General features: G+C 31.8%; 1 protein-coding gene across 1 annotated transcript; it reads left to right on the top strand.

Annotated features, from left to right (window-relative positions):
• The first annotated feature begins 27,419 nt into the window (after window positions 1-27,419).
• LOC134708565 (uncharacterized) lies at window positions 27,420-31,384 on the top strand. Its single transcript, XM_063569209.1, has 2 exons — window positions 27,420-27,612; window positions 28,355-31,384. The coding sequence occupies exons 1-2, from the start codon at window positions 27,552-27,554 to the stop codon at window positions 29,332-29,334; spliced, it is 1,041 nt and encodes a 346-aa protein (XP_063425279.1). The 5' UTR covers window positions 27,420-27,551; the 3' UTR covers window positions 29,335-31,384.
• The last annotated feature ends 40,705 nt before the right edge of the window (window positions 31,385-72,089 follow it).

Raw genomic sequence — 72,089 nt, forward strand, 5'->3', positions numbered from 1 at the left:
GTTGGCATGACACGGGTTATGTTCTTCTCATATATGTTATGATGGTATGATACTAAACCCCTTACGGGAAGGATTGTGCCTGATGTTCATATGATGAAATCATAATCTTTCAGTCAGTTTAATTGAAGTCTGGAGCTGGCATGTTAGTTAACTGTTAGTAGTCTGTTGTTATTTATGTATTATTGTCATTTTGTTTATTTTCTTTGGTTACATCTTCTGACATCAGACTCGGACTTCTCTTGAACTGATTTTTAGTGTGCGTATTGTTATACGCTTACTTTTCTACATTGGCTAGATGTTTAGGGGGAGGATTGAGAACTAATAAACATGCTTAACCCCGCCGCATTTTGCGCCTGTCCCAAGTCAGGAGCCTCTGGCCTTTGTAAGTATTATTTTAATTTTAATTTCTTGTGTACAATTTGGAAATTAGTATGGCGTTCATTATCACTGAACTAGTATATATTTGTTTAGGGGCCAGCTGAAGGACGCCTCCGGGTGCGGGAATTTCTCGCTACATTGAAGACCTGTTGGTGACCTTCTGCTGTTGTGTTTTTTTTTATTTTGGTCGGGTTGTTGTCTCTTTGACACATTCCCCATTTCCATTCTCAATTTTATTAAAAAATAAAAAGTTATGGTTGCACCGATAAATCTGAAACATTCTTTCGATAATATAAAAGACTTCACAACTACGAGCAATAATATGACGAGATGCAGAATAAGTCATAACTCAACAAAAACTGGGCAAACTAATACGATGAACTGAATTAAAGTCATATGAAACTTTAGATTAAAAAAAAATATGCGTAAAATTATGTTTTTAATCACTAAATGGCTAGATTTTATTATAAAACTTATGAACATCTACTCTTTATTTTAAAATAATATAAGAAGTTTAATATTTTTTGTTAAATTGCATGCTTCCATAAAAAAAAATCGCCGTCATGTTTCAGTATGCAACGTGACCTTTCTCGTAAAAATTAGTAATAAAAAAACTATATTTTATTGAACCTGTTATACTTGTGCCTACCTGAATTTTTGTTTACAGACGGGTGACAATCGTCAAACTTTGGCGGCTTCAAAACACGACCATTAATCAGTTGCCATATTTTTACAACACTGACCAATTGAAATATTTGTTGACGATTATACGAAATTTATGCGAATAAATGATAAATCGTTCGGTCACTCGTTTCATATGACTTTAAGGGGGACTATAGATGGGGGTGTCTTAATTTGAAATCTATAGATTTGTTTAATAATTTGTCAAAATGTAGTTTACATCATGCCTTTTGTAAATAACAATTAAAAAAAAATGGTTCACAAGGCTCATTTTCACGCTGCAGGATTTGTACACAGTACTATTGGCAGAAAGTGCTGATGATTTACAGAAACAGCTGGATTCTTTCAGTGAATACTGTAATGTGAGGAAGCTTAAAGTTAACGTCACGAAAACTAAAGTGATGATTTTTTCTAGAGGCAGAATGCCGTCAAAATTGCATTTTGATATAGACGGCACGGACATTGAAATTGTTAAAGAATTCAACTATTTGGGCATATTATTATCTAGAACTGGTAATACTAAAATAGCACAGAAACACTTAGCAGAAAAAGCAACAAAAGCTATGTTTAATGTGTTGAAAGCAGGCCGCATGCATAATCTTTCTATTCAATGTCACTTAGATCTTTTTGATAAAGTTGTGAAACCATACTTTTGTATGGATGTGAAATTTGGGGGCATGGTTATGTTGAAATTATAGAAAGAATCCATCTGAAATTCTGTAAACTTCTTTTGAAACTGAAAAATTCCACACCTAACTATATGGTATACGGTGAACTTGGTAGATATCCTTTGGACATTGATATTAAAATAAAAATAGTGTCATATTGGTGTAAGTTATTATCCGCTAAAGAGACTAAGCTATTTTCTATCGCATATAGACTATTAAAAACACTATTTACTGTTAATAATGTATGTACATTTTTTGTGAGTAAAGTTAAAAATATTTTGGATGAATGTGGTTTTTCAAATATTTGGATTTCTCAATGTTTTGGTAATGATATGTGGTTAAAAAATGCCCTTAAGTTGCGATTACAAGACCATTATAAACAGTTGTGGAATACACAATTACAAGAGTCTACAAAAGCAGTAAATTATAGAATTTTTAATTTAGAATTGAATTTTGAAAAATATTTTGATATCTTGGATATGCACGAAAGTATTATTTTATGTAGATATAAAACCACAAACCACAGACTCCCAATAGAGACAGGGAGGTGGAATAATGTTAATAGAAATAATAGAAAAGCTCATCTTTGTAATATTGGTAGTATTGGGGACGAATTACATTATCTGCTAGAATGTCCATTTTTTAACGACAGCAGAAAATTATACCTTGATGAATATTATTTGGCTCGTATAAATACACTAAAATTTGGAAAACTGATGAGCAAAGTAAACAAAAAGTCAGAGTTAAAAATATTATGTAAGTGTATTAATAAATATGTGGGTCCTCCTGGCTAAAATGTATATTATTTTGAAACCACTGTATTTTATATATGTTTTGTAAATAGATGCACATTCATGTACATATTTTGCACTCTCTCTGTATGGTTATGAGAATAAAGATATTGGTAAAAATGGACAGATTTTTTAAAGATTATGCATAGAAAACCAAATTTTCCGTCTTAAAACGAAAACTACACAATAGAATATTGAGATAAGATATGAGAAGATAGCTCTAATAATATGCTTTCAGATAAGAAAAAGAAAAAAATTGGATCACGGGGCTCGTTTTCTAGCTACATTATAAAATAGATAAATTTCTATCACATTCTATTGTAAAAGTAACTTTATACGAAATATATGCCCTTACATAATAGTTGTCTCCCCTAATGTGGCAAAGCCTAAAAGAATGGTTTAAACAAAAGTATTCTGGATCTGTTTGGTAAAATGCAGTCATAAATATGATTAAACATGTCATTTTCTATATTAAAATAAAAATTTTATACATAATTACCTACTACTCTAAAAATTTGCACATTTTATTAAAGATCTAGACTGATTCTTTTCTGGTATTTCAAAATTCAAGACGGAGGAAAACACCCTAGTTTCCTTAAGAAGCCGACCGTGCAAGGACTGTACAGCCAGTCAAGGTCGTTATTAACTTCATTTGTTGTAGCTATCTTACTATAGATCCTGCAAATGGTTCTTATACTACAAATTAAAAACAAAAGCATTAAACAAACCTAAGCAATATGTATGGAACGCCGACACTGTCTTATTATGACATTTAAGAAAAATTCATGGGGGCTTGAATATATCGTTATTTTACCACGGGTTGGCCCTTTATGACAAATATTTTACCCTGAGCGATAGCGAGGGGTGAAATATCGGCATAAAGGGACAACCCGTGGTAAAATCTAGATATATTCAAGCCCCCATGAACTATTTCGATTCTAATAGGACAAATATGGCATTTTTTGGGGATCGAAGCGCTCTAGGTGGAGGCCATTATTTGCCGTTCCCATAAATTAACGCACTTTTAGATTGGCGTAAAAGAACGGAGCAAACAGAATAAGTGACATGCTCAAACTATTTACAAAACTTATTTAGATATATTTGAATGAATTTTAATGATAACTTACTTATATATGTCTTCTATGTATATAACAAAAATGGGCTAATACCACATTTTAGCATCGTTTGTTTACGTTTCCTTGTTGTGATGATTTTCGATATCAAAAGCGTGTATTTTCCCGTAAAATGCTCAAATTATAACGTCATCATTCTATGACGTCTGGTACTTCATTCATAAAAAAAACATATGACGTGGGAGTACGATCGGAACAGCCAATGCAATATATTCATATTTTACCACGGGTGTGTACTCAAAGCGTTTGAAGGACGTCATGTTAGAATTCTCATTATATGATGTTCATTTGCCATTATATGATGTCATTTGATCCTTATATGATATGCAAATGACATTATGTGAGGTGCACTTGTCCTTATATGATGTACACTTGTCATTATGTGATGTGAACTTGTCCTTATATGATGTACACTTGTCATTATATGATGTGAAGTTGTCCTTATATATTGTCCAAACACATTTATATGAGGTGCAAACATCTTTAAATCATGTCCACAATTCATTATATGATGTGCTTTTTCCATTATGTGATGTGATAGAGTCCTTATATTATGTGATGCTTTCCTTATACGATGTAGAAACGGCATTATGTGAGGTGCAATCACCTTTATATATGATTATTTGACATTATCTGATGTGCAAATTATGTTATACGATGTGCAAATTATCTTGTATGATGTGCAAATGGTCTTATATGATGTGCAAATTATCTTATATCATGTACAGATGTCTTTATATTATGAACAAACTTCTTTATATGATGTGAACGTATCCTTATTTTATGTGCTAACATCGTTATATGATGTGGTAATGTCATTGTATTATGACAATGTAACATCATAGGGTTTGGTTCGGTTAACATCTTTATAGGGTGTCAGAACATCACTATGATGATGTCGAAACATCATTATGATGATGTGCATTCATCGTTCTGATGGTCAATGAACATGATTACGATTAAAGCGATTACTCACTACGTCAGAACTGATTCCGATCTGCTTCTGCGGAGTAACAATTAATCAGGCTAAAATTTTTAGCTGTCGATTGGAAAATGGTTGAGATTTAAAAAGAAATAAACCTTAGCATTTTAGTACCTCGTTTTGACAGGTAAATAATCACATCTGATATTGTTTGAAAAATGTCAAAATATATGAATTGCAACCGTTTTTGTTTTAATCGACTGGTCTACATTAATAAACATACGGAGTCTGCAATAAATAACACACGGTTAAAATTATTAAATTTAAGAAATAATTCTTTAAATTCATGCTCTATGCTAATCTTAACAAGGGGGAGCATTTCATTTGTCAATTTCTGTAAACCATAAAAAATTCTATAAGAAATTAATACACGAATTTCTAGTATGTTCATTAATGTTAATTTTGCATTGCTGATTATTTTAGCTGTTCGATTTTCTCTATTCTCAAGATAGACACAAAAGAAAAAGGGGGGGGGGGGCGGGGGTCGTACTGTGATAGGGTAATGGTTCATATAAGGGAGCAGTCATTTGTAAACCCAAAAAGGGGGATCGGAAATAAAAGGGGCCTTTAATTTCATATTTTTTTTTAATGGAAAGGTGCATTCAATTTTATATAGTTATAGCTTTGCGGTATAATGTTATGGCGATGTCTTCAAAATCCCTAGGCATAAATTTTAACGCCTCGTTCCGCTCGACTCAATTGTTAAAACCTGATTCCTTAGTTTCAACAATTTCCCTGGGAGAATTTTTCGTCTGAAGCTAATATCGAATGAAGGTGTGGTAAATATTAATGAGACCATAACCGGCAAATCCAAATTAAGTTCGTGAAGTTACAAACAACTTCCACACTTGAAGTACTAGATTCACTACTGACGCAATATTTTAAATTTATAATGCATTTAGAAACTTAATACGATTTTTTTGTTATTACGAACAAAAGTATTGAAAATGTATCAATAAAATATATAATTTGGATCACTAATGAGTCTACAATATAATAGTTATTACGGTGAGGTTGAAATCTCGAACTTTTGACAGAAAAAAATAGATCTCTGTAGACTAACATTACTTTCAGATATGAATTTTTAAAGTGCTTGTGACCATCCACAAAAAAATGCGGTCATCCGAGGATAAGACCTTCACTACTTTGATTATATATGTTCTTGTCTATACCATGCAGTTTTCAAGAAAAGGTTTCTCTATAGATAAGTTATCAAGATAATAGCCAAATTTCAATAAAACAACAAAACTCTGAAAAGCCAAAATTGCCCAAAAAGGACCTTTACTATAGAGTATACTCAGACACATTGTATTTTTTTTAAAATCTATCATACATAGTTTCCAGGATTAACGCAAAATATTAAAAGCTGTAGCCGTAAATCTACACTTTGAAAAATTCAAAACACAACTCTCTATCTGTAAGAGAACAACAGGTCTCAGTAAACAATAAATAAATGCAGTATGTTTAAGTTCATTTAGACACCAATCTGATTAAATTACAGGTATTGTGTGTTCAAGCTTTGCTTACGCCGATCTGAAAACGCTCAATTCAAGCTATTGGGATTCTCTGTTTTTGTCAACTTCAACTTTTATTAACACTCTAGACAGTTTACACTGTAACAAGAGGCAGACAAATAATACAAGTAATAATTAACAATGGTGAACAAGATAGAAAGAAATATACATACATAGTTCATGATACCTAATTATCTGTACACAAGTTTACACATACAAAACACGTGATAATCATTCAAAGCTATAATAATGGGATCTGAGATCGCCAGTCGATTACATGTAAGTGATAATATATAGAATCATAGATATTTCATAAGTTTTTTGATAAAAATAGACAAGTTATTTGAGACTTTTACATTACATAAAGACAACAAACCTTTCATTTTATATTCTGAAGGGTTAACAATATAGTAATTTGGGATATATGCACGTCTTAATTTTTTAACCTCGTCATTTTGACATACAAATAAGTAATGAAACTGATTTCCAATACAGTTATTTTTGCACAAAGTACATAGTCTTTCCTCTTTTGGAATATTATGCCATCGACCAGTTTCTAGCGGAATTTTGATATTTGAGCATCTAAGTTTGGTAATATATATTCTATTTTCTTTTTTTAATTTTACCAAATAATTTTGTAAACAAAAAGCGTGTTTAAACAGTAAATAATATCCACCTCTAGAAGAGTTTTCAGCATCACTAAACCACTTTTGAATAAACTGATCTTGTAAAATTTGCTTTACATATATTTTGATGTCAACATTTCTTAAAGTACATTGATTGTTCCATACATAGCTTAAACCTGTGGTATCTAATGTAGATTTAATACAATTAATCCACTTAGAAACAATATTTCCAGAATTATGCATTTTATACAAAAATTGGTATAATAATCCTGATAATTTATCTGTTTAACAATAATTTTGACCAGAATGATAAAATTCGTAATCGTACTTTAATTTCCAAGGGATACGTGCCAGTTTCGCCGTACACCATATAATTAGGAGTACATGTGATATATGTATATTTGCACATCATATAAGTATATGTGCACATCATATAAGTATGTTTGCACATCATATAAGGATGTTTGCACATCATATACGGATGTTAGCACATCATATAAGGATGTTAGCACATCAAATAAGGATGTTTGCACATCATATAAGGATGTTTGCACATCATATAAGGATGTTTGCACATCATATAAAGGTCTTTGCACATCATATAATGAAAATGGTCATAACAAGACAGTGTTTGCGTTCCATAAATATGTATATAGTTTACAAATATATATACCCTTATGACATTTTCCATTATTCTGTCTCTGTTTGGAAAGATTCGTACAATATTCTTAAAATTAAAATTTATCTCACAGTACATAATAATTGTATCTGTTCACTTTCGTATTCAATCAATGCCAGTTAATCAACTAAATATGTACACTTCAAATTAATGTTTTAATTTAGAATAGAACTATACTTTATATTAATTTTACTATATAGTACATATTTTTTTTATTTTGAAGATGGCGTCTACATTGAAGGAGATTATACTGAAACGTCGTCTGATGATTATGTCATTGACAATGTTACAGTCCAAAGAGAACAAGTTGGTACTGTCAACGATACAAGCTACCCAGATAGATACGTAGATGGGAATCACCAGGGCACTCAAGTAGCAATTCAGATCAATACAAGTGAAGTCGGAGAGAACAGATATCACGTGACTGCCAGAAATACATTGATTAGATTAAAGCAGCACAAGAGGTCAATACTTGCTTTTGTTTGCGGTGTAATCCTTACCCTAGTGATAGTCCTTCCTGTGATGTTGTTAACATCATCGTCTCCAGAAAAAGGTATAAATATGTTCCTCTGTTTGTTATAATTAACACGTGACCATTGAAATGATAACTTCATACTATGGAATCATTGTTATGCCTTTGTTAGTCTAGAAAGATTTTGTGTTTATTGGATATGTTATGAGCTCGGATTCTGTTATTATTCGTAATTTTAGCATTACATCGTCCGCTAATTTATACTGCAACTAGTTATTCCTAAATATAGTAACACAGTTATATTTTGAGCAATTTCAATTTCAACACTTTTTCCATAGCCAAGGGTTCATTTTAGGTATAAAAATAAGTTTGAAATTTGTAATAAAATTAAAACAGTCATGAATTTATTCATTTAAGTTGCAGTATAAAAACAATACTATGTCAATGTCAGAAAAATATCAATTTTTTGGTAATCGTCGCAAAAACTGGGGAAGGCTCGATAGAACATCGCCCTTCCCCAGTTTCTCATCCTCGTACAAAAAATTCGATATTTTTCTGACATTGACCTACTATTGTATATGTAGACTTTAGTTTATTCATGCCTCAACGTTTAAACGCAATTGATTTGATTTACAAGAAGTTGAAAACTTCTGGACTGCTTCGTTGATAATAGTTTGGCATCGTGCATCTTATGAGACAGCAGCTGAAGCACTGTAACGACCATCGTATCTTCTTTGTCAAATATGTTTAGTAAACACTATGTTAAAGTCAGCGTTTACCAATCTAACTAAAATATTGATCTCTGAATTCTTCATATACGCTCATATGTACATCTACATGTAACAAAATCAATATTTTGATTAAATTGCTGTTATTCCCTTTTTTCATCTTGTAGCTAATGTGTTTCCCTCTTTTTTAGTTTGTAACCCGGATTTTTCGTCTTCTCGCAATCGATTTATGACTTTTGAACACCGATATATTACTATTGCCTTTTTTATTGATTGGTCATGAAATACAAAATTATAAATGTGTGTATTAATGCTTTTTTTATTAAAAAAAAATAAAAACTATCAATTATTGTAAAAATTATAAGTAAATTTAAGTCAAATTTTGTAATTTGCATGTGCACTTTTTCGTGCGTTATTTTTCTAATTCTAAGGCTTTTTATCAAACAAAAATTACTTATAAACTCATCTTAGATACCGAGTTTGAAATTCTGTATTTGCGCCGGGCTCGCGTTTCGTCTGCAAAAAGACTAACCAGTGACTCTCGAATAAAAAAAAGATTAAGAAAGCAGGAATTGAAGAGCACAATGCCTAATTGTTTTGCAGAATACAGCTGAGATAACTATGACAAATAGGATTTATTTTTGTCCTATATTATTTTACCTCATTAGATAACACTTATTTTTCTAATCCTTATTAAACTGCTATTCGTTTGGGAGGCTAAAATATGTAGTTTCTGTTGCAATTGCCCTACCGTTGTCAAATTTGAAATATTATACCAACTTGGATCGGTAAAGACATTTATGATGATTTTTTTGTTTGAGGACTGCCCTCCATGCAGTTAAAACATCTAAACTATACAACATTTGTAAATTTAGAGTTGTGCCAGTTCACATCGCAAATAACTATTTTCATTTGGCATATCTTTTGAATTTTTGCACCGTGTTTTGAAATTTTAAATTGTAACAGCGTCTGTGGTGTTCGCTTAAAATGTATAAATTTCAAGATTTTGAAAAGGTTTCTCAGTTTGAATATATTGACATGATTCATTTTAAATCGTGCTATTATTGAAGAAGGATATCTTTTATCCGAAATATCTAATATTTGTTTATTTTATAGTTATTTAATGGTGATGTTGAACCCTTTTTGACTTGTTATTTGTATATTTATAATACCATTTTGTATTGAAATAAACACCTGCAAGTATTTCGGGAGTAACATAACTTGACAATTACTCGTAGCTCTAATTTAATACGAAAACGTTTTTACCTGCAAACTTTTTCCATTTCATGTATTCATTCATGTTTTTATTTGTGTATAGTTATTTGTGTTCTGTTTTTCAGGCAGCCTCTATAATTTTACTCTGAAGTTTGATAGGAAATCGACACATTCATCGGTATATCTTTCTCCAGACAATACAATATTAAGTAACGTGTATACCATAGAAACACCGGACGCAGTGAATCATTCGGAACAATTACAGTCTTACATGGGAACAATAGGTGATAGGTGTTTCACGTCAACAGACAAAATATATTTTAAAATTAAGTATACGTTTATAATTCATTCCGACATGCCTGATAAACAAGCACTCGTTGCTGAAGTAGGTTTGGTCAGTAAAAACAATGCGGACAATTATTTTTATGTTGCAGGAAGTGACGGATGGTCATTTAATATACATAATTGCTTCTCGTCTTTCCTATGCATCACAGCTCAGCATAATAAACATCGGATTATGGAAACTATCAAAATCCTTAGTCGCTCTAACACAGCAAACACTTCCGTTGCTGGAAGTCTAGGATTTTTTGTCAATATGAAGCGTCAAGAGTTTTCCATCATTGACAAAGACACAATGCAAATTCTACACACATTTGGAGGGGTTAGATCCACTGAAGACATTTGTCCAGCATTTGCTGTGTATAATCCAAAAGTAGTTAAGTAATGTTAAAAATATCATATGCATACGATTTTAAATATTTGCCTGTCTTTAATGTTGTTGCTTAGTTAGGCTTTTATTTTGTATTTTTTTTAATTATACATATAACAAAAGTTGCATGTGTTTTAACAATAAGAACGAAATTAACTGACAACGCCATGAAGAAAAAACAAACATACAAACAGCAGTACATCAACACAGATTTGATAGCCTGAGCAACACGAACCCCACCAAAAAGAATCTTTTTTTTATAAGGAAGTTTATGTTTTTTCTAATGATTAAGAATATAGCATCTGAGAAGGGACATTTATTATCAAGATGCGAGTCTAGTACGAAAAAGTAAAATCACCAAAATAGTGAACTTCATGGAAAAATTCAAAACAGAAAGTCCCTTATCAATAGGCTAAAGCAGAAGCTCAAACACATCAACGAATGGACGACATTTGTCATATTACTGAATTGGTATAACAAATTTGTAAAACAAAAACAAGTATGAAGCAGGTCATATTTTCAGTAGTATCCTAATGTTCAGTTTTCTTGGATATATGAGATGGGTGCATTCATTGCAAAACGGGTTAAAATGTATCATGACATCATCAAACTGTAAAATAAAAATTATGAACCTAGCATTTTTTTGTTTTTGTCGTAAGGAATATTTGGTTACAAAAATATTCTTCTAATGAGTATCATACAAACAAGTCGGCTGTTGGATGTTTGCCACGAGGGGTGCCATTCGGTATATTTTGTAAAATTATCGTGAAAGAATAGCTAATGGTGATCTAGCATTCTGATCGGATCGGGAATGCAATTAATTGTCACTCTATTTCAAATTTTTGCAAAAAGTCTGCTGTACTTTGCAAAGATAGAAAAAAATAGAACAAATGGGTGTAATAACATACTGTCATACAAGTGAGAGATTTAGATAGCTATAAAACCAGGTTCAATCCCCCATTTTCTACATTAGAAAATGTCTGTACCAAGTCAGGAATATGATGGTTGTTATCCATTCGTTTGATATGTTTGGACTTTTGATTTTGCCTTTTGATTTTGGACTTTCCTTTTTTGAATTTCCTCGGAGTTCAGTATTTTTGTGTTTTTTCTTATTTTTTAAGGGGAGGTTATTATTTATGCCCGCGTCACACTGTCCCGATTTTTACGCCGATCGCGACACGATTATGGAAATTTTCAAAATCGGGACTGATCGTTTCCAGATCGGGCTATTCGTAGTGCCATCTTTAACCATCAGCCACTTTTTCTAGCCTTCGGGGACAACTTCGTAAAGGGTTTTAAATTTTTCAACATGATGTTAAAAAATCCCCGAAGATGCGTCCGATGTTGATGGTTCGTATTGAGTTCGTATCGCCATCCTCACCATCGCAATGTCACAGGGAATGCATCTTTGAACATCGTATTGCATTCGTGTTTCCATCGGGCAGTATTGACATTACGATGTCTACACGAATGAATCACGAAACTACCCGAAGGTTCTACGATGGCAACACGACTGCGTGAAGACCTCGTAATCCCGTCGTGTTGTCATCAAATAAAAGTACGAAGGCGACAAGATAAATATAAGTTAATTTTCGCGCTAAAATACATTTAAAGTGCCATGCGCGATATGCACTGGTCTGTCTAAAACAACAGTTAAGAAAGACGTTCACCAAACATGGTGCTCATATCATATGATTCTATGAGAATAAGAAAATCGACAGCGTTGTTTCTATTAATTCAAATGGAACAAGAAGAGCAGCTGTTACAGGCTCAGGATTTACTTTAACAAGTAAAATATTATTTTTTGTCAATTTTTCATATCAAGTAACATAATGAAAATCATAAACGCGCCTCGTACACCAACACTGCAGGTACACGCATATAGGAAAACCAACTTTTTCTTCATTATTCTGATTTTTTATGTATCGTCTGAGTTGTTGTCAAACGAATGTTTACTCCATAACCATTTTGTTTTCTATATGTCATATTTTGCCGCATTTGTTGCTTTCCCCACATCCTTCCTTTTGTTTATATTATTATGATATTCTCCTGGGAAGAGCTCTTTTTGAAAAGAAGGGATCAATTACCTTACCTTTAAGATAGATCAGTAAACATGGGCATAAATATTGGTGATTATTCAGACTAGTGCACACATTTTACAGTTCAAACAAGGCAATGCGGAGCGTGGCATCCCCTCGTATGTAACATATTGGGGACAAATATGAACACTATATTTGTATATGACACATGCACAATATAATATATATTCAATATTGATCAAACAATTTAAAACGCGTGATGCCTTCGGCATATAATTTAAATGCATCGTAAGCTGTACACGACGTCTTTTAGACATCGAATGACCATCGTAAGCAATCGTGTAGCCTTCGTAATCCATCGTGTAGCCTTCGTGATCCATCGTGTAGGCTTCGGCTGATATATGAAGCTTAAATACCCGTCTTTGGTTAACCTTCGTATGTTCATCTTTTGCTATCGTATATAATTTCGGCAACATCGTATATACTTCGTTATTCATCGTACTTGCTTCGGTCACTTTTTGGTATTTTAACGAGACCGGGACCAACTTCGTACGAACTTACAATTTTTGCATTCGGGTGTCCATCGTATATAAAAATCGAGACAGTGTGACGCGGGCATCAACATAGCCTTTTCTGAAGGAAACTTCATGGAATTTTCCTATTTTGTATTTTAGCTGAAAAAAACGTACGATGACCCTATCTTTTATTTTGATATTCTCAAAGCATTGTCTGAAAGCTATCGTTTTCTAATTTTTTTTACAATTCTATTATTTTCTTGAGTTTCTAATCACAAGCTTGCGAGTTTTTTTCAGTATAATCCATACTAATAATAAACTCATTATTGATGTGGCATTTTGTCACAACCTGCACCTTGAGAAAATGTGCGGTGACCATATTATATTTTTGGACATTTATCAATTGATACTACGTTTTGGCATAGTATGAACAAATTCTATCATTGTATCACCTTAAGTGGGAGGAGGGTTAGATCTCCTGATGCACCCTCAATAAGTGTAATTTTTCGTTGAACAACTCGTCTAGATAATTTGCAGATGTATGAGCGTTTCATGTCTGTAGTGAACTATACATTGAGGAGGCATGACTGCACGATATAACGATCTATAACAGTATGATTCGTGTTTTTTCGTGAGTTTTTTCTCCTTCCGCATCGCACGTTTTCAGTATTGCCAAGCATGTGCCAATGCTTCAAAAATGTAGAATTTGTGGATTTGCATATACATAAGCACTTTATATATAGGCTCTTTGCAACACCGTTTGCTCGCTGACTTCTTTCAATAAAACTAATGATGGACATTCTTGTGTCGTCTGCCAATTCTTACCCGTGTTTCTTTTAGTGATATCACAAATGGATTTACTGCGCTAAGATTCTTATATAAAAATCTGAATTCAAAAGAATGAAATCGAGTTATTTCTCTTTGAACATGTTTCACTACTTTTACATTTAATGAAGGTTTTAAAGTCGGGCAATGGAATTCATCACCCAGCGCCATTTAAAAAGTTGAGGTAAGTTTGAATAAAAAGGCTTAGAAAAAAAGTAAAATAAATGTGCATACAATGAAGTCTTTGTTTGTTTGAGGGAAATATGACTTATTATGTAAGTAACCGTTTTGTTTGGCTCCTCCTTGTTCGCATGCTCTATAATGTTTGATTTACCTTTGTGTAGCGAACATGATGAAGGTTGACAATACAAATTACAATTTGCAGCATAGTTTCCACTGGATATTGACAGACATTTCTGTTCAATTATTATCAAATACTAGTTCAACATAATATATACTATTACAGAAACAAATACTATATATATGCATCATGAAATATTAACCACTGGACGTTAAGTGAACAACAATCAATCAATTTTAATGTCTGTATGACGAACTTTTCCTACTTTGGTAGAAAAAATGAGATAACAAATTTAATTTTTGATTTTTTTGAAAAACTAAGGCTTCTTAAATCACCTTTGCAATATTTGGCAAAACTTTTAGGAATTTTTGTCCTCAATGCTCATTAACTTCGTTCTTTATTTTCCTTTTTTACTTTTTGGGATTCAAGCGTCACTGATGAGTCTTTTGTAGACGAAACGCGAGTCTTGCGTATATACTAAATTTAGGCCTAGTATCTATGATGAGTTTATTTGCATGACTTCGAAGAAAATTTGCAAAATCAAAAGCCCAAACACATCAAACGGTTGAGTAGCAACTGTCATATTCCTGACTTGGTATTTTCTTATGTTCAAAGTAATGTTAAACCTGGTTTATCAAACAGCAAGTTTGTCCCAAGGTATTTTTTTAAGCCAAACATTTTTTTTTCATAGACGATTTATTCAAAGAATTTAAGACAATTATACAGAAACAATAAAATAAAGAGAAAAATACCAGAGAGACATTCAAACTCATGAATCGAAATTAAATTGTCAACGCAATAGTTAAAACAAATACCAACAGACAAACAGTAGTACATAAAATACAACATAGAAAACTAAAGACTGAGTAAAACAAACCCCACCAAAAATTTGGTTGATATCAGATGCACCGAAATAGTTAGCATATCCTGCTAAACATATGACACCGTTCGTATAGCTCATCTAAGTAAAAAATCGGTAACAAGAATAATTCGATAGGTCAAATTTAAGGAAGGGATAAGTTTTGTAGTTTAACAGTTTAAACATAAGGAAAGTATCCGCTTTCATCTTCGAAGAGAATATTCCGTAATGATCAAATAACTCATGATGGCGTCCTTAAAACTTACGTAGAGATAACTCCAATGTCAATTTACAAACCATAGGAGTATTTTTAGCGTCTTCGTCTGTTATCATACTGATGCACATATGAATGTATTGCATTTTGAAACAATTACAAAAGACATTATAAATCTATCAAAATTGTTTGTTGTTATATTTATATACAGTTGAAAAGTGTGTGAACTTAAGAATATTACGTTATATCTTAAACGTTATATTTTACAATCTGAACTTCCTTGTACTGCATTGGTTTTCCCAAGTTTAAGTCAAAATGAATGAGTAGAATATCCTCAGTAAATGCACTGCGTTTACGTTTTTGATTCATGTTATATTATTTCATTAATAAAACGATTATCAATAATATAATTAATAAAAGAAATAAACAATATACAATAAGTTTCTACTTCGGGGTAAATTGAGTCTACAAATGTTTAAATACGACAAAAAAATAAATGCCTATGCAAATTATTTTGCAAACAAAGTATTTTCGAAGAATAAAATGCACAATAATTGCGTCTTGTCTCAATACTTTGCATGTGCGTTTTGATACTCTCTTTTATATATATTTTTTTTCCATTACAATTTTTTTTTATCCATCCAAAACAAATAATTCGTGTGGGCCCAGATGACTTTAAAAACATACATATCATTGAAAAAGCTGCAAACTATCTCCCATTGTTTGCATTATAACTGAAATATGCTTTTCAACTCGTTGGTGACCATATCTTTTATTATTTTTTTTCATTTAAGCTGTACTTGAAATAAACTTTTCTTATTTCGATAACCTTCATTTCTCCCATTTGCTCAACAGAAAAAAGGTCATTTACAAAAATGTTTGCTTTTTCGGAAGCTGATTATCAGCTTAAATGATCGGTGATCTCATTTTTTTTTATTTTACTTTTCTATAAAGTATTTCATAAAGTTAACTAATAAAAAACAAATAGCGAAATCCTATGTGAAAACAAAATTATACCCGCGAGCCCCTCAAACATTAATGAAAAGAATAAAAAAAAAAGATAACAGTCATATCACTTTAGTTACGTAATTTGTGACGAAATTTGCAAATAAGTTTGAGCTTCATTATTATTTATTTTAATATTCATTTTAATTGTTAATTCAACTTTCAACATTGAGTAGCGCTACTAACTGTTTGTAATGACACCTTCTTACACAAGTTTGGAATGAATAGGGTTGCTTTTTGAAGGTATTGTTCGAATCAAGGTGTACCAGATTAAAAAAAATGTTAACATATTTTAATATACAACATGTTGTTGAACCTGAGTCAATCAATATGTTCAGTTATTCAGTTAATTTCTAAAATAATAGTTCAACATGAATAAGAATGATATTAAAAAAAGGGACGAAAGATACCAAAGGGACAGTCAAACTCATAATTCTAAAATAAACTGACAACGTCATGGCTAAAAATGAAAAAAGACAAATAGACAAACAATAGTACACATGACACAACATAGAAAACTAAATGTTGTGAAAACAAATATTATATCTCAGTAAGACACCATTTTAATTCTCTTATAAAATCAATCAGGTAATAACCAAATTTTATGATAAGCGAGATGATTTGTTGTTCATTTCCAATTGTTAACTATCCATTTTCAGTAAGTGACGTTCCCTTGTCACCACCTTATGGTGTTTATATATCCCAACTTTTTCTATTCGCTTGTTTGTGTAGCAACGTATTTGATTTTAACGGAAACAAATTCTGTATTACTGAATATAATACACCAAAGTGCTTGATATCACAAAATAGTCAAACATTTACCATACTTATTGGTAGAAAGGCATAATTCGTAATTGTAAATCAATATGCAAATATCTTATACGTTGAGGTATTTCACATCCAATCTGTTATGGCAATATTCTATAAAGAGCACAAAACATTACGGCATTAATTGAAAGAGCTTAACAAACCATAAAACAGACTCATTTCGCATGGATATAATTACAATACTGTTATTAGGGTATGAAAGATGGCATATTTTGTTATTTATATTTTGATTCACTCATATGTTCTTTGCATCGGCAAACACACTTGTCCTAAAACCAGTTGTTGCCATCATGACGGTTATCTTCGATTGATATATTTTCACACGAAGCAATGAACGTGCGTTTTTTTAAGGTAGCACAATACAAAGATTTTATAACTCCAACTCCCAAGTTTTAAAATGCTGTAACTTTCTTAATAAAGCTTAAACATTTATAAAAGTGGTAGTTTTGGATATCTAACAGATTACTCTTTCAAATTAATGCAATGTTAGTATTATGCAACTATTATGTAACCAATTATAATGTTAACTGTGTCTAAAATATTTTTCACCAAATTTCCACTTTCAAATGAAATTAGCTTCTGCATAGGTATCCCTAGAGGGTTCATTTTATTATATGTTGTTCCTATGGCCATTATCTACAAAATGGTGTCTCAGATTTCAGATAGAATGTATAGAACAAATTTTACACCTAATTTAACATTATCTTCTTTTATGTGGTTAGGATATTTACACTAATTAGAGATTTATAAGAGAATGGAATACCATATAGACAATCTGAGACACCCTTTTGAAGCCCATGATGTGTTGATTAAGATTTTGTTAAAATTTCCTGTATAGTTAAAGAGATGATAGAGCTAAATTCATTCAAGTGAACTAACCCAGATTTTGTCACTAATTACACAATAATTGATTACATAATGATTGCATGATAAAAATATTGCATCCATTTAAAAGTTTAATCTTTTATCTATCTATATATACCTCTTTTATTATTTTCTATGCATTCATAAGAAAGTTACAGCATTTCAAAGGTCAGTGATTAGAAGCAAAAAAATCTTTGTATTGTGCTACCTTAAATTTGAAAGATGCTTTTCGTGCTTTTTTGTTGAATATTTTTTTTGGGGGAGTGTGACACAGTGATGACTGTTGTTCCCATATTTGGACGATTCTACCTATGTTGTCTGTTTTGTTTACGCATAGTTGTAAATATAATGGAATGTGATTCGACTGTTATACAAATGAGAGGTTTATGGCTATAAAACCAAATTCAATCCACCATTTTCCACATTTGAAAATGCCTGTACCAAGTCAGGAATATGACAGTTGTTGTCCATTCCTTTGATGTGTTTTATCATTTGATTTTGCCATTTGATTTGAGACTTTCCGTTTTGAGAATTTTCCTCGGAGTTCAGTATTTTTGTGATTTAACTTTTAACGTTAATCTGATACTAAACTTTAACAGGAACGATTGTCCTTGATTTTAATATTATGAGGACATACTCTCTCATCAGTTTAATTGAGTAATGTGGCTAATATGTCAATCACTAGTAGCAGCTAATTTGTGTACCATTTCCATTTTCCAGAGTTTTAATTGTTACCTATTCTGACATCGGAGTCAGACTTCCTTTGAACTGAGTTTTACGGTTCTGTGTTTTTACTTATTCTACATTGACTGGAGGTGTAGGGGTGCGACCGCACAAAACATGTTTATCTTGACCTCATTCTTGCATCTCACATCAGTTATGTATGATTTTTTAAGTTTTAGTTCAGGTATATGTTGAGCGTTAATTTATACGTCCGTTTTAACTGACCTAGCTCACATTTTGTTTAGGGGCCAGATGACGCCCGTCTCCATTGCCGTATGTTATCGCTGTTTTGAAGACCCATTGGTGGTCTTTGTCTGGGTTGCAGTCTCCTCTGGAATACATTTCCCGTTTTCATCATCAACTTTAATAAAAAAGAAAGAGTTTATTTTCTTATCCATTGAGTAGATTACCTTAGCAGTATTTGGCACAACGTTTTGGAATTTTCTGTCCTCAATGCTCTTCAACTTTGTACTTTTTTTACTTTTTAAGTGTTCTGATTGTCAATGATAAGTCTTATGTAGACGAAACGCGCGTCTGACGTATTCAATTGTAATCCTGATACCCTTGATAACTATTATATATTTCTTTATTTCATTGAAGCCTAAAAATAACCTGTTTTCCTGGATTGTACTGTTCCTATTAAAAGACAATAAGTCAGGGTTAATAGATGTTCTACAATAGCCCCTATGAAGTTTTGTCAATTGTTTTGTATATTTTTCGTAGAATCCAATATTTCCCCTTGCCTAGGTCAAATATGATTGTTTGTTGATACGACCACATAAGTGGATTTAGTGTGTGTGAATAAAACAACAAAAGTATATAAACAAGAGGTTTTTTTATTTTACACCTTAAATATTGTGACATTTCAGGAATATTTTTAGTTCGTCATATTGCATTGATTTTGGCAGATTTATTATCAAGATGAAAAAATCAAATATTATTAACAGTAAGTGTTTTTTTATATGATTATTATTCAATAGATATAATTATAAACTTGTATAAATGTTATGATCATTATTAATAGTATTCCTAGTTTCCTGTTAGTTTTTTTTTATGAGGTAAGAAACACATATATGACGTTATTCATTATGTCAAAACATCTTTATAAGAACACGGGACCTCTCGGACGTTATTACGCATAGCGTTTATAACTTAAATTCCTTTAAATAGGTGTACGATAAATGGGATGAGCTAAAAATATAGGTCATAATTTTGCTAGATTTTATACTGATAGAAATCAAATACCCTTCTTTTTTTATGACATTCTATATCAATATTCATTGTGGCTTGATGAATATTGATTTAGGGTAATGGTATGTTCTACACATTTTATTAAATATGCTATTGAAAATCATATGTTAATGGCTTATTGTGGTATTTAAGGAAGTACTTAGGTGAGGTTTTGAAATATTTGTCAGATTTTCAGACTCCTTGGATCTTTTCCAAAGCTATAGGGTAAAATATTTTGCCTCATAACACCAATTTTTATTTTCCTAAAAAACTTCAATAGCTAATTTTGAGATCCAATTAATGCCAATGCAAATGATATGTAAAAGTCCAAGTCAGCCTTTTCCCGCCATTTTTTAAAACTGAAATATCTAAAAAAAAAAAAGGAGCTCCATAACCTTTTTTTTTTATTTTTTTTAAGCTGATGCTCTTTCGACTTATAGTATCAATTTAAATTTCTGGATTTTTTTTTTAATTTCAACTTAGTACATCCTTAAATGCATTTGAAGGGAGCTGTATGTACAATTTTCTGTGCAATTTTCGTGAAATTGTCTGTAAGTTGTGAGTGATGCTATACATTTAGAGCTCAGTTATATAAGCATGGCCGTTTCATATTTAAAATTTCTTTTTAAGTATAAGTATTTTGTTTTATATATATTTATATAAATTTCGGAACCTAATTCATGTGAATTTTATATAAAAATAGTACTTTTTAGACGCAATGTTGGCAAACCCCTTCCAAAAAATAATCGAAAACAATTCTCCTATATCATGTATATCCAAAAGCTATACATTCTGACAGACGGACAAAGTGCAAACCTAAAGTCCCCCTCAACTTCGTTTATTATATAATACTGAGGTTTCCTAAAATATAAACCTTATAATAGATGTGCCTACTTAATTCCCCTTAATTTTGGATAGATTAATTATTTGTTGATTAAATGTCTATTTTAAGTTTGATTTGATTTAAACTCCATAGTAAGATAAAAGTTAGGATTGTTAATTTAACTGTTTTAAGCCTCGGTCACACCTTACCGGATAGCTCCAGCGGACGCCTAACGGATAAAAAAAGTTATCTGTTGAAAAAATTTTAACCGTTGGGAGTCCGGTGATGTACTAACGGACATGTAACGAATGCCTAACGGACACACAACGGACATTGAACGTACGTGAAACGGATACGTACCGGACAGAACGGACGTCGAACGTACATCAAACGGACGAGTACCGGATAAAACGGAACCCTAACGGAAGCGTAACGGATAAAACGGATGAACAAAATAATCTGATAATTAAAGGCAATAAACCATCAAAATATTAAAGGCAATAAACCATTCGAAATTTCAATTGGCATTTGTCCGTTTTACATCCGGTAGGCATCCGTTTTATCCGTTATCTTTCTGTTAATGTCCGTTTCATATCCGTTCTAGCCGTTAGGCGTCCGGTAGACGTCCGTTGGTGAATTGGTCTACCGGATCTCCAACGGATGCACAGTGGACACGTAAAGGATACAAAATGGACGAGTACCGTACAGGGTTGGCAAAAACCCGGGTTTTATGAGTATTGCCCAGCCCAGTGGGAAATACTGGGAAAACCGGGTTTTACTGGGTTTTAGTGGGTAATACTGGGCAATACTGGGTAATATAAAATACTAGTCTGAACTTTATAAAGGATTCAGTGATCAAACACAAATTTTATACATTTAAGATATATATAACCTTTTTTGTTTGTCTGGATTGGTAAAACTGTAAATCATAAAGCAAAAAACTTTTTTTTAAATAAATATAACTCCTATTAAGAATTAACAATTACAAGTAAGAAAAATTACATTTAAATAATTTATATATATGTACTGTCACTAATTAGTAAGTAATTATTCTGATTAGAATGCAGATTTGTTTATGAAACAATAATCAGCCCTTTCAATTTTATAAGTATTAATGGCATGACCCCCTAGGGTGTTTATTTAGCAATATGACAAATTATGAATGTATAACATTTAAATTAACAATTTACTTTAACATTGCAATAAAAAAAAATCCAAAGTATGGATTATTGAAACAATGCTTGGTAATTAACAAGCAAAATGTAAAATGTGCAAATCTTGAATTCCGGCTACATAGAAGGGAATGAAATTGAATTTTTCATTCTTTTAGAAAAAACTGTCAATGGTTCTCTGTATAAAAAGTATATATTTAGCTGAAATACTATGAAACTACACCAAGACTTTACTATTTTTATTAAAATAAGCTTAAAAAATCATATTGCCCAGTAATGCCCAGTATTCACCATTTCTGGGAGTATTGCTAAGCCCGGGAAAACCAATGCCAACCCTGGTACAGTACAAAACGGACGCCTAACGGACGTTCAACGTACATTTTATCCGTTGGACGTCCGTTCAAAGTTTTGAACATGCTCAAAATTTTCCACCGGACAGAACGGACGTCAACGGATAAAACGAACGCTTAACGGACACGGACGGACGCCTAACGGATAAGAACGGACGTCTAACGGACATGAACGGATTGAAAAAAAATTATCCGTTAGGCTTCCGTTCGAGCTATCCGGTAAGGTTTGACCGAGGCTTTAGGTTTTAACTTTTGATGCTTCTTTAATGTTTTATGAATATTAATTTATTCAATTTGTCTACAGTTCCTTTTCTGTAAAGTTATCCGGTTTAATGACAATATAAGGATTTTAATTGTTTTTCAGTCGGAGTCGGCCTTGTACAGGCCTCCACATATTCGCCGGACTGTATCAGTCCACTTACGTTTAGAGTTTGTCACCACTTCGGTTCAGTTCGCTAGAGTTAGTCACCTCTTCTTTGTGCAATTTTACTACTTGAAACACAACGCGAAGCCAATTTACTTTACTAAAGACTAACTCATTTGAAATTACTCTATTTTTGAACTTCATTTAAGAAAGTTTTTTGACTCTCGTTTGTCCGCAATTATTATACATATGTGAATAAACATAGTTTCATCTGATTAATTGTCTGCTGTTCAGCCATACTCTGATATCTGGTGTACCGATGGTCGAATAGGGACACAATAATGGCAACTGCACTTCCTGGGAGGTGTCGTCAGCGACCCCCTCCGTTACAATAGCATTACCATTAGAAAATACACCACCAATAACGTTTCTATAAAGTTTTGAACCCTTGATTTGCATAATTACAATTGAATCCTATATATCCTTAACAAGTCTATGGATTGTGCAACAACACATTTATAGTGAATATAGGGCACAGATTTGGGTTAAGGGGTTATGGAGCACCAGAATACCGAAAACAGTCAAACCTAATAATAAAAAAACTCAAAGCACGCTTCTATCAAGTTTTGAACCCTTAAATGGTCTCATTAAACATTTTACATGACGTATACTTATAAGGTGACGTTCACATCAGGTCAGTATTGCAGTTCTAGCATCACGTACTGCAATATTCACATCACACACTAAAGTATTCGCACCATGTACAAGTTTTTTTTTATTTTAACAGCACATAAGGAAAGTTTGGCATCATGTGATGAAACAACCACATCACGTAATGACGTTTTTACATCATGTAATGAAGTACACAATGAAATGAAGTTTTCACATCATGTAATGTTATGAAGTTTTCACTTCATGTAATGTAATGAAGAATTCACATCATTTAATGTGATGAAATTTTCACATCATGTAATGAAGAATTCACATCATGTCATGAAGAGTTCACATCATGTAAAGAAGAATACACATCATGTAATGAAGAATTCACATCATGTAATTAAGAATTTACATCATGTAATGAAGAATTCAAACCATGTAAAGAATAGTTCACATCATCATGTAAAGAAGAATTCACATCATGTATTGAAGAATTCACATCATATAAAGGAGAATTCACATCATGTAAGCAACATTTGCATCATGTCAAAGTATTTTCTTCTTATAAGCCAGTGATGGCATTCAATAAATTATCATCAACAGGTTTAATAGTGTAAGACCACAAAATTGAAAAGCCTCGAATATTAACTGTGGTTAATCTTGAGAATTTGCTGTTCCAGTAGTGACAGCCGTCGTTTTGAGAATACCTTTTTGGAGTAGATCCTTCTACATGCAACACTTGAAGTAATGCAAAATGATTCGAAAATATAAACATACTTTGACAAAAGAAACGTTGCGGTTTTGGTGTTTGTTAATATTTTATTATTTGTCAAAACACAAAAATTGACTTGTCACCACAAACAGAGTAAAAATTAAACCAATATCCTCCCCATATTCAAAGGAATCTAACAAACACTAACAAATATGGCATATGGTTTGGATTCAGTTCTATATGACAAAAATTATATTTGTTAATGTTAAAACAGTTTAAATCAAGTAATAAGATAATCAAGGAGACTAAAAACGCATAATTTGATCATTGTTTGCTAGATATTAAATCTGGTTATTTTTAACTCTTTGCCGTTTGCCCTTTTTAACACTTCATGTATAATTTTAAGTAAAGGTTTCATAAACCTCAGTTTCGTATTCTAATATAAGATATATTTGCGTTAGAACGTGCGTATTTGATGATCTTTTGATTTGATTAGTTGTATCACGTGACTCACACAATTTTTTTAGATATCGTCTTTATCTCATGAACTGGACAACATGAAGTAAAATACCCCATTAACTTTTTTCTACATCAGTATAAAAGGGATTGCCCCCTCCCCAAATTGAAAACAAAAACAACACACACAAAAAAGCTACAACAAGCACACACATCAATGATGATGTTTTTGGACTTATTTGAACAAAGTTTATCTAACTAGCTGTTAATGGCAAATTATTATAACAATATTCCGCTTTTGAAAATATTGATACAGAGCTTATCGTATTTTGAGATATTGTCTTATTCATAGATAAACCGTTTAGATATTCGTTTGAAACCTATGACTTGCTTTCCGTTTTCAATCTGTTTAAAACAGGATATTACTTATTATAACAAAAAGGAAGTTGTATGTGACCAGATCAATAATTTTTTATCATATTTCCGAATTCAAATAGACGGAAAATAGCAGTCAATATTATATACCGTATATATATGGATGTTTCTGGTTTTCTGGGTTTGAAAAAAAAAACTAACAACATATCATAAGAATATAGACAAGGCCACAACATATGCCGACAATGATTTTCAGGTTTGGTGTCTATAAATGTTGATTGTCGATTTCAATCGTGTTTGAAGGCAATAGTTAGAAATGAAAAAAAGTAACAGTTTTGCACAAATCAAAACTTTAGACAAACTCAAAAAATCAATAATGAATATGAAACAGAAAGATAGTAAGTCAATGATAAATTTTAGGAGAGAAATAATGAACGCATATTATGTATTTATTTGATTTGTTTATTGTTAATTTTTGTATAGTTGGCTCCAACAATGAAAGAGTCTCCTTTGATGTATCCTCTGATTATTGTGACATAGTTAATGACGGAAGACAAGTAAATACTCTCCAAAGTTTCACTGAACAGGTTAGACACGTAAATGAACCTCGTCAGGTCGCTTATGTACCAATGCAGTTGAATGAGAGTGTAGTTAGAGTGACAACAGAACCAAGGACTTCAAGAAATTTTTGGATTAGATTGAAGCAGCACAAGTGGTCAATACTTGCATTTGTATGTGGTGTTATCCTGACACTAGTTATAGTTGTCCCTGTAATGGTGTCAAAATCCATACCAACGGAAAATGGTATATTTTATCTTTTTTCTATTTTCTGCATTTAAACGTGGCAAATATAAATGAACGTGGGAAAAAGATAAAATATTGTTTTCTCAAATCATCGATATGCCTAATATTTGTAAAGCCATATGAAACGAATGACCGCTGAAAATAAAGTTTATCCAATTCTTGAACTAATGTATGTGTTTATCTTAATTTTGGTCTTATTGCACGATTGTATCATTTTCTTCTCATCCATATTGTATTATCATTGACATGTAAGTATCTCGGTCTGTTATAATGTGAAAATGAGGCAGGTAATTAATTGTTGAATTTGAAGACATAGTTTACCGATTGTCATCTTAGTAAACAATCAACAAAGAAGCATGGATATTGAGAACGTGTATAACATTTTCAATAAGATAACATATCGGCAAACAGTTACTTAAAGGCAAACAATTTACGAAAAATAAATTTCTCCTCAAATTGGACAATGTACACATGCTTTTTTTTATTATTACAATCTAGCCATTAAATAATGAAAAAACATATGCATACATTTTTTAATTTGTAGTTTCATATGACTCTTCGACTAGGTATATTACGTATTCGTAGTCTCTAAATAGATTTATAGTAACGTTACCTCTATCAAATGTGGTCTTTTAAGGTGAAAACATAGGCTGATCCATACCGTTTGACAGGAGTTATTTTCATGTACGCTGCTCAATGCACATGTATTTATCGTATTTGGAATCTATTTGTATCATCTCGTTGACATAAAATTCTGCTTTTACAAGATAAACACAAGTTAACCCTCTCGACTTCAAAAGAAATTGTTTTTCTGTGGAATGTTCGGACAACACTCAAGGTTACGTCACTTTAAAATTGTTACTGTTATAAATTTACTGTTAATGGGCGAACTTTCCTCGTCTACAAACGAAATTACGTGAAAAACGACAAATCTAATTTTTTGTGACAAACTGAAATTATAAAGGACTGGATTTGTTTTGTACATTCGTAAAAATTAACATTGGAAGATATTAAAAATTATAAGTGGTCATCGTATCAATATCTAAAAAAGACAGATAAATTAATATACTTATATAACTTTGTATTTATTTGGCTTTATAAATATTTTGATATGAGCGTCACTGACGAGTCTTATGTAGACGAAACGGGCGTCTAGCGTACTAAATTATAATCCTGGTACCTTGATAACAAATTATATACTAGTTTCGCTTCAAATTAAAGTTTTTAACTTTGTTCAGCAACGATATTTCTTCTTTGAATAATTGTCTCGTTAGTAATTACAAAATGTATACCGAGTCGTTATATAGACAACAATTACTTTTTCATAGTTATCATATTTGGACTCTGTTTACAAAATAAAATGGAAAGCAAATAAAAAACATTATTTGTACTTCAAGTTATGAATAGAGCATTTCCCTAGGTCTAAATGATAATAGCATTGGCGAGAGAAACAAGTCTGAAATCTAATATATTAAAAGTATGTGCCTGGTCCTCAACAGAAACTGTCATCGAATTTCACAGGTTAAATGCTTCAATCAAAAGGATCTGACACATCTGAGACATGCCACGCGATATTGAAACATATATAGCATTTTTCGGAAATCTTAAAGTAACATAAATTATGAAAGAGACAGATTTTGCTAAAATAAGAAATGTTAACAGATGACAGAATTAGGATGTTATGTTAAATTGTAAATTATTAAGATTTAATCATTCAGCATTAAATCAATTTAATAAATTGAGAGTATCGTCTGCTAAACTAGAGTTAACTTTTCTTTAATTTTGACGGACTTAAGCGTCTTTTGTTAACTTACATTTTTCATAAGCGGTTTTCCCGCTTTTATTTGGTATAAAATTGCATGCTTTTCGTGATTTGTTCATTGCGTGATTTGAACTCTGAAGGAACACAAAAAAGGACAGGTATATTCGGACATAAGATAAGTACATAATGTTTTATTGATAGTTAGATTAGTTACTGCAATTGTATTTTCCGGATTATTTTTATTTCTGTAATTTGTAAAAGAAATTATTTGATTTTAAATGAAAGTTATTTCTTGCAAATAGTTCGATTCATTAATTCAAAATTTCTCTCACTTGAATAGCATATTACACGGAACAAACTATATTTTAATAATAATAGTTATGTTATAGTGTGCACACTTATATTTCATTGACTAGCATTAAAATTAAATGCTTTACTACAGGTGATATATTTTGTTTTAAATGTAATAAGCGATACACTTTGAACAGGTAATTACAATGTATGTTGTGTATGCCGTGTTATCATTACCATGACCGGAAAAGTTTAATTTTATAAGACGTTACATGATTTATACATGTGTGTTTAATTTGCGGAAACATAGTTTAATTAAGTTAAGCTTGGTAATAGAAGCTATCAAACGTTTTTAAAACGATGTTTATTTTGTTAAGAAAGCACACATCGTAGCTGTTTTGAGTTATGTTTTTATAATCAACTTCATTTGATTTGATGCATAAAAATGTATCAAAAGTTCAGTTAAGACTACGCAGTGTAAACATTTTGGTATTTCAATTTATTTAAATTTGAGTAATTTATCTTATGTTAAATTCATACATGTTTAAATATGATCTGGACTTTAAAGACTTGATGTATGTATCTAATCTGTATTTATGATTATAATAGTTATAACAATGCCAAGAGGTAGAGGTAGACGTCGCCGACAGGACCAGGTTAGAGGTCCGGAGCTTCGGGTTAGGAGGGCTCCCAGGGAAGTACAACAGCCACAACCAGTTGAGAGAAATGTGGGAAGGCGTCCGCCAGCTGATGTAGAGCAAGAAGCACATATAGAAAGAAGACTGCGGGTTGATGAACCCGAATTAGTTGCCATGCGACCTGTTGACATTCGAGTGAATGAGCCGCAATTAGCTGCATTAGGTGAGGTAAATGAAGTTTATGATGAACCTCTACTGTTACCTGGCTTTAATGAAGTTGACATATTTATAAGCCAAAAACTTAAGGACAAAATTTGGAATTTTGAATACATTGATTTGTCTCTTATGCACCGTAAGAATTTTAACAGCCAAACAAATAATGAAAACACAATTGGCATCAATGAGGGTATGCTAGTTATTCAAAACAAAGTTAAAAAAACCCATACTGTTAGTTCTGTTGAAGATTGGACTGATTCATTTATTGCCTATGCCCAGGTCTTTATCGAAAGGTATCCTGGAAAGGCAAGTGAACTTTTTTCGTATATGTCCATAATAAGGGGTGCAGCAGCTGATCATTCTTTTGAAAAATGCTATTCTTATGACCAACAATTCCGTTTAAGGGTATCAAGGGATCATACAAAGAAATGGTCATCCATAGATGGTTTTTTGTGGTTACGTATTTTAACTGCCAGTACTCCAAAACAACAACACGCTGATGTTAGTAATAAATGCTACGATTTTAATTTTAAAGGTTTTTGCAATAAACGCAATTGCCAATACAGACATGCATGTCTCAAATGTGGTTTAGATCACTCTTCCTTGAGATGTCGTCGATTTATGGATAATGAAATTGATACTGATCCATCTAGGTATAATAGGAATGACATTGCACCTTTCCTAAACAACTCTGCTAATAGACAAAACCCAAAAGGAAGTTTTAACAAAAGATAATTTACATTATGTAAATGAACTCTTTTCTAATGCTGATTTACATTTGTATGCTGACAGTACAGGTGTTTTTTTTTTTCTTGGGTTGTGCAGTTTATTTAAATGGGTCATGATCATTTTCAAAATAGCCATATAATTGGGACAAAGTTTTATTAGTTGACATCACTTATTTAAAAATAATACCTATGCTTTAGTCATCTTTTTATGCATTTATATGAATTTCTTTGTGGTAACTTGGCTATTGTTGCATTTGAAATATAAAAATTATAAGCTTCAAACAGCATGTAACTTCGTATGTGCTGCATTTTTACGTGCGAGTGAACTTGCCACTCCATCACATGTTGAACATAGGCGAGATATATATATTGATCATGTAAAGTCAGCTTTTTATTACTATAGTTTTTTCTGAACTGATAAAAAAGGGAGATCCATTACTTTAAAAGTTTGTTGATAAAAATAAACAAATGAGATTTGTCCTCAACATTTACGTAATTTGATAACTTTTTTGCAAATAAGACCTGGAAATAATGGTCCGCTTTTATACCATATTAATGGAAAATCCTTTATAAGAGTTCAGTTTCAAATTGGTTTGAACATAGGACTCCGGTCAAGTGAATAAATGTTGAGTTGTACACGTTGCTTATATTTGTATTGTTGTATAGTATGGTTGTTATACTACCTTGAACTGTTGTATAGTATGGTTGATATACTACGTTGAACTGTTGTATAGTATGGTTGATATACTACGTTGAACTGTTGTATAGTATGGTTGATATATTACGTTGAACTGTTGTATAGTATGGTTGATATACTACGTTGAACTGTTGTATAGTATGGTTGATATACTACGTTGAACTGTTGTATAGTATGGTTGATATACTACGTTGAACTGTTGTATAGTATGGTTGATATAATACGTTGAACTGTTGTATAGTATGGTTGATATAATACGTTGAACTGTGGTATAGTATAGTTCATAAACATGTACTACGTTGAACTGTTGTAAGTATGGTTGATCTACTACGTTCAATTGATATGATTGAATTTAAAAACCTATGTAATTTCAGAATTTGTTTAAGTGTGAATTTTTTGTCATGGATTGATAAATTTTGTTTGGCGATGCTCACAAACGGAGTTTGCTAGCATTTGGCTGAATTTATCACAGTTGGCGTCTGGTAGCCCAGTTGCCATTTGGAGAAAACATATGATGGTTGCCCTTCAATGTTTTTATCTTGGACATTAATGAGAAATTGTCGATGAATGCAAATTCGTTGGCCGGTTGATACATAGTTGAACTGTCCTAATAAATCCATGACAAAAAATTGCCAAAATTCAAACTTACTATTTGTTGTTTTTTATTATGATCATATATTAGTTTGTCTTACAATTTGTTCACATTTGTATAACGAAGGTAATCTGGAGTCGTTGGAAATATTACGAGGGATTTCAACGAATTTGGGTTATCTTTTATCTGGTATATCGTATTCCTTAATTGACTTCTGTTGGTTTCTTTCGAATATTTAATAATAAGATTTAATCATTCAGCATTAAATCAATTTAATAAATTGAGAGTATCGTCTGCTAAACTAGAGTTAACTTTTCTTTAATTTTGACGGACTTAAGCGTCTTTTGTTAACTTACATTTTTCATAAGCGGTTTTCCCGCTTTTATTTGGTATAAAATTGCATGCTTTTCGTGATTTGTTCATTGCGTGATTTGAACTCTGAAGGAACACAAAAACCCACCCTATCCCTCCCTTTAGAATATTTTTTCTGCTGTTTGTTGTATATTTTCAGATATTGCCAAAAGAAGCGTCATGGATTGGACAGAATGTTTACTGAATACATAGTTTTACTGAAGGGCTGAATTTATCACAGTTGGCGTCTGGTAGCCCAGTTGCCATTTGGAGAAAACATATGATGGTTGCCCTTCAATGTTTTTATCTTGGACATTAATGAGAAATTGTCGATGAATGCAAATTCGTTGGCCGGTTGATACATAGTTGAACTGTCCTAATAAATCCATGACAAAAAATTGCCAAAATTCAAACTTACTATTTGTTGTTTTTTATTATGATCATATATTAGTTTGTCTTACAATTTGTTCACATTTGTATAACGAAGGTAATCTGGAGTCGTTGGAAATATTACGAGGGATTTCAACGAATTTGGGTTATCTTTTATCTGGTATATCGTATTCCTTAATTGACTTCTGTTGGTTTCTTTCGAATATTTAATAATAGTTATTTATATTGGTTTATTTCAGATTATCAGCCTGGGTACATATTTTCTTTGAAATTTGATAGAGAGTCGACTCATTCGTCACTGTTCCTGTCTGATGACAATACTGTACTGGGTAGTGCTTTCACTAAAGAGACCCCGAATCCCGTGAATCATCTGAAACAGTTTACCACTTACACCGGAACAATAGGAGATAGATGCTTCGATTCTAAAAGTAAAATATACTTTGAGCTGAAGTTCTCGTACGAAATATTGACGTCCATTGACTCGATAACCCTAGTCCTTGAAGTAGGAGTGGCCAGTCGTGAAAAAATTGACAGTCACCATTATGTAGGAAACCATGGCTGGTCGTTTTACATTAATAATTGCAATTCTAGCATATGCCTTAGAGCCCAACATGGTACTACGACCATAGTGAAGATAATAAGTAGCAGTAATACAGCCGGTACAGTGACCACAGGAAGACTTGGATTCTTTGTTAACATGAACCGCAATGAATTTTCCGTTATTGACAAGGACAGTTTTAAAATATTGTTCACGTTTACAAAAGTAGTGTCGGCTGATCAGCTTTGTCTAGCGTTTGGTGTTTATAACCCCCGTTATTTTGAAACAACACTAGAAATAATGTATTCTTACGATTTCACACATCTTCCAATACTCAATGTTGTGTCTTAGATGATAGCAGGGTAACTTACAGTGGGAGCACTGTCCAAAGCAGTATACTAGTATCATAATAGTCCTGCTCGAAAATGTAATATAACATACTGCGAGGGAAAGAATTCCCTTTTTAATAGTGATGTTTTCCAGTCATAAATCAAAACTTAATATTTCAGTATTCGTTGAACCTTCGTCCAATTCCTTCAGCTCTGATGTACACAGTCAAGACGCAATATCATTTTTTTGCCCTCTTGTGTATATTTTGTTTGAATGCGTGCAAATTGAATGGCTTCACAGTTGACAGCACGGCTACCAGTCTAGTACCATCAAATGTGATGTCTTTATAATTTTACCATCGTTTAAATGGGTATTTTAACAAAATGAAAATATGCAAAGGTGCTCCTTTAGTTTGTGTAATTTCAAAGTGTGCATTTGAATCACACTTTTAGCCTCTATCAAATTTAGGGTGATTGTATGATGTATATGCATATGATTTTCTGGGTGAACAGTCCAAGTCAGAGTTAGGAATTAAATTTCTGCAGTCAAAATATCAAGCATTAAAAATCTGTTCTTCAAGGATGATAACATTTCATTCAAATAATGGAGAAATAATTTGGTCTCAATTTAATCAAAAGTGTTGTTGGGTTACAGAATATTGTCATCCGTTCATCCTAGTGGGGTGTCCGTTTTGCTGTGCTGGATGTTTGAATACGAAGCAAGGTCCAAACCGATGCAGGTATCTCTGAACCAGGGATGGGCACGATTACTGACAAATGTAATCGATTCATAATCGATTACATGAAGGTTTTTTGTGCAATCGATTAATAATCGATAACTCAAATTTTTGTAGGATATCGATTGCAATCGATTATGTTATCAAAACTAATTACATACTTTTCGATTACTGTCAATTACAAGCTTCAAAATTAAAAAAAGGAAGTTCAACACAATTATGTTGATCAACGTTTGTTTAGTGGATATTTTGAACTTTACAAAAAAAAACAGCATTTAAAATATTTTTTCCAAATTATAAGTTGACAATTGTTATCTAGATGGAATTTCTTACTGAGGATCAGAATTATTAAAAACAGTTTGAAATTTTAACATTCAATAAGCATTAGAGGTTACATCGCATTCTATCAATCACTTATATATATGTTAGCAGTTATATGTTATATTTTTGGCATAGTTATTTACAGTGTTGGAAGTTTTCTCTGAAAAAATATTAAAAAGTAGAATAATAAATTAGTTCGGCTTATTTTAAAGATCAAAATTTATAATTATAATGACCAGCATAATTTAATTCTTTTGTTGTGAAGCACCCCTATTCTAGGTTATAAAACTGTTAGTGGAATACAATCTATAACCTTGAGCAAAACAGTCTAAATCTCCTTCTTAATTACACAAACAGTAGTTGAATAAAAACGAGGTATGTGATTATAAAAAGAGTTTGATCCTCTTGAAGTAAAGACAAGAATTTTTTAATTTTTTTTTAATTCTCTAATAAGATCCTAAACTGTATATATTTATAATGTTAACGAGGGAAACATGTACATTTTTTTCTGAATTTTTTTTAATGCATAGGCATTGGTTATATGTTAAAAGGATTTTGTGTACTTTCTTTTTTTATATACATGTATATCATAACAATAGAAGAAATCATTTGTTTATCAACTCTAAGCTTAAATCTTATTGAAATACTGCGTTTAGGAAATTTAATTCAAATAAGCTTACTACTTTAAGGAAGTATAGAACTTAACTTAAGACACATTTGAAAAAAAAAATCTATTTTCTTATTTAAATATTAAAGATGTTGACTTATTGACAAGCTAATAAATGCCTTTGTTTCAAAAGCTAGTTTTAAAGTAAATTAAGGTAGGGGATCTTGTTAATTATAATGCAGAAAGCATATATCAAAACAGCTTGAACGATGGCATTTGTGTAAATAATCATGTGAGAACTTTGTAATGTTTTATTTGTATGCGAAAACAGTATTAATTGGTATTTTTATGAAGACAGCAATTTTTTGTACAATTTTAGTCAAGTCAGTTCTGTATGTTCCCCCCCCCCCCTTTGTCAATTGTGTTTTTTGTATTGATATGAGTGTTTACAATCATAGATTTTTGTATTTCATAACTACAGTTGGTAGTTAAAATTGTTAATTATTAGTTTTTAGTTTTTATATTGTAGCTTTTCACCATATGTATGTGGCTTCATGATCTGTCAGCTCCTGACGCATTGAATGTTTTCATTAAATAAATTATCTACATATATATATATATATATATATATATATATATGGTTTAACTATCTGCGCCCAAGGAAGAACAACTGATATAAGATATAACACTATATTCAGTAAAAATAGAAAGCAGAGGAAAAACTATAGTTTGAATAAAAAGTTATTACGAAAGATTACCCATTGTCCTGATGTTTAACGCGGAAACTTTCGGTTTCATTGTTATCAACTTTACCTAGAACATGTAAAAATTAACAAAGTTATTATGTATCACAATTTCAAAGAATGCATGTGGATTAGGTGTTACGCTAAAAATAACATTGAACGTTTTGGTTGTGTTATTTTTATGTATTTTCTCACCATGTCGGTTTTATTCAAAATCGAAACTGTGTGAACAAAATCATGTGCATATAGTTGGTTTAACCTTAATATTATATTATGAACATATTTGATCAACACACATGTATGCATGATTCATAAGGACATGGTAATATTTCAGTTATAAAACAATAAGATGTGGTATGAATGCCTATAAGACCACCATAATTGAAATTAACTACTATAGGTCATCGTATGATCTTCAACAATGAGCTAGCTAAAACACCAGGTTAAATTCACTTTTTTTACATAAACAAATGCCTGTACCAAGTCAGGAATGCGACAGTTGTTATTCCTTCGTTTGATGTGTTTGAGCTTTGATTTTGCCTTTTATTCAAGGTGTAATACCACCATTGATTTTCCCCTATTAGTCTTTGTTAAATTTGCACTTTTCAAAAAAAAGTCTTATCCTGTCCATTACTATAGAACAATAAAGCACTTAACATTTCATTGCATATAAGAAAATAACCATCACTGGAAGTTAACCAATCAAATCCATCCCCATTTTTAGTCTGTGTACAAGGTTTAGTAACCGTGTAACCTCAAGTTTGCAAAATATTTTATAGAGATCCCATATAAAAAAAATGGCGCAAGACATATGTTTATGACACAGAAATGTTTTACTGCAATAAAACGTAGGATTAATTACCTACAACTGTCAAATTCAATGGAATATTTTTTTCGACCCATTTCCGTATTCAACCGGATGTGACGTACCATAACTTGGTGGTATTACACCTAAATAGGGACTTACCGTTTTGAATTTTCCCAAGAGTTTAGTATTTATGTGATTTTACTTTCTACTCATTTGTTACAAAGATATAGCTTAATTTAATAAAAAAAAAATGCCCTCTGAATTGCTGTTAATGAAGTCGTACCTTATCTCATTGACATAAAGTCTTCAGGTGAAATTAAAATCTTTCCATTGTATACATATCAACGTCAGAATGACGATTATAATAGAAAATTATCAGAAAAACGTATCATTGTGACGCATAAAGATAGATGGCTTTTTATTTGCCATAACAACGTGACTTAATAATCGATGATTATAAGAAGATATGGTATGAGTGCCAATTAGTCAATTTTCCATCTCCATCCAATTTGTGAAAGTAAGTACGATCTTCAACATGGAGCCTTGACTCACACCAAACTCCAAATCAGTGCACGATTTATTTATGTTGTATGAGGTCAACACAAAAAAATGAAAGAACAGATTTTCTATGTAAGACTGTTTCATTTGGTGTTTCATGCTTGATGTTTTATATTTGCTGTAAATGTTGAAAGGTTGAAATTTACACAAGTCAGTGCAAGAAGGAAAACTCACTTCAGATGTGTCAATTTTTTTCTTTGCATGTTTTTTTCTTTCAAAATGGTGAGGAAAATCATGTAACCATACACTCTAACCCTGTACTATGTTTACTATATCTGTAACTTGTGTCGCTTTATTATCAGTGTGAATATTTTCGCAGTCAAGTTTTCCTGTTGTGTTATCTGTTTGTGGATAAGTTTTTCCAATCTTTTCTCTTTTAAGTATTTTAAGTTCCATCACCTTCTTAATATGTATATGTGTCGATGGCATATGCGACTATTGTGCAGTGGGATATTTCGTCGTTGAAGCTCTGTTTGGTTATTTATCCTTGATGGGAAATTTCTCCGGTTTACTGATTTCCTTATGTGTATCATCTTTGTTGGAATAATTCACCAGTCTATAAAAGAGGGACGAAAGTGACAGTCAAACTCATAAATATAAAACAAACTGACAACGCCATGGCTAAAAATGAAAAAAGACAAACAGAAAAACAATAGTACACATGACACAGCATAGAAAACTAAAGAATAAACAACTCGAACCTCACCAAAAACTAGGGGTGATCTCAGGTGCTCCGGAAGGGTGCTCCACATGTGGCACCCGTCGTATTGCTTATGTGATTACAAATCCGGTAAATAGTCTTATTCGGTAAGTCACATTCATGAAAGAGAGGGGGATTGTTTTTACGACGTAAGGAACATATCCGATATCATTTGTGAAACGGTTATTCCATAACGGTCAACCAACTCGTGACTGCGTCCGTAAAATTTACGAAGGGATGATTTCAACTTCACCATTTGGAACTTTTGGTTTACTAGTTTCCTTGTGAGCAGTAACCCTCTATCGAGAAAATCATAATAGGAAATGCAAGCACGGAAATATCGTATCAATTGGGAGATATATACCCCGTATGCAGGTGCTGGAATGTTGCTACTTAGAAATGGAAAGTTCACAATTGGTAAGCTAAAATCATCTCTTTTGTCGTAAAGTTTTGTTTTCAACCGACCCTCATTGTCAATTTCTAGATGTAAGTCAAGATATGAAGCCGACTGTTGTATCCTTTATCTCGAATTCGATGAGATAGATGTGTTTCACATAGTCACCAAATATTGAATTGTTTAGTGAAAGAACGTTATCTTTATAGCGGAAAGTAGAGTTAAAGGATATTGCTAACTTCTTATATTTCTTCCTAAGAAGTTCCTGCATGAAATCAGCCTCATAATAATAAAGGAACAAGTCGGCAAGTAGAGGGGCACAGTTTGTTCCCATTGGAATGCCGACAGTCTGTTGAAAAACACGTCCTCCGAAGTAGGATTTATCCCTCCCTAAGACAAGATACTTGTATCTACGTTGGCCATTCTTTTTTATGAAGCAAAGTAATACCAACTTTTTCAATTTGTCTTTTAGTTTGGAATGTGGAATAATTGTGTAAAGAGTAGAAAAGTCGAATGTAAGTATCCACATCTGATTCACGCCACCTCTAGAATAGGCAGTTTCACAATAACTTTGAAGCCTGTCTTTGATTGCTGATAAAATAGATGATAATAATTTAAAAGAGGTTTCGTGGAGCACTTGGAAAACCCTGCAATATACCGTTGTTTGTAAGGACACAGATGTAGTTTAGGTATCCAATACAGTGATGGAAGATCCAGTTCTTCATCTTTGGTTGAAATACCAAAGGAACAAAGAACAGACCTATGAGTATCCAGGATTTCCTCTTTGGTAAGTGTCGTGAGGGTATATGGTGAGTTTCCAAGTGAATTGTCTATACCTAATTCGTTTATCAAGCAATTAATGTAATGACTTTTACAGACAAAAACGATGTTATTTGGGGCTTTGTCTGCGGGGACAACAATATATTTATCATGGAGGTCGGCTTGATGGTTAGCAACATTTGGGTCTTTAAAGATTGACGTAGCATGGGCATTAAGTTTTTAACTAAACAATGTTTGTTTGTTGATACTGCCTAAACATACTTTGGACTGTGTGATAGTTTTGATAATTAACGAAGAATCCTTTTATTCCTTTATAACATATTCTGTGGAATCGGAAATTTTAAATCGTCAGGTTTATCATACAAAGATCCTTGTTCCAAATCGTCCTTTTGTTAAACAAAAACAAGTATGAAGCAGGTCATATTTTTCAGTAGTATCCAGTGGTCGAATTTAAGCTTTTTTGTGTACTGGCCAGCAGGACTGAAAATCAACTGGTCCGGCTCTGAATCTACTGGTCCTGCAAAAATGGCATGCATTTGACAAACACTTATATAAATGACAGATGTGTACTTTTATTTTCATGCTTTCATTAAAGTTTGAATGATTTTCCTTGAGCAATCAGTAATTTTTATCGACAAATTTCTACTGGTTCGTTGGACCACCAGCTTACAAAATCTACTGGTCCGACGCAAATTCTCGGAACACCGGACCAGCGCTTATGTCGACCCCTGGTAGTATCCTAATGTACATTTTTCTTGGATATATGAGATGGGTGCACTTATTGAAAAACGGGTTAAAATGTATCATGACATCATCAAACTGTAAAATAAAAATTATGAACTTAGCAATTTTTCTTGTTTTTGTCGCAAGGACTATTTGGTAACAAAAATATTCTTCTAATGAGTATTATTCAAAACAAGTCGGATGTTGAATGTTTGCCACGAGGGGTGTCATTCGGTATACTTCGTAAAATGATCGTGAAAGAATAGCTAATGGTGTCCTAGCATTCTGGTCTGATCGTTAATGCAATTAATTGTAACTCTATTCCCAATTTCTGCAAAAAATCTGCTGTAATTTGAAAAGGAAGAAAAAATGGGTTTTAATAACATGAAAAATTATCTTCCATAATAAAACTCTGCATTACGTTAACTAAAAAATGCAGCGAATTTTGGAAAACACAATAGACCACAGAAAATCATATGAAAAATCATTCAAAACAACCTGATGTTTGTATCGATAATCGTCAAATTCCGATCTATCATGCTATATTTGATTTTTAACCTGTCAGATAAAGCAGTAAATAATATTATGTTCTTATTTGAAATATATCATATTCTTTTTGAAAAAAGATTTTTTTTATTTTTTTTTTAATCAAAATTAATCTTGAAGGATAACAGTCAGCGAAGCAATATTTTGATCGAGAAAATCAATTCGTGCATGGTCATTACTTTCTGATCAAGAACTGAGTTTACTATTGCTGTGAAACAGTGTGTTGGGTCTTACAAAGCATGTTAAACAACGCCGCATTTCTGCGATTGTCCCAATTCAGTCGCCGCTGGATTTTGTTAGTCTAGTATGTTTTTTTTTAATTTTAGTTCATGTACTATATGTTTTGAATTTAGTATGACGTTCATTTCGATTAAACTATATGTTTTACACTCTTTTGTAGGGACCAGCTGGATCCTCTCCGCGGGATTTCACATTGTTGGCCATCGGTTAATATCTGTTCTTTGGTCGGGTTGTTATTTTGACAAGTTCCCCATTTCCATTATCAATTTTATTTCATGTTTTATGGAGAGATATGTATATCTATAATCATAAAGATATGCCTGCCTATGTGTAGTGACAACTAAAGATAGTACCCTGTCTATCAGATGTCTTTTTATTCAGAAATATCAGACAATAGAATATTGATCAAATGCTTAGAATATCATCATGGACTTTTTACTCCTCACGTTAACGACAGAACCGTCTACCTTTGCGCAGACGTCTTATCCGCTCCTCTAACAATTGCTGATAGAACCAAACTTTACTTTCTTGAGGTGTAACAAACCCGTATTTCAGAATATATTCAATATAAGATGCAGTTATGGAAATAATCATATTATTATAAGTACGTCTGATCCAGTGACGACTCTACATATTTTATCCATCGGATCACCAGCAGGATCTTCTTTGAATAGATATGACTTTGCATACAAAATTTAAAAAGGATAATGATCTTAATTATTCATAAACTCATCTTTATTACCAGGACTAAATTTTGTATATACGCCAGACGCGCGTTTCGTCTTCAAAAGACTCATCAGTGACGCTCGAATCCAAAAAAAAAAGAAGCTAAATAAAGAACGAAGTTGAAGAGCATTGAAGACCAAAAAAGGACATAATATTTATGCAGGACGGAGAGACACACTAATTTTGTTAAAGGGTAACTAGTCGGTGTGGTATTATGACATAATCAGATCGAACAGTATTTTATACAATCCAATTACAATACTTGACCATGGTTAATTATTCTTCTCGATCATTTTCCCGATATATATTAAGACAGTCAGGTTATAATTCCATTCGGATATCGACTGTTGTTGAAATATCAGTCGATTATCGATTAATCTAGATAAAAACTGTCGATCAAAATGTTTATTATTCTGGTGATACCTTCTCCGATGTATTCGATAAATTATGTTCTTTAAAATAAAACTGTTGTGAGCGATTCCCACTTTTTGTAAAAAGGGCAGTTTAAAAGAATGAAAATAGCAATATGTTTATTCAATACATCGGAAGCGAGGATGAGGAGATGCAGTAGATATTTTGATTGACGAAAGAAAATATAAGTTAGCAGTGCAAAACTATGAATTTGATTGAATATTTGACAAGGTAGATCTTTTGAATTGTTTAGACGGTATTTTACAAACAATGCGACTTTTGTTATCATGCTAGCTCATGTTTGATTTACCTTTTTGGAGTGTACATGATGAAGGTTGAAAATACAAATTACAAACTGCAGCATAGATTCTAATTGATAAAGAAACATTTCTGTCCACTTATTATCAAATACTATTTCAACATAATATATACTGTTACAAAAACAAGTACTCTATATATGTAGTATGAAATATTTGCCACTCGACGTTAAGTAAGCAACAATCAATCCATTTCAATATCTGTAAGACGAACCTTATCTACTACGATAGAAAAGTCAGATAACAACTCCACCGGACTTCGAATAAAATAAAACACATCATAGAAATCTAAAGACTGAGTAAAACAAACCCTACTCAAAATTGAGTTGATATCAGGTACACCGAAATAGTAAACATATCCTGCTAAACATATGAAACCGGTCGTATAGCTCATCTAAGTTCAAAATCGGAAAGTCTTATTTGGTGTGTCAATGTTTAGGAAGGGGATCGGATTGTAAATACAACATTAGGAACGAATCTGCTGTCAATTTCGAAGCGGATTTTCCGTAACGGTCAATTAAATCGTGATGGTGTCCTGAAAACTTACGTAGAGATATCTCCAATATCAATTTACAAACAATAGGAGACGTTGTAGCGTCTTTACCTGTATTCATATTGATGCACACATGATTGCATTGCATTTTGAAACAAATACAAAAGACATTATAAATCGATCAAAATTGATTGTAGTTATATTCAAATACAGTTAAAAGTGTGTGGAAATAAGAATATTGCGTTATATCTTAAAACTGTATATTTTCAAAAACAATCTGAACTTCCTCGTACTGTATTGGTTTTCCAAAGTTTAAGTTAAAATGAGTGAGTCGAATATCCACAGTAAATGCACTTTATTTACGTTTTGGATTCATTTTATATTATTTCATTAAATAAAACGACTATCAATAATATAATTAATAAAAGAAATAAACAATATAAATTTAATTTCTACATCGGTGTAAATTGAGTGTACAAAGGATTAAATACGACAAAAAAATAAATGCCCATGCAAATTTTTTTGCAAACAAAGTATTTTCGAAGAATAAAATGCACAATAATTGCGTCTTGTCTCAATACTTTGCATGTCGTTTTGGTTCTCTTTTATTTTTTTATTTTTTTCATTACAAATTTTATTTATATCCATCAAAAACAAATAATTCGTGTGTGCCCAGATGACTTTAAAAACATACATATCATTGAAAAAGCTGCAAACTATCGCCCATATTTTGCATTATAACTGAAATATTCTTTTCAACTCGTTGGTGACCATATTTTTTATTATTTTTTTCATTTGAGCTGTACTCCCATTTGCTCTACAGAAAAAAAGTTCCTTTACAAAAATGTTTGCTTTTTTCGAAAGCTGATTATCAGCTTAAATAAACGGTGATCTCATTTTTTTTATTTTACTTTTCTATAAAGTATTTCTTAAAGTTTACTAATAGAAAAAAATAGCGAAATCATATGTGAAAACAAAATTATACCCGCGAGCCCCTACAATATTAATGACAGGACAGTCATATCATTTTAGTTACGTAATTTATGACGAAATTTGCAAATAAGTTTGGGCATCATTATTATTTATTTTAATATTCATTTTGATTGTTAGTTCAATTTTCAACTTTAAAAATTGAGTAGCGGTACTAACTGTTTGTAATAAAACCCTCTAACGCAAGTTTGGAATGAAAAGGGTTGCTTTTTGAAGGTATTGTTCGAACTGACTGTTGTGAAAACAAATATTATATTTCAGTAAGACGCCATTTTAATTCTCTTATGAAGTCAATCAAGTAATAACAAAATTTTAGGATAAGCGAGATGATTTGTTGTTCATTTCCAATTGTTAACTGTCCATTTTTAGTTAGTGACGTTCCCTTGTCACCACCTTATGGTGTTTATATATCCCAACTTGTTCGATTCGCTTTTTTATGTAGCAACGTATTTGATTTTAACAAAAGAAATTTCTGTATTACTGAATATAATACACCAGGGTGTTTGATATCACAAAATAGTCAAACATTTACCATACTTATTGGTAGAAAGGCATAATTCGTAATTGTAAATCACTATGCAAACATCTTATACGTTCAGGTATTTTACATCCAATCTGTTATGGCAATATTCTATAAAGATCACAAAACATTACGGCATTAATCGAAAGAGCTTAACAAACCTTTAAACAGACTCATTTCGAATGGATATAATTACAATACTGTTATTAGGGTATGAAAGATGGCATATTTTGTTATTTATATTTTGATTCACTCATAGGGTCTTTGCATCGGCAAACACACTTGTCCTAAAACCATTTGTTTCCATCATGACGGTTATCTTCGATTGATACATGTTCACACGAAGCAATGAATGTGTTCTTGAAATTTGAAAGATGCTTTTTGTGCTTTTTTGTTGAATATTTTTTTTTGGGAGTGTGACACAGTGATTTGGATGATTCTACCTATGTTGTCTGTTTTGTTTGTTGTACATATAATGGAATGTGATGCGACTGTCATACAAATAAGAGGTTTATGGCTATAAAACCAGGTTCAATCCACCATTTTCTACATTTGAAAATGCCTGTACCAAGTCAGGAATATGACATATGTTGTCCATTCGTTTGATGTGTTTTATCCTTTGATTTTGCCATTCGATTACAGACTTTCCGTTTTGAATTTTCCTCGGAGTTCAGTATATTTGTGATTTTACTTTAAACGTTAATCTGATACTAAACCTAAACAGGAGCGATTGTCCTTAGTTTTAATATTATGAAGACATACTATACTCTCTTATCAGTTTAATTGAGGTATGTGGCTAATATGTCAGTTACTTGTAGTAGATAATTTATGTACCATTTCCATTTTGCAGAGTTTTAATTGTTACCTATTCTGACATCATTTGAACTGAAATTTACGGTGCTTTATTTTGTTTATTCTACACTGGTGGGAGGTGTAGGGTTGCGATCGCACAAAACATGTTTATCCTGATCTCATTCTTGCATCTTACATCAGTTATGTATGATTTTTTAAGTTTTAGATCAGGTATATGTTTAGGGTTAATTTATACGTCCTTTTTCACTGACCTAACTCACATTTTGTTTAGGGGCCAGATGACGACCGTCTCCATTGTCGTATGTTATCGCTGTGTTGAAGACCCATTGGTGGTCTTTGTCCGAGTTGTAGCCTCATCTAGGATTCATTCACCATTTTCATCATCAACTTTAATAAAAAAAAAAAAGAAAGAGTTTATTTTCTTATCCATTTAGTAGATTACCTTAGCAGTATGTGGCACAACGTTTTGGAATTTTATGTCCTCAATGCTCTTCAACTTTGTACTTTTGATGAGTCTGACGTATTCAATTGTAATTCTGGTACCCTTGATAACTATTATGTATTTCTTTATTTCATTGAAGTCTAAAAATGACCTGTTTTCCTGGATTGTACTTTTCCTATTAAAAGACAATAAGTCAGGATTAATAGATGTTAATGTTCTAACAATAGCCTCTTTGAAGTTTTGTCAATTGTTTGTTTATTTTTCGTAGAATCCAATATTTCCCCGTGCCTAGGTCAAATATGATTGTTTGTTGATACGACCACATAAGTGGATTTAGTGTGTGTGAATAAAACAACAAAAGTATATAAACAAGAGGTAATTTTATTTTATACCTAAAATATTGTGAAATTTCAGGAATATTTTTTAGTTCGTCATATTGCATTGATTTTGGCAGGTTTGTTATCAAGATGAAAAAGTCGAATATTAACTGTAAGTGTACTTTCATATGATTAGAATGAAACTCAAAACAGTGTGGCTGTGGCTATTGATTGACAGATAAAATTCATCCATTGACTGGGACAATTTACGTGAACGTTTGTCTGTAACGATCACTGTTCACGACGTACCTACGATAGACATTTAGACAGTGGGGTCACCAAAGGTTTCTTAACGCCTTTAATTATAAAATAATTCGAAAAATTAATCAGGAATAATCTTTTTGTTTTGATTTATATAATTAATATAAATCAAAACATCGTGTTATTTCTGAATTAATTTTCGAATTACGTTATTTGGGTGTTGAGAACCTTTGGTGACCCCATAGTTTAAGAGTCTTTGAAAGTGCATAGTTAGCAGTGGTCGTTACATACAAACGTTCACCTAAATTGTCCTAGTCAATGGATGAATTTAAATTGTCAATCAATGGCCACATTCATACTGTTTTGAATTTCATTCTATTATTCAATAGTTTTAATTATAAACTTGTATAAATGTTATGATTATTATTACTTTTATTCCTAGTCTCTTGTTAGTGTGTTTTTTTTAATTATTGTTTCTAATATTCCTAGTTTCTTGTTGATGTGTTTTCATGATTATTATTAGTATTATTCCTAGTTTCTTGTTGATGTTTTTAAATGATTATCATTAGTATTAATCCAAGTTTCTTGTTGGTGGTTTGTTTTTTTTTTTTTTTTTACCGTTATTCCTAGTTTCGTGATGGTGTCTTTTTTATCATTATTATTACTATTATTCATAGTTTCTTGTAAGTGTGTTCTTTAAAATGATTAAAATAATAAATTTTTGTTTGGGTGTGTTTTTATGATAATCATGATTATTATCCCTAGTTTCTTGTTTGTTTGTTTTTATGATTATTATTACTATCATTTCTAGTTTCTTGTATGTGTGTTTCTTACACTTATTATTTCTTGTATAGAAGGCAATAATAAGATATAAACAATAACGATTTGGCACAAATCAAAACTTTAGCGCTCTCACAAAATCAAAAATTGGAATGAAATAAAGTTTAAAGGTCAATGATCAATTTGAGGAAAGAAATAATGAACAGATATTAAGTATCTATTTAATTTGTTTATTGTTTATTTTTGTATAGTTGGCTTCAACAATGAAAGAGGTTCCATGGATGTAGCCTCTGATTATTGTGAAAACGTTAAAGACGAAAGACGAGCCAATATTCTGCAAGGTTCCACTTCACAGGTTAAAAACGTAATTGAACCTCGTCAGGTCGCTAATGGACCAATGCAGTTGAATGAGAGTGTAGTTAGAGTGACAACAGAACCAAGGACTACCAGAAATGTATGGATTAGACTGAAGGAGCACAAGTGGACCATACTTGCATTTGTATGTGGTGCCATCCTGACACTGGTGATAGTTGTCCTGTTGATGGTGTCAAAATCCTCATCAACTGAAAATGGTATATATTTTTTTATTATTTTCTGTATTCATACTGGTCACATTTAAATCAATGTGGGAAAAGATAAAATGTTATTTTCTAAAAGTATCGATATGCCTAATATTTTTAAAGTCATATGAAACGAATGACTGCTGAAAATTAAAGTTTATCCAATTCTAAAACTAATGCACGTGTATATCATAATTTTGGTCTTCTGTGCACGGCTGTTTCATTTTCTTCTCATCCGTATTGTATTATCGTTAACATATAAGTATCTCGGTTATGATGTGAACATATATCAGGTAATTAATTGTTGTGTTTGAAGCCGAAGTTTACTGATTGTCACCTTAGTGAACATTCAACAAAGAAGCATGGATATTGACCACGTGTATAACATGTTCAATAAGATAACATATCTTGGAACAGTTAATTGGAAGCAACAAATTTACAAAAAAGTAAATTTCTCCTCAATTTGGACAATTTACACATGTTTTATATTAAAAATTAGCCATTAAGTTATGAAGAATATATGCGTACTTTTTCTTTTAATTTGAAGTTTCATATGACTTTAAGAGAAGGTATAGTATATTACGTATTCGTAATCTCTTACAAGATTTATTGTAACTTTACCTCGATCAAATGTGGTCTTTTGATGTTAAAAAAAAAAGGCTGAGCCTTATAGTTTGACACGAGTTACTTAATTCATGTACGCTGCAAAATGCATTCATCTATTAAGACACGTATTTATCTATTTTGGAATAATCTGATTTTTGATATAACGCGTCTTTTGATTTGCTGACAGTGTTTTTCTATTAGCTCATAGACATAATTTTGTCTTGTGACCGTGACGTCACCAACATTTTTCGTTATTTAATCTGATTTACAATGGAATTTAGAATTAAATTATAAGGAACGACTGTTATATTCTTCTGTCTGTTTCTTCAACAGAAACTGAAATCAAAATTAACAAGAAAATGCATCAATCATAATGATCTGAGACACGCCATTCGATAATGAAACATTTACCACTTTTACAGGACTCGTTGCATTTAATTTTAGAAAGATCTTTTCAGTATCACTTTTTTTTTATGTCGTGTACGTAGATGTAATATTCCAAACGCCATGTTTATAAAAATATATCAGATGACAGGCGTAGTAGTTGTCTCAATCGATTGAACAACAGTATACTACTGTTTCCTTCATTTGTTTAACTTAGAAATGTTCATATAAGGTTCAAAATAAATGTATGAGTTGTGTACATTGGTTCATTTCAGATATTCAGACTGGATATTTATTTTCTTTGAAATTTGATAGAGATTCGACTTATTCATCAATGTTCCTGTCTGATGATAATACAGTGCTGGGTAACTCTTTCACTAAAGAAACCCCGAACCCCGTGAATCATCCAAAACAGTTTAACACTTACAGAGGAACAGTTGGAGATAGATGCTTAACTTCTACAAGTAAAATATACTTTGAGATGATGTTCTCATACAAACTGTTAAAGTCATTAACGTCAAATGACATATTAATCGAAGTAGGAGTGGCCAGTCGTGAAAAAATAGACACTCAGCATTTTGTAGGGAAACACGGATGGTCGTTTGTGATTCAAGATTGCAATACTAGTATATGCCTTACAGCCAATCATCTGGTTGCAAACACAGATGAAAAGGTTAAAGTTATAAGTAGCAGTGATACAGCCGGTACAGTGGCCACAGGAAGACTTGGATTTTTCATTAACATGAACCGCAATGAATTTTCCGTTATTGACAAGGACAGTTCCAAAATATTGTTCACGTTAAGAAAAGTTGTTTCCGCTGATCAGCTTTGTCTAGCGTTTGGTGTTTATAATCCCCATTATGTTCAAGGAAAACTAGAAATAATGTATTCTTACGATTTCACAAATCTTCCAATTATCAATGTTGTGGCTTAGAAAATAGGGTTACTTAAAGTGGGAACAAGCAATTCACTAGTATCTTAATACACTTACTCGAAAGTGTAATATAACATATTGTGAGGGACAATATTCCTCTTTAATAGTTTAGTATTCACGTCGTAAAAGAGATGTAAATATTTCTGCATTAAATTACTCTCCATTTTAATTAGCTGTGATGTACCAAGCTAGAACGAAATATTACTTTTGCCTTTCCTGTGTACATTTTGTTTGATTTGGTGCAAATAGAATTGCTTCCCAGTTGACAACAAGGATACCAGTCTAGTACCAATAAATGTGGAATCTTTATAATTTTACCGTTGTTTAAATTGACATTTTTACCGAAATGAAAAAGTTTGTGTAATTGAAAAGGCTGCATGAGAGCCAAATTTTGTGTGATTCTCAAAGGTAATCGATGAATAATTTTTGTGGTAAATAGTCCTAGTCTGGAAAAAAGAAATTCAGTTTTTCAGTCAAAACATTAGTAATACAAAATCTGTCCTTCCTTGTGATAAAATTGCATTTAACTAACGGGGTAATAATTGAGTCTCTATTGTACAGGTACCGTATAATCGCAACCCCAAGGGTTGTTTGGAGTATAGAAATATTGTCATCTGTTCATTCCAGTAAGTTGTCAGTTTTGCTGTGCGAGATGTTTAAATTCGCATGTCGAAAGATCAGTAGGAATATAAGTAATCTACATGAAATACTTCGTATTGTATTATAAAACTATATCACATTATCCAAATATCTCATAGCTGAGAGCGTGATAGAGCAGATTTCTACCCAAAGAAAACATTGTCAACCAAAATTACATTAATAAGTTACTTTGTTTTCTTCATTAAGATCAATCTGACACCCGTTAAGGTTCAGCCCTGCAATCCAAACAATGTTTAGGTGATCGGAAATAAAAAAAATATCAGTTATATTTTCGGCACATTATGGTTAACGCATTGAACTATGATACTATTAAAATTGCTTAGCAAACTTTGGACCTTTTCAAAATGTTACTGCTCATGAAAAGATACATGGTCAATTAATCTTACCTCGAGATTTAAAGACCGAAGAGTAACAGTCGAAACAAAACAAAGTTCTCATTATTTTTACCTGGTCAACGTCAACACCTGATTGAGTCTCATGTACTTGTATCTGAAACATAAATTTACCATTATAGTTTGATATGATATATATTGGTAAACATGTTTCAGAGACATATGCATGTTTTGTGTCGTCCTTTTCTATGTTTTTTTTTATCATAACTTATCATGTTTGACTTTACAACTAACTGTATACTATGTTTTATGAATGTATTTGAATTTTTAATTAAAGTTGCTTGACTGTTTCACGAATAATAACACGATCACTCTGATTCAAACAAAATTTCTCTGAAACAAACATTATCAAGATGCTTGATTTGTTGATTGACGATATATTTATTACGTTCGGAGGACGTGTTTTTCAACAGACTATCGGCATTCCAATGGGAACGAATTGTGCTCCTCATCTTGCCGACTTGTTTCTTTATTATTATGAGGTTGACTTCATACAAGAATTTCGTATAATGAAGAAAGATAAGAAGTTAGCAATATCGTTAACTAAACTTCGCGATATAAAGATGATGTTCTTTCATCTAACAATTCAATTTGGTGACTATGTCGAACGCATCTATCCCATTAAACTAGAGATAAAGGATACAACAGATACAGTTAAGTCTGCCTCATATCTTGACTTACATCTAGAAATTGACAATAAGGGTCGATTTAAAATAAAACTGTACGACAAAAGAGATGATTTCAGCTTTCCAATTGTGAACTTTCCATTTCTTAGTAGCAAAAAGTAAAAAACACCAAAATACTGAACTCCGAGGAAAATTCAAAAAAGGAAAGTCCCAAAGTAAATGGCAAAATCAAAAGTTCAAACACATCAAACGAATGGATAACAACTGTCATATTCCTGACTTAGTACAGGCATTTTCTTATGCAGAAAATGGTGGATTGAACATTCCAGCAGCACCTGCGTACGGTGTATATATCTCCCAATTGATACGGTATTCCCGTGCTTGCATTTCTTGTGCTCAATTGGAAGCTATTAAATCAAGAATTTCAAATGGTGTAGTTGAAATCATTTCTTCGTAAATTTTACGGACACCATCACGAGTTGATTGAACATTATAAAATAACCGTTTCTCAAATGCTATCGGATATGTTCCTTACGTCGTAACTACAATCCTCTTCCCTTTCATAAATGTGACCTACCGGATTTGTTATTTCATAAGCAACACGTCGGGTGCCACATGTGGAGCAGGATCTGCTAACCCTTCCTGAGCACCTGAGATCGTCCCTAGTTTTTGTTGGGGTTCATGTAATTTATTCTTTAGTTTTCTATGTTGTGTCATGTGAACTATTGTTTGTCTGTTTGTCCTTTTCATTTTTAGCCGTGGCGTTGTCAGTTTATTTTCGATTTATGAGTTTGACTGTATCTCTGATATCTATCGTCTCAGTTGTGCGCGAGACTATTTAATACAATCTTTCCGTAAGTTCTTGCAAGAAAATATTTGACAGTTCCAGTGTACACCATCAAAGAGATATGTTCCTCCACCGAATGCAAATAATCATCGTTTCACTTTTGTTGTATTTTTGAATACAAGAATATGTACGTGTTATTATCGCCAATGTGACGATTCTCTACATAAGACCAAATGAAACAAAAATTATCAAGTATATGTAACCGTATGGCGTTTAACGATCAATACAACACATATCACAAAGTCAGCTATAAAAAGCTCTGAATTGACGAACTAATGTAAAACAACTAGCGGCCATATTTTTGTTGTCGTTGTCCATTATTTTCATCTCATTCCAGTTTTGCTTTCTTTTTTGGGAGGATGAATCAATACTAACTTTTTTTATATATTCATATTCAATTTGGTATTTCGCTGTAAAATAGAACTTACTGTTTTTATTTTCTGTAGCTCATCAGACCAATAGTAAAATTGAGAAAAAAAAGTCATTATTTTGCGTCCATTGTCCGAATTATAATTTTCAAATCTCATCTGAAATCTCCAATCTGAATTAAAAAAAAAAAGATTCTGCCTCTTTTGGATATGCAATTTAGAATAAACGGTCTCAAAATACAATTTTTGATCATCATTGGGCAATGTTTTTAAAATCTCCAAATAGTGTAAGCAAACAAAATATGAATGGCAACATATAATTCTAAATGTTTGTTTTTACTTTCAAACTTCTTCACAGCGACCTTTTTTGACACATAAACTTTAGCACATACATGATTTTTTTTTTCAGAGTGAAAAATATCGGTATGCTACATATCATAATTATGCTGTTGGTGAAAATGTGGTATTTTTCGAGTAAAATATTTTAATCTTACCAAAATGTTGAAATACTCTTGAGTTTAGTAGTATATATAAACTATCTTAAAAAACTAATGATTCTGATTAGGAAAATATGTAGAACAATTGGCACCGCTATCACTATTATTTATAATGTCAAAAGACGAAATTCAAATTAGCATGCACTGGCATTGAATTAAGTTTATGAAAAGATATTTTAAAAAGTATGAACACAATTCGGTAAAAAAAAACCTTACTGTTTACTTCAATTTATCTATTTCAGCCGTACAATTTTGGAACGTTATTATTTGACAAATCAAAAGATAAAGTTGGATAAGCTAAAGGTCTTTAATTCATGAATTCATAAATCAGACAATCTGTTTTGTCTTCATCAAATTTCACATTGACAAAAGCAAGTTGACCAACGTTGACATATTTACAAATTCGATAACTATAAAACTAAACAAAAACACATTTTCAATCTTCTCAAGCATAGGCTCAGAACATTTAATAGATATTGAATCCAAATTCCGTTGTTGTAATATAAAAATGTTTTCCGTTTTTTTTTTAGATTTTGTTAAAAGATATTATTAATTATCTATTTTTTATATGAGAAATCAAAATCTGAAAACGGAAACATTTCCCAATTTTGATTTTCGGTATTGATTTCTCATGGGATAACGGCGATTGATATCAAAATTCACATTGCGATAAGACGTGTCACGGTACTTGTATAACCCAAATTTATGTATTTGGTTTTGATGTTATATTTGTTATTCTCGTGGGATTTTGTCTGATGCTCGGCCCGTTTCTGTGTGTGTTACATTTAAGTGTTATGTCGTTGTTCTCCTCATATATTTAATGCGTTTCCCTCGGTTTTAGTTTGTTACCCCGATTTTGTTTTTGTCCATAGATTTATGAGTTTTGAACAGCGGTATACTACTGTTTCCTTTATTTGTATTAATTAAGATGCACATCAAAAAAAAATATTCCACTGATTAAAATATTTAAACAGATTAGGCTCATTTTTAGATAAAATATCATCAATTTCATTAGGACAAAGTCGGGGAAACCAGCATTTGTATTGCTTCATATGGTCGTAAGGTTACAATAACGTAAAGGTATTTGAAAAAAATATTAATTTGAAAATAATAATAAAGGGCTGCGCTTTAGCGCATGATACGCCCGTTGCTCTTTTAACTTGTCTTTTATGCTTTAAAAGAATTTATATGCTCAACTAGAAATAGTGTAAGCCCTGTCAAATACCTCCCTAACCCCCCCCTTTTCAAATAATAAATAAAAATGCACAAAAAAATGGCACTATTAAGGTCAATAGATATAAACAATTTATCTAAATTGCATAAAATTTTGTGAAAGTGTTAGTTATTGTCCCAAAATTGGAAAATTCCCTCTTTTTTAAGCATAAAAATTCATAACACGGAAATGTAAAATCAGAAATTTATAAAAATTAAAAGGGAGCTTACATCAATAGATATAAACAATTCACCAAAGTTTCATGGACATTGGTGACGCCTTTTTGAGTTATTGTCCGAAGTGTTAAAAATCGCCTTTTTTATGAATAAAGCCCCATAAATCCAAAACTAAAAAATGAAATTTATAAAAATTGAAAGGGAGCTTACATCAATAGATATAAATAATTCACCAAAGTTTCATGAACATTGGTGAAAACCTTTTTGAGTTATTGTCCGAAGTGTTGAAAATCCCCCCCTTTTTTTTTAATAAAGCTCCATAAATCCAAAACTTAAAATCTGAAATTAAAAAAAACAAAAGGGAGCTTACGTCAATATATATAAACAATTCACATAAATTTCATGGAAATTGGTGAAAGTGTTTTTGAGTTATTGTCCGAAGTGTGGACGACGGACGGACAGACGGACGGACGGACGGACGGACAAACAACGGTATACCATAATACGTCCCGTCTAAAAGACGACGGGCGTATAAAAACTGTGTATTTTTTCAAAGATATTCGATACTTATCCATCTTCGGATTTTAAATGTTTGGCTTTGCGCTTCGGATGCTATAGTTTATTTAACGTGTTACTTTCTATTTTGACATCACTGGGTCGATACATTTGCTGGTGGAGTATCAGTCCCCGAGGGTATCATCAGCTCATTAGTCGGTATTTACATGATTTAAACAACTTTACTATAATTGCTCGTTGATAAATTTTGAAATTATGATAAAACTAAAATTTCACCTCCATCAGGCAAAGTTTGCTTTAGATGAATTTGGCAATTTATTTTAGGTATCTTTGACATATAGCTCTTCAATGAATTTCGGTTTTTATCCATCTTCTGATTTCTAATGTTTGGCTTTAAGTATACCTGATGAAGGTAACTCCAGGAAAGTGTTTCGGACGCACAAATTTATTAAACGTGTTGTCTTTAAGTTGTTTATTGAAAAATGTGACTGAAAAAAAATACAGTAATCGGATTCGGATACATCTAATTACAATCATTTTATATGTTCAAAACTTTACTTTTTCATAGATTATCTTGTCTGGTCTCAATACTTACAACCCCGATCAGTTTTATTTATGAAACTTCGACAATGAATTATAACATCAAGGTACCACAATACAAAGATTTTTCATCCCCAATCAGACAACTTGAAACTGATGTAATTCCTCTCATCCTTCTTTTATTTTATAAAAATTTCCCAAAATTCCTTAGAGGTGTGATAAATAAAGGCAACAGTAGTATACCGCTGTTCAAAACTCATAAATCCATGGACAAAAACCAAATCGGTGTAACAAACTAAAACCGAGGGAAACACATTAGATATAAGAGGAGAACAACGACATGACAATAGAATGTAACACACACAGAAACGGACCGAGCATCAGACAAAATCCCACGAGAATAACAAATGTAACCAAATACATGAATTTGAGATAGACAAGTACTGTGACACGTCTTATCGCAAATGTGAATTTACACTCAAAATGAGAGAAAACAAACGACGCATCGTTAAAATGTAACACACACTGAAACGAACCATAATATAATAATGGCCATATTCCTGACTTGACTTTGACTAAGGTTTTCTGCCTGGGATAAGAAAATCGTTAGTATCTAGAAAATTCATACGTTTAGAAGCTTTGAAATTTTGATAACTATGTCTGAAGTTTTCAAATGATGTTTATACCATATATATGTATATACCATCGCTCAACAGTAAAACGATGACATATATCTAATAATGTATAATGTATTTTGATTCTGTGCAGACATATTTCTACATCTTCAAAGGGTTCCTCACAAAAAACACCTTTTACAATACTATATTGAGAAAAGACAGGATCAACAAAACACAGTTTTACAATAAATTGTCATTTTAATATTTAATCAAAATTTGATAGATAAAAATAACAAAATAAAAACATTTTTTCTTCGTAAAATTGCATGAATATTTATTTTATAAAGAGCAGTTAGTATGGCAATTAAATGTACTTGAGCACCTGCTAGGAGGTGTGTCTTGTCAAGGAGGAAAAGACCGTCTAATTTCCAGGTTTTAGTTAACATTTGAGTTTTGAAGTACCATAATTGTTGGTACAAATGAAGTCCAAAGTTCAACTGAGTTTTCTTAGTAATGTATACAGTCCTACGTTTTTTTGGTTTCTTCATTGGGATCATGTAAAGTATAGAAAAGGTTATATGTGACTTGAACAATTAGTCAAATCAGGTGTAATTTTCCTCTATATTTATTTCTCAAGCAGTGATCATTTTAAAAGATTGATTTCAATTATCACAGTTTTTCTGTTTCTAAATAACTTCTCTGATGAGAATGCATATCAACTATATCGTGATACTATATACAGTATACTTACGCTAGTTTCATAGAAATTTGGAAATTTAAGTATTTCATCAATCAAGACACGGATTGAGATAGATAAAATTTGGAATTTAAAGATTTATTATCAATCATTATTGTAAAAAAAATATGATTTTATCATTCTAATTTTGATGAAATATTCCATGTTATTTTCCATAATGAAAGCCCGTTACTCTTTACTTTTACCTCCGATGACAATGTTTTCTCGGGTAACGATCTTTTCTATCATTCTCTCAGCTATTTGTTTATAATGTCAAATATAATAATAATACAATATGAAATAGTTCATGTAGATAAATTTCTAAAACTAATTACAATGTGTGTCGATATTTTACTGATCTTCCTATTTAAATATACATAATAGGCAGAGCTACATGTATTCTGTGGTGTTAAAATGCAGCTAAAATGATAGGGATCACACCTTAGCCCTGAGACAGGCCACATACGGATATCACAAAGAGTTGTTGCGAGGAATATTAATGTTCAGAGATATCTGCATCGAATTGGACCTTACTTCGAATTTAAACATCCAGCACAGCAAAACGGACACCCCACTAGGATGAACGGATGACAATATTTCTGTAAGCCAAACAACACTTGGGGCCGCGATTAAACTTAGACCTAACTATTTTTCCATTAGTTGAATGAAATTGTATTACCCTTGAAAGACAGATTATTAATTCATAATATTTTGACTACAAATTTCAATTTCTTACTCAAACTTGGGCCGTTTACCCAGAAAATCATCAAGCAAATACATCATAGAATCAGCCCTAATTTGATAGAACCTAAAAGATTGATTCACATGTACCCTTTCAAATTACACAAATTTTTGCACCTTTACACCGTTGCATATTTGTCATTACGGTAAAACATCCATTTACACGAGAGTTAAATTATAAGGAATCCACATTTATAAGTACTAGACTGCAGGTGTCTGTGCTGTCAACTGAGAAGCTATTCAATGTGCACGCATTTAACCAAAATATACACAAGAGGACTACAGATAATATTGCGTCTTGACTGCGTACACCAGATCTGAAGGAATTTGGACGAAGGTTCATTGAATACTGAAATATTTGTTTTTGTTTTATGAATGGAATTATGCACTATTAAAAAGAAAAACTGTCCCTCGCAGTATGTTATATTACATTTTCGAGTAAGTGTATAATGATATTAGTATACTGCTTGAGACAGTGTTCCAACTGTATGTATCCCAGTTATGTAAGCCACAGTATTGATAATTGGAAGATTTGTGAAATCGTAAAAATACATTATTTCTAGTGTTGTCTCAAAATAACTAGGGTTATAAACACCAAACGCTATACAAAGCTGATCAGCAGACACTACTTTTTTTAACGTGAACAATATTTCCAAACTGTCCTTGTCAATAACGGAAAATTCATTTCGGTTCATGTTAACAAAGAATCCAAGTCTCCCTGTGGTAACGGTACCGACTGTATTACTGCTACTTATTATCTTTACTTTTTCTTTAATGTTCGTACTATCATGCCGCGCTCTAAGGCATATGCTAATATTGCAATACGAAATGTAAAACGACCACCCGTGCGTTCCTGTAAGATAGTGACTGTCCATTTGTTTACGACTTGCCATTCCTACTTCGAGGATTAAGGCTGATGAGTTTATCCTCCGTAATATTTCGTACGAGAACTTTATCTCAAAGTATATTTTACTTGTAGAAGTTAAAACTTTATCTCCAATTGTTCCGTCGTAAGTTTTGAACTGTTCCGGATGATTTACGGGATTCGGTGTCTCTTTAGTGAAAGAATTACCCAGAACTGTATTATCATCGGACATGAACAGTAATGAGTGAGTCAACCTTCTGTCAAATTGCAAAGTAAATGATCCTTAGCCTGGTCATCTGAAATAAACATATATAAATAATTGATTCTTCATTATGAAGCAAAATTAATATCTTATTTACCTAGTATATGTGTGTGCCTATTTATATATTGATAAGTTGAACATTTGTTTTTTTAAATATCTCTTAAAATTCATTTTTCCTAGCGTTCAAAACAAACCCAATCCTCTCTAAGTTCAGTTTGTCAAAGAAGCTTAATTTATCTTATTTCAGGTGTCTTAATTTGTAAAAATCGAAAGTTCGGCCCATTAACAGTTAATTTATAACAGTGACATTTTCAACGGACCACAACCATGATTTTTGCATTGTCCGAAAATTCCCCAAAAAAATGTTTGAGTCAATTTCTGTTGAAGTCCAGAAGGTAAATTAGTGTTGATCTTGTTAATGCAAAATTTTATATCAACGATGATACAAATTGATTCCAAATTAGATAAATACGTGTGCATTGAGCATGAATTTAGTAACTCCTGTCAAACTGTAAGTGTCAGTCTATGTTTAAAATCAAAAGACCCCATTAGATGGAGGTACCGTTACTGTAAATCAGATAAGGGACTACGAATACGTAATAAACCTAGTCGTAGAATCATATGAAACTTCAAATTAAAAAACAAGTGAGCATATGTTTTTTTCATAACTGAATGGCCAATTTATTATAACACTTATGTACACATTGTCCAAATTTAGAAGAAATTTACTTTTTTGGTAATTGTTTGCTTCCAGTTGACTATTCGTCAATATGTTATCTTATTGAAAATGTTATACATGTGCTCAATATCCGAGCTTCTTTGATATTTTACTAACTAGGTAAACTACGGCTTCAAAACACAACAATTCATTAGTTGCACACATTTTCACATCATAACAGACTGAGAGACTTTTTATACGATCATACGGTATGGATGCGTAGAAAATGATAAAATCGTGCACACCGTTGGTTTTCCCGTTTGAATGGCTTTACACTAGTAATTTTGGGGCCCTTTATAGCTTGTAGTTCGGTGTGAGCCAAGGCTCCGTGTTGAAGGCCGTACTTTAACCTATAATGGTTTACTTTTTGAATTGTTATTTGGATGGAGAGTTGTCTCATTGACACTCACAACACATCTTCCTATATCTACAGAAGACAAAGTTTTTTTTTTTCTCTATAGTCTTATGAATTTCGAACAGCGGTATACTACTGTTGCCTTTATTTATGATATATACGTGCATTAGTTTAAGAATTGGATAAACATTAATTTCAGCAGTCACTCGCGATCGATTCATATTTATTTAAAACTGTTAGGAATATTGATAATTTTAGAAAACAATATTTTGTATTTTTCCCACTTTGATTTTTATTTGACCCGTTGGAATGCAAAACATAACAAAAAGATAAAATGTACCTTTATAAGTTACTGAGGATTTTGACACCATCACAGAAACAACTATCACTAGTGTCAGGATAACACCATATACAAATGCAAGTATTGACCACTTGTGCTGCTTCAGTCTAATCCATACATTTCTGGAAGTCCTTGGTTCTGTTGTCACTCTAACTACACTCTCATTCAACTGCATTGTTACATTAGCAACCTGACGAGGTTCATTTACGTTTATGACCTTTGCAGTGGTACCTTGCAGAGTATGAACTTGTCTTTCGTCTTTAACTATGTCACAATAATCAGAGGCTACATCAAGGGAACATCTTTCATTGTTGAAGCCAACTATAAAAAAATATACAATAAACAAATCAAAGAAATACATAATATGAATTCATCATTTTTCTCCTAAAATTTATTGACTTATTCACTTTTTGTTTCATTACCGTTATGGATTTTGTGAGTTTGTCTAAAGATTTGATTTGTACAAAACCGTTAATTTTTGTTATCTAATTATTGGTTTTAAACACGATCGAATTCAGCAAATCAACATGTATAGACTAACGTGTACACCAGACCTGAAAATCACTTTTGGCATATTTTTTAACCTTGTCTTTATACTCAAGACTGTTATTTTTTTTCAGACTCAGAATCCATATATATACGATATAGAACATTGACTGCTTAGTGTTTGGAACCTGCTAGCGTCCATGTAATTGTGCGCGGAAATGGGATAAGACGATATGGATCTGGTCGCACATAGCTTTCTTGTTGTTATAACTATTCTATCGGGTCGTAACAGATTGAAAACGAATAGCAAGTCATATGTTAAAAACGAATGTCTAATCGGATTGTCAATGATTAAGACAATATCATAAAATACTATTAGCTCTGTATCAATAGTTTTAAAAGCACCGTATCAATATGCCCATTCAGATTTTTCTCTGACTTGTATCAACAACCTCACAGCCTAAATTTATTCTGAAACCGTATCTACGTTCTCCTTCTAAGGTTTAACCAATTGCCTGAAATATTTTAAAGTAATGTTTCATATTGATGGGTTAAGGCCCCCTATATTTCGGGGCTTTGGATAACACAACTCGCAGAGTGTTATTGACATTGTTAAGGTCACCAGTAATAACGTTAACTTGGCTGGCTGGATCATACTAGTATATGAATGGGGCACATGCTCGATCATCATGAAGGTTATACTTAAAGTTGTAAATATGGGGAACCTGCATCGCGTGTTTGTAATTGAAAATTTAAGTTGCCATTGGTGTTTTTTAGGTAGAACAATTTGACAGGTACAGACTGACAAGCTCAATTTCATTTGATTTTAACTTTCTAGTATATAATTACTATCTTATTGGATGCGTTTTCATTTTTCTAGAACTCGAGTTGTAAGTCGTCATATTTATTTCGTCTTCAAGCCATTGTTCAACTACTTAATTGTCTATTCTTCTTACCAGCTCACTTGGTACAATTAAAAACCTTATAATAAATTGTTCAAATAAGGCCTTCGAAAATAGTGGAATAAATTACTTTTGGAGTGTCAAGAACTCGTTGGAAGTACTTGATAAATTGCATGCTTATATTGGTGATTTTGAATCTGTTCAAAGTTTTGATTTTTCTACCCTGTATACCACATTGCCTCACATTCTCATTAAGAAAAAATTCACACACTTAATTAAATGGGCATTCAAAAAATCAGACTGTGAATATATATGTTCAAACTCTTTTATGTCATTGTTTAAAGCAATAAAAAAAACTATGTTAATTGGACATGCTTTGATACTATATATGCCCTTGAATTTTTACTAGATAATATTTTTGTTCGCTTTGGGAATTCCGTATATCGTCAGATTATCGGAATTCCAATGGGGACTAACTGTGAACCACTTATTGCGGACCTCTTTTTGTATTGTTATGAGTTACAATGTATGACAAAAATAAGCAAAGACCCATCAAAACAACAACTGATAAACAAATTTAATAATACTTTTAGATATTTGAATGATATTTTGGCTCTCAATAATGACGACTTCAGTATGTAAATCAATGAAATTTATCCTCCTGAACTTACTTTAAATAAAGCTAATACTAACAATGAACACTTCCCTTTCCTCGATCTTGATATCTATATCACTAACGGAAAGCTGAATACTATAATTTATGATAAAAGGGATGATTTTTCATTTCCTATCGTTAATTATCCGTTTTAGATGGTGACGTTCCCTTGTCACCATCTTACGGTGTTTATATATCTCAACTTGTACGATTCGCTCGTGTATGTAACAATGTTTTAGATTTTAACGAGAGAAATTTATGTATTACTGAAAAATTATTACACCAGGGTTTTCGATATCACAAACTAGTCAAAACATTTACTAAATTTTATCATCGGTATAAAGACTTCATTCGTAAATATAGCTCAACATGCAGACTTCTTATACGTTCAGGTATTTCACATCCAATTTTTTATGGAAATATTCTTTATAAAGCACAAAGGTGTCAGTATTCACCTCAGAAACTTACAAAACATTTGAATAGACTTATTAAGAAGGGATATAATTACGATACTGTTGTCAAGTCATTAAAGATTGCATATTTTGGCGTTAATATTGAGTCACTGATAAGGTCTTTGCGTCGGAACTAAACTCATTTATTTCAAAAAATAGTTGTTGGCATGACACGGGTTATGTTCTTCTCATATATGTTATGATGGTATGATACTAAACCCCTAACGGTAAGGATTGTGCCTGATGTTCATATGATGAAATCATAATCTTTCAGTCAGTTTAATTGAAGTCTGGAGCTGGCATGTCAGTTAACTGCCAGTAGTCTGTTGTTATTTATGTATTATTGTCATTTTGTTTATTTTCTTTGGTTACATCTTCTGACATCAGACTCGGACTTCTCTTGAACTGAATTTTAATGTGCGTATTGTTATGCGTTTACTTTTCTTCATTGGTTAGAGGTATAGGGGGAGGGTTGAGATCTCACAAACATGTTTAACCCCGCCGCATTTTTGCGCCTGTCCCAAGTCAGGAGCCTCTGGCCTTTGTTAGTCTTGTATTATTTTAATTTTAGTTTCTTGTGTACAATTTGGAAATTAGTATGGCGTTCATTATCACTGAACTAGTATATATTTGTTTAGGGGCCAGCTGAAGGACGCCTCCGGGTGCGGGAATTTCTCGCTACATTGAAGACCTGTTGGTGACCTTCTGCTGTTGTCTTTTTCTATGGTCTTTGATACATTACCCAATACCCATTTTCATTCTCAATTTTATTCTTCAAAACGACTTGTATTTAGCAAATACATCCTTTTTTCAGATTAAAAAATATGGTGATGCTACACTTCATAATTATGCTGTGGATGAACATGTGGTATTTTTCGAGTTAAATATATTAATATTACCAAAATGTTGTAATACTCTTAAATTTAGTAATGTAGTACATATGTGGGACTCAAATATATGGCGGGTTTCAAATCTATGGCAGATTCCTGATCTATGGCAAATGTGACGTTAATACAAACGCCAAACAACTCAAATCTATGGCAGATCTTTGAAATGCGTTACAATTGAATAACTCCATGATATGACATTGTCGCCCCTGCAAACGTTGGCGGAACCGATAGATTTGAACACCAATCCAGATATAGGCATTTCACTCGAAACATATTTGTGGATGGTCTCAAGGAAGATGTGACCTATTACAAGTATCCGAAAGGTAGGTGAAATGTGCTGTACTGGCCAAAGCCCGCGATGAACAACGGCACCGCATTTTTCATCGAACTTTTAGAGAAAGGAGTTATAGAAAACATTTTACTGTCTACGGCTGGCAAAGTTTATAAAGTGAAAGATAAAAATCCGGATATCAATTTGATTTAAATCGTCATTAAATAAAAAAAAAAGATGCATTAACGAAGAAATAAATATTACATGTACTTGAAAATTGAAACTGTTCACTTTTATTTATCATTTTTGTTTTATATAAAAAAAAAAAAAAACGTCTTGTTTGTTAAGAGACTTACTAGACTAGATGGTTTAATGAATGGGTTAAACAGGTACCATGCAAAGGTTAGACAATGTCTATTTTTAAGGGGCACACAATTTCAATCTTGAAGTCTGAATTAAGGTATATGAATTCATCATTCACGTTTTATTTTTACCATTACGATTTGGTTTACCTTTATGGAACGTTTATTTCACAAGTGTTTTAAGACATGCTCCCGTTGTCGTATATGTCCACTTGTTAAAGACAAATGATAAGTCGTATAGGTGCTAATTATTAGATTTAGAAACCTTGAAAATAAATCCGCCATAGATTAGGAATTTATAAAACTTGCCATAGATTGAGTGTAAATAATTTGCCATAGATTTGGGATGGCATGACGTCACATTTTCCATAGATTAGGAATCTGCCATAGATTGGGAACCCACCATAGATTTGAGTCCTATATATAAAAACTATCTTAAAAAACTTTTAGAACAATTGGCACCGCTATCAATATTTTGTATAATGTCAAAAGACGAAATGCACTTTATCATTCACTGGCATTGAATTAAGCTAATGAAAAGATATTTTAAAAAGTAGGAACACAATTTGGAGAAAAAATCCTTACTGTATAATTCAATTCTATAAATCTATTTCAGCCGTACAATTTTGAAACGATATTATTTGACAAATCAAACTATAGATAAAGTTGGATAATCTAAAGGTCTTTAATTCATGAATTCATAAATCAGGTAATCTGTTTTGTCTTCATCAAATTTCACATTAGACGTGAACATTGACAAAAGCATATTTACGATTTCGAGGACTGTAAAACATTAAAAAAAACAGTGTCAAACATAAGCTCAGAACATTTAATAGATATTGAATCCAAATTCCGTTTTCGTAATATTCGTTTTATGATAAACACCAAACAGAAAACAAAGTCAAAAACACTTCCGTTTTTCGATTTTGTTTGAAAATATTGCTAGTTATTTATTTTTTATATGAGAAATCGAAATTTTAAAACGGAAACCTTTTCTTTTTTTTGTTTTTCCTTAATGATTTTTCATGGGATAACGGCTATTGATTCCCATGTTGTATTTATTCAGATGCACCTCAAAAACTTATTATTCCAGTGATTAAAATAACTTTTCAGATTAGGTTCATTTTCTGATAAAATATCAACAATTTTATAAGGAAAAGGTCTGGAAAACAAGCATTTTTATTGCTTCACATGGTTGAAAGGTTACGATATCGTTAAGGTATTTGAAAAAATAGTAATTTGAAAATAATAAAAACTGTATAGACCTTGAAAGATTTTCGGTACTTATCAATCTTTGGATTACAAATGTTTGACTTTAAACGTTCCTGATGAAGGTAAAACCAGAAAAGCGCTTCGGACGCAATAAGTTATTAAACGTGTTGTTTTCCATTTTTTACATGACTGGGTCGATACCTCTGCTGATGGACTATCAGTCCCCGATGGTATCATCAGTTCAGTAGTAAGTGGTTCGGTACTGACATGATTTAACAAACTTTACTAGAATTGTTCGTTTATAAATTTATAACATTTAAAGAAGGATGAAATAAATTACATCATTTTAAAGTTGTCTGATTGGGAGTGACAAAATCTGTGCATCGTTCTACCTTAAATACGATATATATTCCGACTTGAGATTCAATTTGATTTATGATAAATATATGGCTAAACATCACGTATAGCAATATTAGTGAGAAAAAAGTCATTCGACAAGCATGTTTTTCTAATAAAGGAAAATTATTGTTGAAATAATGCAGGTGTAATACAACCGAATCATATATAGTGCGTCGCATTCGGATGCACACAACAAAGGCCGAAAAAAATACTCCCTTGAATTTACAGTGCTGGGAAACAATAGCCTGTATTTCATTGCAGTAAAATATGTTTTGGTCATCAACATATACCTTGGGTGTTTCAAAGCACCTTTTTGTTAAAATTGTGATTATGTAGAATATTTTAGAAACATCAGGTAAATTGGTTACTAACGCTTGTACGCAGGTAAAAAAAGAGGTGAATATTTGATTGGCGATCTTCCAGTGGTGGTTATTATCTTATGTGCAATGAAATTTGTTTAATTAAATTTTACTGGCCTGGTGGAATAGTATTTTTTTGTTAAAATTATAACAGAGAACACTTCCAGTCTGAAAGTAACATACTTTTTTCTGTGTTGATATTAAAAAAGATAAAAAGTTACAGAAACAATTGATAACAGTTGTCCTGAGTTGAACCAGAAGATAAACCATAGTCCTGATGCTTAATGTAGAAAGTTTCTGTTTTATTATCAATTTCACCTAGAAAAGAATGAAGTTAATATATGTCACAAATTAAAAGAATAAAATTGGATTAGGTGATACAAAACAAAAATACATATTCAATCAACAACATTTATTCATGATTCATAAAGACATGGTATTATGCCAACGTTTCATTACATTTATATACCTATATGGAGTTATTTTCTTTTAGAACGTCAGGTCATTCTTTTTCAGAATCAACCCGGACGGTACCATGTTTCAATGATATATGCTTCAAGGCATAAAATAATGACCTGTGTAAGGTCATTATTTTCCTTGATAAACATGCAATCTATGATTTACTTCAAAACTTTATTCGTCTGATAGTTTTTTGTTGCCGATTTGGAAATTTGTTTTATAAAGTTCAATCGATGATGGGTGTAAAATAAACCGTCATTGTAGTCCCGCATTTTAATTTTAGAAACAAATAACATAAAGTTTTGTTGATTTATCGCTACAATAAAGAAACATTATCATATATGTCAGATAAATTTTAATGTAGACTTTCATAAAAATAAATCCAGATTTAACATATTCGTGTGTAAGATTTTAAAAATCAAACTAAATAGGTTGATTGATTTTTAGTGGCTTGCTTAACGTCCAGTGGCAAATATTTCATGCATGTTCAGAACGATACACACTGAATAGGAAATCATACTGTGACCTCCATGTATTTATATTCGTCTTCGTGTCAGTTCTTCACTTTTTAAAATGTATACCTTTTACTCTATCAAATGATCAACTAATAATTTAAAGATAATCTTATATTCTATTGAATAACATTTACGTAACTCACGAAAGGGTCGGGTGCGGCGAGAATGTAATTATATCCTGATTAACTTTTAATAAATTGTATTGCTATTCAAAAGAATTTTTCTTTCGATTCAAGAAAAATTGTTTAAAAAAAATAACCACTTTTCCGCGATAGAAATAACATAACAAATAGAAAAAAACATACCTTCTCCCCATTTTCCATAAGCTAAGTGGTACAATAAATAACTTACAATGTGTCTTGTATTTGTCATACACCGTTATCGGATGGTAACAATACATTTGTGTCTAACTTCATGCAGTTACAGTAATATTTTTATTGTGTATGGATAACAATTTTTAATAGGTTCAATGCTCTTCAACTTTGTATTTGTTTGGCTTTTCAACTATTTTGATCTGAGCGTCACTGATGAGTCTTATGTAGACGAAACGCGCGTCTGGCGTATAAAATTATAATCCTGGTACTTTTGATAACTATTTATATCTAAATTATTTAGTGAGTTTTATTTCACATTTTAAATGAGCCACAGGGCGTATTAAAACCTGAACGCATTAGAAAGGAATAGCACACTTTAGTGTTGTCGGTAAAATAGGATACTAAATGTTACAAATCTTTATAAAATTAATATATTTTGACGGTATATAAGTCAGATAATGCATATTTTAAGGTTTTTCTTGTCGTAGAACACACCGAAGGGTGTCAGGATTGTTCAAAGAAGGACCTCCCTCCGGTCGGTCTTTCATTTGATCAATCCTGACACCCCTCGGTGTGTTCTACGACAAGAAAAACCTTAAAATATGCATTATCTATAACTTTACAGAGTGGGTAGAAGTTAAATTACAGAGCATTTGTAATGCATAAATACTTTGAGATTTATTTGTCATGGAATTTCTTATACACAAATATCTTAAAGGGGCTTTAACAAAAAATGGGATTTTGTTTTTTTGTTCAATCATTAACATGATTAATGAAAATGAAATAGTTAAATAATTTATTGTTTAATGCGTACAAAGCACTTTTTCTGGATTTATTTTCATCGGGAAGCTCAAAGGCACATATTTGAAAGTCGAGGATGTATAAGTACCAAAATAGTTGAAGAGCTTATGACAAAAATACATTAAAAAAGCCAAATACAAAAAAAAACGTTAGTTTCTTTAAAATGTTCAAAAGTACAAATTTAGAAAGGTTTTAATGAAGTCAGTACCGAGGTGCTGACTACTGAGCTGATGATACTCATAAGGGCTGATAGTTCAACCGCAGAGGTATCAACCTAGAGTACATTACAATATATAAATCCACAGCATAACCATGTAAACTACAATTCATTAACGACAGTAAACTAACACACCACAATAGAAAATAAACCGTGCGTCACACGAATGGAAAAACACCACCAAATTTGACCTCTGAGGTAAAGATTTTAAAAAATGAAAAATTGTTGAGATGACGTTTTTAATGGTGTTGTTTTATATATTATATAATACGGTACTCGAAATGTTTACCCTTCTGGAGCACCTGATTTCACTCGCGGATTTTAGTGGAGTTCGTGTTGTTTCTTATCTATTATTTGTAACTATTGATGTACATGTCTTTTGGTTTTATGAGTCTTTGTTTAATCCTTGGTTTTGGTTGTTATTGTCTTATAACCAGCAAAAGAATATTAATACAGAATTGTGTTAGTAATGGTGTAATTATTTGTAATTATCATGTTAATAATCATGTCGGATTTTTTTCCTAATCAAAATTGTGATAAAACAAATAAATCCTGTAGAGTTAATTTTTACTAATGCGCTTTGTCTATATGCCTTTTGTGTTTCTTTGTTACATGACGTGACTCTGTGCTCATGCATCCTGTCATTGTGACATTGGGTTATGGTAAAAAGTAAAATCACAAAAATACTGAACTCAGAGGAAAATCAATTTGGAAAGTCCATAATCACATGGCAAAATCAAAAAACAAAACGCATCAAAAACGAATGGACAAGAACTGTCATATTCCTGACTTGGTAAAGTTCTTATAATCATGTCTTTCATTTTTTTCTAATGGGCTTTTTCTGTGTGCCGTTTGTGCTTCTTCGTTACATATTTGGGTTTTTTTCATAGTGATGTAACCCTATTTTGACACTTTTACTTATTAGGTCTGTTGTTTTGTTCACATATCGTTGTCAATATAATGAAATGGTATGCGAGTGTCACACAAGTGAAATGTTCACCTAGCTATAAAACCAGGTTAAATCCACTACTTTTTTTACTTTAAAAAATACCTGTACCAAGTCAGGAATATGACAGGTGTGATCAATTCGTTTGATGTGTTTGAGCTTTTGATTTTACCATTTGATTATCCACTTTCCGTATTGAATTTTTCTCAGAGTTCCGTTTTTCTGTGAATTTTCTCCATACTGCATTTATATGCGGTGGAATTTGTACGAAAGAGATGGATAATCTTATAATGATATCAAAATCCTCGTCTTGTGAAAAGGGTACTGTTATTTCCCTCTATGAACTACAATTTACAACAATGTTTGCATGGCAGATTATTCAGATGGTCTAGTAAGTAAGTAAGTAAATTATTTATTATAGTGACATGTGTAAATTGTGTACAGATTATAAACATATGATATGTGATAAATATTGATACACCCGGCCCATTGGACCTATAAGTCTAGTAATGTTCCGAAATAAGCAATATATTTCTCATAATTACATTACATGTATGTTTCAGAAGAATCCATTATGTTGAAAGGACATCTAATCAAAATAGATGTAGTAATTTTGACAAAATTAAGATACATATCTTAGTTTTTAGTATGAAATGATCACCACAAAAATAATAATCATAAGGAAATGGTAGAATGGGAACATTTCCCCACGAGAAATATCACCAAATATAACTTCATCGTATGCAAAAATCCAACTGCCAAATGGTTGCATACGCCATCGACACGCAAACAATAGGAAATGTGTTGACTTTAAGATAATTAAATGAAAAAAGAGTGAAATACCTATTACACGTCTAAATTCATTGAAAGTCTCAAAGAAACAATTTTCTAACACTATTTCTGGTAAAATCATCATTCTGACGTTGATATTTTTGAAGTGAAGAGAAGATTAAACTTGTCGAGGGTACATTTGATATCAATGAGATAATGTGCGAGTTCATTTATAAACATTCAGAGGGCATACGGAATCGTATTTCTAATGTTGTCGTTAATACAGGTTATGTTAAACATTACAGAAAAGAAATAGGTAAGAGGTACCTTTTATAAGTTCATCAGAAACACATTCACTTGCTAATATACTACTATCCCTTGTGTGAGACTACAAAACGTTGAGGTTATGTTATTAATCATACATGTTTATTTATTTTTTAAATTTTATTAAGATTTAACTACTTCGATTATATCTACGTAAGTTGCATCGTCGTTTGATTTATTACTGCTCCTCAGTGTTTCTCTAGTTTCGTTGTTTTCCAATTATAGTTGATTTTAATTTGAAACTCGGGTTTATTTTTTTCTCAATTAATTTATGTATGTGTTTTGAACAGCGGTATACTACAGCTACCTTTATTTTTGAAATGCTCTACCACATGTTACCAAACAAACGCCCCTCTTTCGTTTTAATTTTTAAGCCATTTATCTTTGGTCAGTTTTTTTTTATAATCAATCCAATGACATTTGGTATCATAAATTAAATAACCAAAAAACAATTTTGTAAGAGATTACATATCGTATTCATCTCATTTCCTTATACATTACATCTGATCTTGTATTTAAGTACTACCCAATCGTTTCCTAATCTACAACCTATTGTAAAATTCGTCGAGAATACTACCACGTGTGTCCCGTTCATTACAAATTAAGAATCTTTTCTCAGTAAACTTGATACCAATGAAACCGAAAGTTCGGGTGTTAATATTCCGCGCTATCGGCGATATTTCCTTTCTACTCTAGAAAAGTGTTTATCACTTATTATTATTAATTTTCAATCTACTTTTGATATAAACATAGATAAGGACAATGTTCAACACGTGGGGTTTCCTTCAAACAGGAAAAGGCGGTGTATTATTTTTATCTGTAAAGTATTATCAAACAACAAACTATTTGTTCATGTTTATTTCCGAATGATCTCAGGTGATTTAAGAACATGTTTGAAATGTTTAAATTATCGAGAAGATATCAGGTCCTTTCTTTTATATTGCAATCGATTGTCATCCTCATTTAATGTGATGTGTGTTACTTATTTTCAAATATTGAAGCCAGGTTATTATCTAAAATTGGGCATGCTGGGTAAAAATAGTTTTAATCAGTCAGTAAGTATCTGCTTTAGTGTGATTAGAAGATCTCAAAAAGTCCACTGAAAATGAAAGGTCTGACTAACAGTCATATAAAAAAGAAGATGTGGTATGATTGCCAATGATACAACTATCTACAAAAGACCAAATTACACACACATTAACAACTATAGTTCACCGTACGGCCTTCAAAAATGAACAAAACCCATACCTCATAGTCAGTCATGAAAGGCCCCAATATGACAATGTAAAACAATTCAAACTTAGAGAAAACTAACGGCCTTATTTATGTAAAAAAATGAACGAAAAACAAATATGTAACACATAAACAAACGACAACCACTGAATTATGGTCATTAATTATAACGATGGGCATTCATTTACTTTGACATGACCTCTCAATGTCAATTTCTAGTTGTACGTCATGATATGAGGCTGACTTAACTGTATTCCTCATTTCAAGCTCGACAGTATTGATAAGTATAACATACACATAAAGTTCAAATAATTTAGCGAACGGACATTATCCTTACAGCCTTGTTTATCGTTTTTTGTATTCATCGACAACAGCGCTTAAAACCTATTTGGGCCATTTCAATTAAATAAAATCGTTCTGTTATCTCATGTAGACATGGAGCAGTGTAGAACATCTTTACAATGGTGTTTTTCTATCATAAGAGCCAACTTAATTAACATTCACAGAGATGCTTTTTGTCAAATTATGAACTTCGACATCTGACATCTCAGGTATGCTTTTAATGAAATTTATTTGCCACACATAATACTGTTTTCCACTAGGTCATCATTTTTAAGGGTTTTCTACTCATCAGTATCCTAAGGCAGAATATCATATAATGTGATTTCTGGATAGATTATTGTTTCATCAGAACCAAATAATTTATCGTGCTTAATTACATTTATTGTTGTGAACGTTGCATTAGTCATATCATAATTGGTTACACATTAGCTTGTTGTTTCAATGAGGATGGGGAACATCTGCATACCCGGGGTTTTAAACTTTTGTATCCTGTACACCCAATGATGCTAAGCTTTCTAGTACACAATTGTTTATAAAAGTACTTCAAATAAACAATTTTATCGAGTTTTAAAACATATTCCTTGGAGCCACAGACACCGAGGGCAATAGTTGTATCCGATGGGACAATTAACTGACTATTCCACGAATATCCAGTCAGTAAATGTTTTATTATACGAAAGATGCATCATACAATAAATGACGGGGCTCAATCAACTATCGTAATATAAAGAACAGAAACACAACCGTATTGTTTCATGTTTACGTCATATATATCTAGAATGGTAGGGCTACGTTCTGTACTAATACTACCCTAGATACAAGAGGTAAAACTCGACGTTGCAACTCCCTCATCATCTCAAAATTAGCCAAAACCGTAGCTTGCCGTCATATAATTTTACCAAGGTCCAATAGTTAAAAAAAATATTGACCAGTCAAATTGTAGAACGCTTGCAATTTAAAACAAAATTGTGAAAGTATTGTGTACTTATTTTATAAAGAACATGATCACTCAGATATAATAAACACAGGTAATGCTAAAACGTAATCATTGAAGATAACATGATTTAAAATGACAATAGCCCAACCCATAAATAAACGTGTTACAAAATCGAAAATTCAAGATTTTATTAAAGTCAAGCAGAAATCATTCAAATACATATAAAACTTAGTATACAATAAATAATAATAATTTTAACACCATTTAATGATAAAAAAAACATATATGGTTACACATCACACAGGCATGCGTCTCTGAAACAGATAACTTCGACAGGACAAGGAGATCGAGACGTATGTATATAATCTCATACGCAGCAACAGGTTTTCTTTTTTTTTAATTGTTATTGTTTGTGTCATTTTGGTCTTTTGTGGATAGTTGTCTCATTGGCAATCACACCACATCTTCTTTTTTATATTAAAGCAATTTTAAGAATTTTATAGTTCCATGCGTTTACCATGAGATTTAAAAACGTAACTTATATGATATATTTTCGAACATCCAAATAGTTTGGTCGCCTGCATGGTTTGATATTTGCGACTGTCAGATTGCCAGGCCAAATGAAATCCATCATCAGGCACCTATTAAACGATACAGTTTACTTGTCCGATTGTCAAGTAAATACTGAAACAAAAGAAAAGAAAAATCGAAGGGAAAAAAAGATTGACTTATATTTGGAGTTTAACATTGAATAAATATTCGTCAATCAGTGTAGGATTCTGTTGTTTAAAATCTTTAAAATGTGAAATGAATGAAAAATTGGACAATATTCAACCCC

Source organism: Mytilus trossulus, chromosome 2, assembly GCF_036588685.1.
Source record: "Mytilus trossulus isolate FHL-02 chromosome 2, PNRI_Mtr1.1.1.hap1, whole genome shotgun sequence".
Lineage (NCBI taxonomy): Eukaryota > Metazoa > Mollusca > Bivalvia > Mytilida > Mytilidae > Mytilus > Mytilus trossulus.

Coding starts and splice junctions, on each gene's coding strand:
- LOC134708565 (XM_063569209.1), top strand. CDS start 27,552: ATGCTTTTCGTGATTTGTTCATTGCGTGATTTGAACTCTGAAGGAACA. Junction 27,613..28,354: donor AGGAACACAAAAAAGGACAG/GTATATTCGGAC, acceptor TGATTATAATAG/TTATAACAATGCCAAGAGGT.